General features: G+C 44.7%; 1 long non-coding RNA gene and 2 other non-coding genes across 3 annotated transcripts; 2 read left to right on the top strand and 1 right to left on the bottom strand.

Annotated features, from left to right (window-relative positions):
* The first annotated feature begins 16,822 nt into the window (after nucleotides 1–16,822).
* On the top strand, nucleotides 16,823–16,895 carry TRNAT-CGU (transfer RNA threonine (anticodon CGU)). Its single transcript has one exon. It is a non-coding gene; the product is annotated as a tRNA-Thr (tRNA).
* Nucleotides 16,896–17,278: 383 nt separating this feature from the next.
* TRNAT-CGU (transfer RNA threonine (anticodon CGU)) lies at nucleotides 17,279–17,351 on the top strand. The gene has a single exon. It is a non-coding gene; the product is annotated as a tRNA-Thr (tRNA).
* Nucleotides 17,352–27,472: 10,121 nt separating this feature from the next.
* LOC142768664 (uncharacterized) lies at nucleotides 27,473–35,787 on the bottom strand. The gene is made up of 3 exons (XR_012885379.1): nucleotides 34,812–35,787; nucleotides 31,658–31,761; nucleotides 27,473–28,565 (listed from the first exon to the last, which is right to left on the bottom strand). It is a non-coding gene; the product is annotated as an uncharacterized LOC142768664 (long non-coding RNA).
* Between the last annotated feature and the right edge of the window lie 36,302 nt (nucleotides 35,788–72,089).

Here is a 72,089-nt window from a genome sequence, read left to right as displayed (position 1 = left end):
CATCACTATAATACGAATGGTTCGAAGCACATGTTCTGCGCTTCTTGACAAGAAGACGTATGATGATTCTGCAAAAGAAGTCTCTAAGCAGATTGCTTGCCTCTTTCTTTTCCCCAAAGTAAAGCTGCCGCCATGTAGAACGTGAGGCAAGTTTAAACGGGCACAAACTCAACTAACAGTGATGCTTTGAGCTAGTTCAAGGCATAGGTGGCGTTCGGCTCATACAAAGAAAACGTTTACGGGAGGAGTGGTTGACGTTTTTTCATAGGCATAAGTCTCATGTGTCAACGTGCCTGTTTCGAACTATGTTCACTGACACTGGTTCCAAAGTGGCATCAAGCAACAACAGTGAGGAGGGCAGTGAGGCGATTCACGTTTTGGTAAGAGAAACCGCGATGTCTTGTTGGGTCTTTGGCTTGCTTAACAAATCACTGTCCTCTTTTCATATCTAAATCAAGATGGCACCTGACAGCTAGGCTCAGTCAGTTGATGTCTCTCCCATTTTCGTTCTATATTCATCCATTTAGGAGTTCCTGTCGCCTCTACTCTTCACGTATAGACATTTCCCTCCCCTCCAGTTCTTTCCCTACCTTTTTCCTCCTTTTCGCCTCAAGTGTGGCTCTTTTGGTGTTTTCGCCTTAGAGACAGCTACTGCATTACTTAACCCACTCTTCAACATTTTTCATTTCAAGAATCTCTTCTCCCAAAGAAACACAAGCATTCTCTTTAGCAAGCACACTCACATGCATTCAGAATGAAACTAAACTTTGAGTCTCATTCTCAGTGAGTCAAGCGGGGCAGAATACTGGTGATTACAAAGGCCCAGGCTGAGTTCAAGACAGTGTGCGTCCGACTGGTATGATTATTTGTGTTTGAGAGGACCATCGAGCCACACAGAGGGAAACTGGGGGAGGTTCACTGGGAGTGCTTGCGCTTAGGTAGAACACTGGCGAGAGTGAGTTTAGGTGACAGCGTTGTAAAGTCTGAGATTTTTTGGGTGAATTAGATCACATTTTCCTAATCGTTTTTGCCTTAAGCCCGCTGGACGCGTCACGATTATCTCAAGAATACTTGCAGCAAACCGAGTTGAGAGAGACAGAGGCGAGCATTGGAGGTAGCACAGCAAACACATATTTAGATTGCATAAAATAGCAAATCATAATCCAACCCTTAAACTTTACTCATAATAAGAACCTGCACACATTAATCGTCCATACCGCGAAACTAAAGCAGAAAAAATTGCAATCCAACTGAAATCGTTTTTAGCGCTAAGCTGCCTTTGGCGAACATAACCCATCAGTGGCTACCATTATGCGATCACCCAATAGTCGAACATCGTACTTTTTTTATGCGAACATATAACTACGACGAGGTATTTCGTTGTCAAAGTTCTTGACACCCCAGAAGGGGTCATCGGTTGCCGTCCATCAGCATTCTTGTGACAATTCTTTTGTCTCTATTCCTTGTTATGCGGCCATCACGGGCCTCGCCAGCTTAGGCCTATTTGTCGAGATGCACTCCAGGGACTTTCATGTAGGGAGCAGCTATCTTAGGAAGAAGGCGAAAAGTGCAGGTGTTCCTCGGTGCGGCGGGCAGCTTCCTCGGCGTGGCGGGCACATTCCTCGGCGCGGCGGGCACATTCCTCGGCGCGGCGGGCACATTCCTCGGCGCGGCGGGCAGCTTCAGAGATGGGCGTAGACTCAGAGGAATCGGGGTGGTAGGGGAGAGTGGTATCTAGTGTGGTGGAAGGGTCTCGGCTATATAACAAGAAAAATGGTGAAAAGCCCGTAGTCGCCTGTGGAGCAGTATTGTGGCGTATGTCACAAAATGTAGAATGTGGTCCCAGTCGGAGTGGTCTGAGGCAGCATACTTTGATATCATATCATCATCATCATCAGTGTTTATTCAATCAACGTAATACAAAAACATGGTTACAAAAGTATTTGGACCATTAGCCTGTGTGGCTAGTCAGTGGTCCAATCTATTACATGATTATTTTATTACATGTCAGGAGCAGAGGTGCAGTTGATATGATTATGAATCTATACACAAATTCAATGACAGGGTAGCTTTTAAGGTATATTTTATCGAATTAAATACACATGACAATAAATGCTAAATTGCTGCAAATACTTTTAGTACACAAGTGATAAAGAACTAAAGGCATACATTGTAACAATACAGAAGATAGTGATACCACAAAATATTTAGCACAATTTGTGCACAAAATTATCTGCGTTGAAGAATCAATACAATCGAACTCACTTCAGAACTAGAAACAAAAAGAAGGAAAGAAAAAGAACTATGCCAGATGAGTCGTAAAAAAGTGTGGACGTGAGCTTAACTTTGGTTAAGAACATGAAAAACTTACAAAATGCATTTTACAAGTGAATTTAAAGTTGCGGACAAGTTTAATTTCAAGTGGAATTGTGTTCCAGATTTTAGCACCAGTGAATTGTATTAACCGTTCGCCATATACATTCCTACAAGTAGGGAGGTTGAAGTTGCCGTTGCCTGCATGCCTTGTGTTACGGGTCGGTGTAGAAAACGCACTCACAGGTACTGGAAAATTGGTGTTAATGATAGAATTTATCAACACCGCGGTTTTATAATTTCGCTGAGACGTGAAAGGCAGTATCTGAGTAGATGAAAACAAATCTGAGCTTGGGCAACAAGAGGACGATGCCGTAATAATTCTTAAGGCGCGTTTTTGCAATCGTATGAATGGTGCTATATACGTTAGATAAGTAAAGCCCCATATTTCGCTACAATAACTGAGTTGAGAGTGAAATATAGAGAAGTATAATGATCGTAGCACGTTATATGGAAAGTAACATTTGGCTTTAATGAGCGTGAAGCATGCGAAAGCAAGCTTTTTGGATTTGTAATTAACCTCATCTTTCCAATTCAGGTTTTCATCTATTAGAACCCCTAAGTATTTAAACGCGGAAACGCGATCAATGGGCGCGTCGTTAATTTTTAAGTCCAGCTGACTATAATCGAGGTTTTTTCTTCTGGAATGAAATATGATATATTTAGTTTTGGCTACATTTAATGCGAGCTTGTTGCGGGCGAGCCATGCGGAAATCTGTGCCAACTCTGCCGTGATTTCTTCTTTTAGCGTGCACAGAAAGTTACCTCGAAAAAGCAATGCAGTGTCATCAGCGTACATTATGGTTTTGCGTGAAAGAGCAGATGGTAGGTCATTTATGTATAGTGAAAACAACATAGGACCTAGCACGGTTCCCTGGGGTATTCCACATGTTATTTTTCTAAATCCTGAAGATATACGGTCAAACACGACGCATTGTTTTCTATCTGCCAGATAACTAGAAAATAACCGAAGTGTCTTCTGGGTGAAGCCATAATAAGATTCTAATTTCTTTAATAAAATGGAATGCGAAACAGTATCGAATGCTTTTTTTATATCCAAGAAAACGCTGACGGCAATTTCGTTATCATGAAGTACTGAGTTGACGAACTGTGCTAGTGTAAAAACAGCTGTGCTCGTTGACCTATTTGTGATGAAACCTTGTTGTTCAGGGCAGATTATGTCGTTTGAGCTTAGAAATCGACAGAGACGGGACCTAATTACCTTTTCAAAAACCGTGGTAACAATGCTGAGCACCGAGATGGGACGGTAACTGCTCGGATTTTCTCGATCCCCGGATTTGTAAATAGGTACGACTCTCGCTATCTTTAGGATATTTGGATAAGTTCCATTTTGCAGGCAGTTGCCAGTTATTCATGATGCGGGAAAGAGGCTCCGAAAGAAGGTCTACATTTACCTTCAGTAGTTTTGTAGTAATCCCATCATGACCAACGGCTTTATTGCATGGGAGTTTTAGGATTTCTGACCTAATTTCCTCAGTGGTTACGCTTGCAAGCTGAAAGTCTTCCTCAAATATTTTGTTTTGGCAAGAATGTAGAGTATCTGCTTGAGATTGAGCAGGAAAGTTGTTACCAACATTGGTAAAAAAATTATTGAAGTTATCAGCGGTATTTGTTGTAGGATTATCCGGAGCAATGCGCTTTTTTTCGCCTATTCCCGTAACTTCACGCACTAGCTTCCATACCTGCTTGATGTCACCGCTCTGTTGGACTATTTTAGCACTGTAATACTGCTTCTTGGCTTTCCTTAACATCCCGACTGATTTGTTTCTGAAGTGTTTAAACTGCTTTTCATAGTATTCATTTGTTTTGTTTTGTTTCCATCTAGTGAAGTATGTATCTTTTTTCTTTATAACATTCAGTATGTCCCGCGTCACCCAAGGACATATTGCTTCCTTGTGTCTTCGGCCTGTGTATTCTTGGGTTGATTGGCTAATTGCCTCCATTATATGGCAAATAAAGTTTTCCCATTCAGTGTGAACATTACTGTGGTACAAGGCTTCAAAATCCGTACGCTCAAGTAATTTGCGCACTACAGCGTAGTTTGTCCGCTTAACTCGTTTTGATTTATGGCATGGAGGTCCTAAATTAGCATTAGGCACAAACAGAAAAGTGGGGCAGTGATCAGCAATAGTAACGTCATACACTCCGGCGAAAACACTCATATCAGTTCCACAAATAATATGATCAATAAGTGAGGAACAGTTATCACTTATTCGTGTAGGGGCATTAATAACGTTCATTAGATTATATGACTGGAGCATCAATACATAGTCAGGGTATTCATCTTTAAGTAGATCGACGTTAAAATCACCACATATAACCAGTGGGCGGTTGTAGGCTATCAAAGGGTCTAAGACAGTTTCCATAGTAGAAATGAATGCTGCTACAGACGAGCTAGGTGGACGATAAACAGCTCCGAGTATAACGCCACATTTCAAATGCACAAACAAGGCTTCACATTCAGGTTGGCTAGTAGAGTGGTCAGGCATGCACTGGTAATCGATGCTTTTTTTTAAGGAACAAAGCAACGCCCCCACCTCGCGAACTGCTCTTCCTAGGTAGCGATAATAATGTGTATCCTGGAACATGCGCAGATTCTCCATCTTTCAACCAGGTTTCAGTAAGAGCGATAACGTCGTATACAAATGAATGACGCGACAAAGGAGCGCAGAATTGGTCTAAGTTTCTTCGCGCACTTCGAATATTGCAATGAACAACAGACAAGTTTTCGTACTCATGCCAAGCTTGGTCGATACTAGAAAAATCAAACATCATTGCTCAGGCAATTTGCGATAGATCTTCTGCGCATGTTATGTGCAATACTCGCGAATTTTCTGTCTTTCTCATGAGAATTTTTCCGCCGGATACCCAAGTGAATTTCCAGTTATTTTCGCGCTTCGCCTTTAATGCCTTGCCCAGCAGTACCTTGTTAGCTGGACATAGGTGGTCATTAATATAGAGCGGGGTGGAACCTTCAAAGCCTATGATTGTAGTGGTCAATCTTTGCTTCTTCGTGGCATTCATGAACTTATCTCTGGGGATGCGGGAGATGAACTTAGCAATGATGTTCGATTGTGACTTTTCCCTGGTTGGAACACGATGTACAACCTCGAGATCAGATTCATTTATATCCACTTTCAAATAGGTTGATATGCTCTTGATCACTGCTACAAGGTTCTCTTTTTCTTGCACGGGGACACCTTTAATTTCCACATTGTTACGTCGGCTGTACTGTTGTAGCTCTGTTAGCTCTTTTCTTGTTTCCTTTAGCTCAGTCGCGAGCCTGCTGAAGTCATTCTTGATTGCCCTGTTTTCCGTTCTGACGATTGCAATTTCATTTTTCAAGTCACCGATTTCCTATTTAAATTCCTCAAATTGCTTATTAATGAATTCCATTGCTTCTTTGAGGGGTTTGAGCTCTTTTTCAATTAGCTTAGGCAGCTCTTTCTTTAGTGCAGCATGCTTATGCTCAATTGACTGTCTTATCGGTTGTATCTCTACTTCAATTATTGCCTTTAAATCTTCCTTCAGTTGGTCATTTTTAGCATCAAGTCGAGCACTCAAGTCCGCTAGTGCTACGTTAAGTTCCTTGACGGTTGTGGGAGTTTTGCTACTCATATCTCTGGCAGCAAAAAAAAAAAAACTCGCGGAGCAGTCCAGGCAACACTAATTCTTAGGTTTTAGGCGTGAAACAAACGTAGCTTGTACGCACCTGCAGATACAGAAGAGACGATTAGTTGTTGCGCGACCCAGCGGCTGCCTGGACTGCTCCGAACAAAATGCCGGCTTTCTTTCGATGGACTGGCTTTATAGCCCATCCATGACGTCGACCACGGCGAGGGACGCAGGCGCAGTCGATTCGGTCATCGAGGGCGTATACTTTAGCTGCTCCGTTTTCAGAACCAGCAGATTCCACCGGTCCGCGAAGCAGCACACTCGTTGAAAAGCCCAGATTGCGGTCAACTCCGATGTGCTGAACCAGTAGCGGTAGATACCGTTGTGCTGCAGATACAGAAGAGACGATTAGTTGTTGCGCGACCCAGCGGCTGCCTGGACTGCTCCGAACAAAATGCCGGCTTTCTTTCGATGGACTGGCTTTATAGCCCATCTATGACGTCGACCACGGCGAGGGACGCAGGCGCAGTCGATTCGGTCATCGAGGGCGTATACTTTAGCTGCTCCGTTTTCAGAACCAGCAGATTCCACCGGTCCGCGAAGCAGCACACTCGTTGAAAAGCCCAGATTGCGGTCAACTCCGATGTGCTGAACCAGTAGCGGTAGATACCGTTGTGCTGCAGATACAGAAGAGACGATTAGTTGTTGCGCGACCCAGCGGCTGCCTGGACTGCTCCGAACAAAATCCCCTACGGTACGGTCGAATCCCCTACGCACTTCTCTAGCCTGCGGCACTTCTATATCCCCTACGCACTTCTCTCACTTCGCACTTCTCTCAATCAGCACTTCTCTCAATCAGCACTTCTCTAGCCTGCGGAGATACGTTGGAAAATCCGGTGAAAATATAATCACGTCATCCAAGTAGCACAGGCATGTTTCACACTTCAGGCCACGCAAAAGATTGTCCATCATCCACTCGAATGTTGGGGGTGCGTTGCAAAGACCAAAAGGCTTGATACAGAATTCGTAAAGGCCATCAGGTGTGACAAAGGCCGTCTTCGGCTGATCTTCAGGTGCCAGAGGGACTTGCCAGTAGCCACTCCGCAACTCAATAGAAGAGAAGAACTCCGCACCTTGGAGGCAGTCAAGGGAATCTTCGATTCTCAGTAACGGGTAAACGTCCTCTTGAGTTTTTTTTGTTAAGACGACGGTAGTCAAAACAGAAACGAATTGACCCCTTCTTCTTCTTAACGAGAACGACAGGAGATGCCCAGGGGCTGTTCGAAGGCTGGATGACGCCACGCTTGAGCATGTCAGCTACTTGGTCATCGATAACCTGGCGCTCGGCTGCGGACACGCGATAGCGTCTTTGACGCAATGGCGCATTGGTACCCGTGTTGATGCGGTGACACACGGCTGACGTGCGGCCGAGGGGAGTATGCTGGCAGTCGAAGGAATAACGGAACTTGTCCAGCAGTCGTAGAAGTTGAGCACGTTGCGAAACGGTTAACGTGTCGGCGATGGAGCTGCTCAGTACGTCCAGCCTAGTAGTCTGTGGCGAAGAGGCACAGGTCACTCCAGCGACTTCATGTTCGGCGAAAGAACCAGTTGACATGTCAATAATTGAAGAAGGGTCGAGACTGTAAACACGCCCGACGCACTCACCCCGAAGTAGTGTTACAGGACATGACAACAGGTTCGAGATGAACAGTCTGCTGACGCCGTCATGAAGTTCTAGAAGGGTATAAGGCAGCGGCGAACTCTTGCGACGAACTAAAAGAGCAGATGGAGTGAAAAGGGCACTAGACTCGCCGAGAGAGTTGCACGACACCATGGTAAGGGCAAAAGAGTGCGGCGGTATGATGACGTCTTCAGCAACAAATAGTTTGTCCCCGGTTTCATGAGCATCATATAACGAAGTGTCGTCAAACACTTCAAATGCCACCTCAACGCGAGAGCAGTCGATGACGGCCTTATTAGCGGAGAGAAAATCCCAGTCCGAAATCAGGTCATGAGAGCAGGAATCCAACACTAGAAATTGAACGCATAAATGAGGCCATCAATCGCGATGCGAGCAGTACAGGCAGCGGCCGGTGTGACGTGATCTGCGCTGGCTGTACGAAGTGATATACTTGCTAATGGCGTCATAACTTTTTTGAGCAAGCGGCAGAGTCTAGCACTTATCACCGAAACTGCGGCACCAGTGTCGACAAGAGCGAGTGCAGCGACGCCGTCCACATGTACGTCCAGAACATTCGTTGGTGAAGTGAGAGGCCTTGGTCTTTTCGCTGGCGACGCAGTTCCTGCCTCTGGAACTGTGGCAATTAGTTTTCCCGCTCCGGCGATGAAGGACGACGACGCATCTGCGATAGCGAGCGGCGTCGAGGTGATGGCGAGCGGCGGTTAACAGGAGGGTTGGCGTCGTAGTCATCTTCGCCGTAATTGGTCCCATAGTCGTCTTTGTGGTTGATATCATACGTGTCTTCATCGTGGTTGTTGTAGTCACCATCGTCATTCTCCTTGATGTTGTAGCGTCTTCGTCGTGCTGGTTGTGGTAGTCGTCTTCCACGTGGTCGGGGTCGTAGGCATCTTAGTCGTAGCTGGTGTCATAGTCGTATTTTTCGTGGTTGATGTCGTAGGCGTCTTCATCGTGCTTGGTGTCGTAGGCGTCTTAGCCGCTGTTGGTGTCGTTGTGGCCTTCGTCATAGTTGGCGCTGTGGTCGCCTTCACTGTGGTTGGTGCCATAGTTGTCTTCGTCGTGGTTAATATCGCAGTCGTCTTCGTTGTCGTTGTTGTAATGATCATCGCCGTGGTTGGGGTCAGAGTCGTTTCCATGGTTCTTCGTGTCATGGTTGCCTTCGCCGTACTTAGTGTCGTAGCCCTCGTCGCTGCTGTACTTGATGCAGTCATAGGGCTTGTCGTTGTAGGAGGACGTGCTGTCTAAGAATGAAAGAAATAACAGCACACATTATTTCGCACGGGGAAAGTTTAAAGAGGTACACCAGCGCATACGGCACTTGAATTTATTACATTGTACCTTGCGCTTCGGGATACCTTTGACAATAAGCGGAGAGCTTTGGCAAAAAAGGTTATACCTAAGTATTTCTTTACTATGTGATACATTGTGTGCCGGCGATTTTGAGCCATGAGTATTTGAAGGACCCGTTTTGAATCAGTTAGGAGTGAAATAGGGTGCCTTTCATTGCCCTCTCGCATAGAATCGTCAGAAAGACGCAGGATAATATCTCTCCATAGCTGAATATGATGACAACGCTGCTACTACGTTTCCGTTGCTCTACCATTACATGGAAGAGCTCAAAACGCTAGCGCCAAGGATCATCGAAGTGGTTCAACTATGGACGGCAAGAACGAAGGTATCGTGACCACAGGAAGCTACGCCTTTGGAGATCAGGTGAGACACAAGCTCCTCGGCTCTCGTTTCCCTAAACGGGAGATGCCTTACTTCATTGGAAACCCTACACAGCGGTAGCCTTTCTTGGACGCGTAGAAACGTTCCATCCATGACAATTGCAGGCTTTCAAACATCGAATGGTATCGCTATTTGAAGAAGCTTCTTATCGGACAGACTGCGAAGGATATCGGCGGCATTCAAGCCACGGATTCGTCCTATGAAGGTGTCATCGCTCTTCCATTGAATGCATTTAAAAACAAGAACATCATTTAGCAGCAATACTAGGCAAAACTGTTAAGTCCCAAGCCAGTAGAGTCATCCCCTGATGTGGCTTCGTTGTGCAACCTATTAGACAGGGTCCACATAAACATCAGATGAATTAAAGTGCTCGATGCTTAGAGCTGTACTCTGCTGTCATGACCATCGAGGTCCCCACAAGAGCAATCCAAGACCACATCTTCGTGGAATGTTTGAAGCAAAAGAACCGAAAGATTCGCGCCAAAGCGCTTGAATCAACAAAGGTAGAACCGCAGGAATTTCTCAATTATGGGTGCACGATGGTAGAAGATCGTGAGACAAGTGCCTTTGTGAATACCTATGGTAGTGTTGCCCGAGATCATCGGCAAGGCACGCTTCACGAGGTTCAAGCTACAGCTTTTGCTTTGGTTAGCCACGTGAGAAATGAACAAGGTAGTTGCTTTTCTTGTCTTTCATCAACCCGCACTACAGAGTCATGCTCTTGGGCGGAAGAATAGTCGCTCAGCCAGTGCTAGGAAACATTCAAGTGAACGAACAAGGGCCATCGCTCTAACGAATTCTGTCAATAATCGATATGGCTTAAGCGCATTGAAAAGCACGCAACCGTTGTTCGCAACACCTAATACGCTCAGAAGCAGTGCTGAAGCGAAGCGAGGACCCCTAGCTTACAAGCTAAAATGAATAAGTACTCATCGCGACGTAAAGTAAACGTGGTTCTACTACAAACAATCCAGCCATCATTGCTAAACGGATGGGACTCGTGCTTTGTCCGAGGGGTATTTTGTAACAAAAAATATACGAACTTACATTAGAGAACACACATATCTCAGTGATGAAACCTACCAACAATGTGCATCATTGAAATGAGCATAATTGGATATAGAGGATTGGGCGGGGTGCCCAAAAAACAAGTGAACATCGTCAAGGCGGTGTTCAAGAATCAATTCAATTATTTAAAACATGACAAAAGCGATAGAAGTACAATTTCTCTGTGAGCAGCTGATGGAACTTCCACACAGGAAGACGATTGCGCTAGATCTTCTGCATCAAAACGTGTTTATATCCGATTTAGCATTCATTTCTGAACTATAGGCTGAAACTGACATAAGCTTACTTTTGGGATCATACCAGATGGGAGATTTAAGCTCAACTATGTTTGCCCGAATGAGCGCAATCCAAAAAAATGTGGCCACTAACACTAATCTGCCATTGAGATTTCAAGATCCGATATCATGCGAAGAACAGAATTCTACAGGGGCTCTTAGGTACCTCTGCTTTCTTCGGACAAGCTGCATTACAAATGTGTCACGTACCGAAACAACTCTCGCAGCTGAATGACATTGATATGTATGACCTATTAGCAAAGCTGACTGCCAGAACAAGGTATTCCGGTCATTCAATTGAAAAATGGGGCTCAAGAACCATAGATTTAGGTCACACTTTCTTCAAACTCACCAAGCTGGACTCAAGCTAATATCTGAGAAGCAGCCGTGCAAAAGCAAGCATTTGACAGGTCAGCGCGATAATTTTGCGCAGAGGCAGTGCTGAAGCAAAGAGACTACAACGCGATAACAGAGTACCACGCTGATGTACATGATGCAAAATTATCTCCGGGCCAAGAGAGCACATGTATCGATGACAAAGGTATTGTTACGATACAATTTCGCCTTGAGGTAGCTCGCCTCGTGTGTGGCAAGAACACAAGTGCTACAGCCGAACCCCTCACTCTCCTCCTCGCTCTGTCGGCACACTGAAACGTGCTTCACAGCGCCTTAGATGCAGTGATAATCATGATTCCTGCTGTTTTGAGGGCTGAGAGCCGAGCAACGTGCAACTTGTAAGTGTTTTATTTGTGCGTGGTTTCGAATGAAGGCGGAAAGTACACCATTGGCACATCATTCTTGAGATCATATGCTTATCTCTAGACCATAGCAGGTTACGAAAGCAAATTTTGCATGACCTGTGCCCTTTGAAACGGTGATAGTAGTAAGCAAGTGTATGTAGTGCTTAATAGTGCACTTGTTTATAGTGAACTTGTTAAAGGCGAAACAACTGCCGGCCATGCAGGGCGGGCTAACGCCGCCTGTTGTGACACCACCACCACCACCACCTGCACTTGTTAAAGCTTTTCGGATAGAGCAAGTACCATAGAATAGTCCGCAAGTGGTTTTCTGATTTATGGATATAAAGAGCATTCGCTCTACGTTAGAAATACCACGAAAGTGTATTTTGATGACGCAACGGCTCTTATACGTCTGTGACAAAGCTTACATGCACAATTGACTAAGAAAATGCGAAAGAACTGTAAGATAACTTGAAAGTCGTCGTCGAAACTTTTTTCCAGGCGTGGTTTATAAAAGCCTAATATAGACAGTGCATTTAATAAAGACTCAGGGTGTAGTCATACGCGATTGTAAAATAAGCATGCCAAGGGGATCCGAAGCTGTACGACCGCATAAAACATGTATTTCCTAAAATTATTGAACTCAGCTCCGGAGTGTGTGGAATGTTGTTAAATGTGTATTTTTGAATAACAAAGCAGGATGAAGTGTGGGCACCAAAGATGGTGTGCCGAAGACGAGCGCTTCCCTTATATGGGCAAAATTTAGGAGTAAGCTCTTTAGGTTAGCTCCACGTCTGATGACACCGTCGTTGTCGTAGCTACACGTCGGACCAAAATGCAGGTGGTAAATGCACATACCGTACGTGGAGCGTTGATAAAGTTCATACGGTTTAAAAGTAGACCGTAAGACCGAGATCTCTCAATGCACTTATCCGTCCACCTGTACGTACATCTGTCCGTCTGTCCACCCGTCAATCCGTGCACTTGTCTGCCCAACTGTTCATGCGTCCGTCCATGCATCACTCTGCCACTCCAAGCATGTCTGTCGATGCACCTATCTGTCAACCAGTGTATTTGTCCATCGATCCATTCCTCTTTCTGGCCGTCCGTCCATCTGTCCGCGCGTGCGTCCGTTCTTAATACTAGTCGGCGACTTCAACGTTGACATTATGGGTCTCCGGATACCTTCGCATTCCATCTGCATTTGTGGATCAGCTGCCATTTCTTTTTCATTTCAAGAGTCAATAAATATGTTAATATTTATCAGTCTAGCGGAGAATACACCTTTATTCATTACCCTCCCTGCATAGTCTATCACTATATCGGTCATATTTGTTCCTGGAGAGTGAAATTCCGAAAGAACCGTCCACTCGTAGCACAGCTTCAGCTAGGGATAATTCAGTACGGATAATTCTTGCCGGTTATACTTGTCATAGCTTTACTCGACCTTGCATCATGCTTCTTTTTGTGATGTTTCGAGTCTCTGCGTGGTGTTTGACCCGAAACTCATCGTTGTCAGCGGGTGCTACAAGGGGAAAACAGCCGCACTCAAGGCGTCTTGTGATTGTTTTTTTTTCGATGCGTGTGCAACACTGCAGCAAACAACCGGCGCCTGGATTGGACACCATCGTTTAGAATTGCTGACATCGCTTAATTGACTTCTCGTCATTGATAAACTTCAAGCTTTCAGTCATGAGGGAAAGTGGTCTAGGCAAAAAGGTGGTTCGGTTGATGACAGATGAGTTACAATTCAACTTACTGACATACGCTGAAAGCGTTCCGTTACTTGTGCAGGTTTTTGTCCAGAGAAATACATTGACGAAAAAACGCGTGACCGCCATACTATTGTACAACTTGATGATGTATGCATCACGGGCACACAGCCGTTCCCGTCAGTAGAGTTCCTACTGCCCCGTTTACCAAAGAGCTGACGACAGAAATGCTTGAGGTAAGCACGTTGAGTTTCCTGACACGAGTAATACCTTGTTGGAAAGATTCGCAGACTAAGTGCGCCATGTGCGTTCCAACTTGCGGTGTTTTATGAATTCTCTGCTTGATAGGGCAGTTGAAATACGCGTCGTCTACAGTGAGTTCCATGAGGTTGTGTCACCCCATCATATATCGCTGCGCAGTGATGGCGGAGGTGCATTCGCGCGTTCGGCGAGATGATGGCACATTTCCTGGCACAGTCGCTGACTCAGTCAGTTATTAGGCCCATTCTAATGTAATTGACAAGAAAGAAAAGTGAGTGAAAAGATAACTTGCCATGGGCAGGATCCGAACCTGCGACCTTCGAATAAAGCGTTCAATGTTCTACCACAGATCTACTACGACAGCTATCCCTCCAGCCATTTATTGGGTATCTATGTCAATTTAAACGTGGGAGTGTCAGTCAGCGCCACTAGTAGCCATGGCGGCAAGTGTGGCACACTGTTTATGAGCCTGTTTGGCGTCACATAGCACGTGAACCTATTACTAACTGGCAGCTGACCAATAGTCCCTCGTGTGCAACCTTAAGGCACCAAGTCTACCAGTACGAGACCCTCGTTAGTTAATAAGGGAAACAAGTGTATACTTAAGGGCTCGTTTTTTCGTGTTTACACAATAGTAATGAGATTGATCAGACAATAATGTCATATATATATATATGAATATATATATTGTGGTGAAGCCTTCGAACAGTGGGTCGTCCTCTCCAGCGCCTTCTAGTGGGTTGCCCTTTTTAGCAAGAAGAAGAGCAGCTCGTGCAGAGAGTCGGTACCCGCTTTGACTGTCGCTGTCAAGCATCGTCGACAAGTGTCCGCCAATAAACGTCTCAACAATTTGGTGGAGGTGCTGTGCCCTTCTAACACCTTCGGTTAGCATTTGATGCCCCTGGAGCTTCGATCCCGCACCGTGCCTTCTACCATGCACCAAGACGCCGCACAGCAAACGCTTCCTCCTGCGCCGACGCCATGCTCCGGTGTTCCCCGCATCCGCGACCCTCCTGTCTTCACCGGCACGGATGGCACCGACGTCGAGGACTGGCTTGCTATGTACGAACGCGTCAGCGTCCCCAATCATTGGGACGAGGCAGGTAAACTCGGCAACCTGGTTTTCTACCTCGCGGGTGTGGCCGGCATGTGGTACAACAACCACGCATCCGATTTCCCCACTTGGTCCGCTTTTAAAACCGCCGTCGTCGACGTGTTCGGCCGTCCTGCCGTTCGTAAGCTCCAAGCCGAACAGCGGTTACGTGAACGAGCACAGCAGACCGGTGAGTCCTTCACAAGCTCCATAGAGCACATCCTTGACTTGTGCAAGAAAGTGGACGCGAGCATGTCAGAGGCTGACAGAATTACCCATGTTCTAAAAGGCATCGCCGCAGGATGCCTTCACCATGCTCCTGGCCAAGAACCCTCGCACTGTGGCAGAGATCATTACACTTTGCCAAAGTTACGAGGAGCTGCGACGGCAGCGCTCGATGACCCGTCGACCACCCTCACGTGACGCTGATCTCTCGGCCTTGTCAACACTTCCTTACCACACCGCCTTGCTTGCTGAAATCAAGTCATTCGTGCGTGAGGAAGTTGCCCGCCAGGTCTCTTTACTGGCCTTTGCTTCCCCGCAACGTACTGAACAGTCGTCAAGCACACTTCTGCCTCCCCTCCGCCGAGCCATTCAGCAGGAAATCGCGGAGGTCGCTCCAGAATATCACCAGCCGCCTCCAGTATCTACACCACTCAGTTACGCCCAAGTTGTCGCCAGGCCACCCCCACCGATTCCTGTGACTGGCCCTCTTGGTTACACCGAAACCATCGCCAGACCCCAGGCCTTCAGAGAAACTGTGCCGCCTACATATACCGACGTCATCCACGTGCCCCGTGTGCCACCCACTATGCAGTTATATCAGCAGCCGGCTCGCCCATCGCGTTCTTCGACATGGATGGGACCCGCGAACCGATGGCGCACTGCGGACAATCGCCCCATCTGCTTTGCTTGTGGTTGCGTCGGCCACGTAGCACGCTACTGCAATCGTGTGCAGCGACCGCAGGTCGCCTCCAATTTTCCCAGCCAATCGAGCCGCTTTTATGACCAACCGCCACCTACGTCACCGTCGTCCCGCCCCGCTCCATCTACCCGCCGCTCACAATCTCCGCGACGTCGCTCACTGTCGCCGATGCGGCCACGTCCACTAGAGGGTGACCAGGAAAACTAGTCGTCGCAGTCCACGAGGCAAGGGCTGCGACGCTGTCGAACTGCGGAAGCCCTCAGGAAAGACCATCGAACGTGATAGACGTGCTTGTGGATGCTGTTCGTGCATCTGCCCTTGTAGATACTGGAGCCGCCGTATCCGTGATGGACGCAAAGCTTAGCCGATTACTGCGCAAAGTGACCACGCCACTTTTCGGGCTCTCCCTCCGTACAGCCAGCGCCCAAAGCATTCACCCTACAGCGATGTGTACAGCCCGCCTCATGATTCAGGACGTGATGTATGCCGTCGAATTCATCATAATTACTTCATGCTCTCACGACGTCATCCTAGGATGGGATTTTCTCTCCCGCCACGACGCCGTCATTCATTGCGCACCAGCACAAATAGAGCTGACACCATTCTCTTCTTTGACGCCGGCCGACAGTCCATCTACTGCAAGCAAGGTACTCGTCAGGGACGACACGCAAGTGCCTGCAAACTCGTCCGCGGCGGTGTCCGTCTACTGTGCAAGTCTTTCAGACACCGCTGCACTCTTCTCACCATCTCATCGTGTTTTCACCAGAAAAAGTTTGCTGGTTCCTTTCGCGACCGTGCAAGTAACTCGCGGCAGCACCACTATTTTTGTTCTGAACTCATCCCCGTACAGTGTTACGTTGGTGCGAGGGTGATGTCTCGGCAGCGTGGAACCCATCGAAGACGCACAAGTCATGGATCAACCTGATGACACGCACTGCCGAAGTTCCAATACGCTTAGTGCTGTTTCTACATCTGTTTCATCATCCGCTGATGTATTTGGTCCTTCCATTGCCGACAACCTTACGCCGGTCCAGCGCTCCCAGCTTCTGGCCCTGTTGGAAGAATTCCGCTCTTCTTTCGATGTCTCTCAACCTTCTCTTGGCCGCACATCCACTGTTACGCATCGCATTGACACAGGCGCACAACCACCACTACGGCAACGTCCATATCGCGTATCTCCCACAGAACGCCGTGTAATCAACGAGCAAGTGGACGACATGCTACGCCGCGATGTTATTGAACGAGACCCTCGTTCAATTCTACTTCTAAATTCACAGATAAACCCAAAAAAGTGGATGGAGGGAGGGCCGCTGTGATAGCTCAGTGGTTAGAGCATCGAACGCGTAATTCGAAGGTCGTAGGTTCGATTCCTGCTCACAGTTGGTAATTTTTTCATCCACTTTTCTTTCTTCTTATTTACATTCCATTGGTTTTAATAACTTCCCCTGTACATTCCTTGGCATTACTGTCTGTTTTATCTCATTAATATTGTGTTAAAACACGCAAAAACGAGCCCTTAGGTATACACTTCTTTCCCTTATTTTCATTGAACGAGGGTCTCGTACTAGCAGACTTGGTGTGTTTAGGTTGTATCAGAGAGACAATTATTCAGCTGCCCGCTCATAATAAGTTCACGTGCTACGTGACGCCAAACATGCGCATAAGAGTGTTTTCACACTCGTTGTTTGGCTTATAGATGGCGCTGACTGTCGCTCCTACTTCTAAATTCACAGATAAACCCAAAAAAGTGGATGGAGGGAGGGCCGCTGTGATAGCTCAGTGGTTAGAGCATCGAACGCGTAATTCGAAGGTCGTAGGTTCGATTCCTGCTCACAGTTGGTAACTTTTTCATCCACTTTTCTTTCTTCTTATTTACATTCCATTGGTTTTAATAACTTCCCCTGTACATTCCTTGTTTTACTGTTTGTTATATCTCATATATATATATATATATATGACGTAAGAAGGTAGCGATAGTTGATAGATGCCGATGAAGAAGTGAGAAAGAAATAAACATGGCGTATGAGCCAGGCCACGTCTCCCATTCAACGTAGCGTCACACGAGTCAACGGGATGAAGACCTGGAAGCCACTTCACCAGCCGCGCATCATAAACGAAGCCCCCAACATGACGCCGTGATGGTATGTGGACTGCAGAAGGGGGTCATCGCTGTATGTCGTGACTAGCACCATGACATCATCACTGACAGACCTCGACATACTGAAGTACACAGGATCAGCGGATGACGCACCCATGCAGGACTGGTTCAACTTGTTCGAGCTCGACGCCGCCGCTGCAAAGTGGTCGGAACGGGAGTTGATCACCAACCTCACTGACTACATTTCAGGTGAGGCATTCATATTTTACTTTACCCACATCTTCGGGAACGGTGAGTCTTGGAAAAAGATCAAAGAAGAAATGATCACCCGTTTCAAAAAATACGATGAAGACATGTCCATACCTCATCAGCGGAAGGCTCTTCAACTCCCATTACATTTACGCGAAGCCTTCCCGCAGTAAGCCTATTTTCCAAACGAGACCTCAGAGAAAAGATAACACCATTGTACCATCATATGACTCTTCCGAAGAAACGTCACGCATGGGAACACCGACTGGTAACTTGCACGTCGACACAGACGAGGTAAAGCCTCTGTATACCGATAGGAATCTAGACCATTTCGCCAAAAGACTGAACCTAAAGCCGGCTTTCCAAAGAGCAATGAAATCAGCATTTTCAACGTGTTCACTGCACCACAACACTTCAGATTTCACTGAACCACCCGAATTCCTTGATGCTTCGTGTCACACACGAGGCCCAGATGGTTTCGAACGTGCCACGAAGTTTACGCGTGACAAGCTGGCGAATCCTCACAATACCAGCCCACAGCCTGCCGTTCCGGACCAGGGTCATTCGACAGGCATTCCCAGCCAAACCTCGCGGCAAAAAGAAAAACCTGCGCCGTCAGAACCACCTCAAGCCATGTCTGTTGCACTCTCATCTCTCATCGTCAAGTGATAATACACATGTCAGTCAAAGCGCTGCAGGAATTTCAAATCCACCAACGCTGGCGCATTGTCAACCAACACAAGCAATTACAATGAATACTGACTCTCAACCATCTTGGCAGATTTCTGATCAGTCCGTCGCGCTGCTTTCATCGCAAGACAAGCCCAGCAGTACAGTATCGAATATCGACTGATCACATCACCATGCAAAAAAAAGCAGACTCATGTTCCTACAAGATAGACATCTGACCAACTTTCGCAACGAAACGAGCAATTTACACAAAGGCAACTCCACGAACTCCAGGAACTACAATGGCTACTGGAACAAGAACAACGATCAAGTGAAACCTCCTCACGAGTACACTTGTGGCTTAAAGGTCATAAGAGAAAACAGCAATTCAAGAAGCAAAGACAAAGTCATTGCCTAAGCCATCTTCGTAGAAAGCAACGTCGACAAAATTTTCTGCACCAGTTCTCAAGGTCGTGTTTGGGATCCAACAAACTGAGAGAACGCCACAGAAAGTTACAAAAGAGACTTGAAGCTACCACGTATACAATGAAGAAAAAAAGACGTCGTCCCACCAGCCTTGGTTCACACACACGCCAACTAGAACCAAAGCGTCTGTTGCTATGACAGCGCTGGATCCGATACCAAAGACATCCGTCAAACCAATGCTACACAGATTCCAAGCCTGGTTTGTTGCTCACAAGACCTCAAGTCGTGTCATCATCAGTGCAGAATGACAGGGCGGGGTTATGCTATCCCGGGCGCAACAGCCAGCCTCGTCCACCAGAGCTACCCTAGATATGACCGGACTGCTGCCCTCTGCTGTGAAGCTTTTGTGCGAGTTAAGAAACTCCCTGCTGAAATCGAACTACGGCGCGTTTCGACATTCTTCACTTTATGCTTTTCGTTGTTTTGTTGATTGTAACGCGCGCATTCTTTCGGGGGGAAGGAGAATCATGTGACGTAAGGAGGTAGCGATAGTAGAGGTAGAGGCCGATGAAAATGAAGTGAGAATGGAATAAACATGGCGTATGAGCCAGGCCACGTCTCCTATTCATCGTAGCGTCTCACTTACTCACTCACTCACACACACACACACACCCATTACATATATATATATATGTATGTATATATATATATATATATATATATATATATATATATATATATATATATATATATATATATATATATATATATCCGCAGTGAAGAAGGCGCACGTATGAAGTGATTTTATTGACGTGTCTGCCGCGGGTCTGGCCTTCATCAGAATCACCCGTTTCCGAAACATCAATAAAGTCACTTCGTACGTGCGTCTTCTTCACTGCGCATATTCTTACCCGGACCCAGCATCACTTTTTTTGGTATATATATATATATACATATATATATATATGTATATATATGTGACGCAATGATGACTGGGCGACGTGGCCTGGCTCATACGCCATGTTTATTCTACTGTCACTTCTTCTTCCTCATCTACTTCTCCTAACCATCGCTTCATACGTCAAACGATTCCCCCTCCCCCCGAAAGAAGGCATGGATTACGAACAAGAAAAAGTTAACAAGTAGAGGTTAAAAAGTTACAAATGTCAATAATTCACAACTGGTTCGATGCTCCAGGGGAGTTCCGTAAACTTTCAAAGACTTCAGGGGAAAGTGCAGCAGTCCGGTTAACGCAGGAGTTCTGGTAGGCGAGGCTGGTGGTTGCGTCCTAGATAACACAAAAACGCTTTGAACATGGAAACAGATGGAAATACAGCCGGTATTCTTGCAAAGAACAAACGAGGTTGAAACGCTTTGCAGGATTGAATGTTTCGTTGGCGTCGCATTTTTTGTCGTGGGTCATACAAACGTCGTGCATGCAATTTGCCCGCCCGATGATCGTGGCTGATTAGGCGCAGCTTGTGTTCCTGCAGAGCACAAGCGGTTGTTTTGTGGCGTTTTGGGAGTTTTCTGTGGTGCTGACGCAGATGTTCAGACCGAAGGCGCAATCTTGAACGTTGGTGCAGAAAAGTTCCTTGGCTTTTCTTTCTGCGAAGATAGCTCAGATGCGGAATCAGTCTTTTCTTTAGTGTCTGTTGATCACGACACTCTTCAGGCTGCAAGTATCCTTGCGATGTAGCTTTAGTTGTTCGTTGCCGATGTTGGTGTGGGCGTTTTAGCTGTTGGGGTTCCTATTGTTGCTTTTGTTGGCATTGCTGATGTTGCACTGTCTGACGAGGTGGACTTCCTTTGGAACCACGAGCCCGCTTTTCTTTGTAGGTTGACGTGACCAGCAAATAGTTGATACTTGTAAGGGTGTCGCGATTTGTGTCAGGCAATGAAGATAGTGCGCCAGAATTGGCAGAAAAATCTGCTGAGGCTCTTGCAACGCCTTTTTGATGGATGTTTCTGGCATGGGGCAGTGCTTGAGAGTTGATCCTTCCAAGCCTCCTGTGTGGGTTGGGCTCTCAGGTGGCTGGGAATTCGACAGCGACACTGCGGAAGGATCGGTTTGGTCATATTTCAATTGTGAATGACTGTCTTTCTGTGGAACGAACGATGCGAGCTCTTCTGGCGCATGAAACTGAACTGTAGGTGACGAGCTTGACTGAGTATGCTTGGACCTTCTCCGCTCTATTCCGACCATAGTGAACGCGTGAGTCGCGAGGTGGGCGTTGTGAGCGACCGAAGATCCATGCGACGGAAAAGCAGGAGGTTGGTCAATGCGTGAAGGCTGCTTTTGACTGTGACGACTGGGTGTGGTTGTCTGTGGATGGTTTAAAGTTTTCGTTCGTCGTCGTCTTTTCTTGGTGTGGTGATGGCGCTGACAAAATTGTGGTTGGTCATCGTCGTTGAAGGACGAGACGCTGTCGGTAGTCCCAGCGTTATTTACGAGTGCATTGCAAGCATCATTTGTGTCAAGGAAAGCAGTCGATGCATTTTCGTTTTTATCAACGAGACTTGCATTCAATGGTGACTCCATACTGTTTCGACTTTGGCTTGGTTCAGTTCCCGAGGATGACATCGCCACAAACATGGCTTGACGTGGTTGTGATTCCATATGTTTGTTTCTTTGCGGGAGAGTTGAGCTACGCGTTCCTGAAGTACAGTGGCTTTCGGAACGGCAGTGGCTTGACAAGGAATTTTCCCGATGCGCCAGGTCATCTACCATGAATACGGCGTCCTTATAAGGCAAGTGGTGTGTATTAGGAGTGCTTGAAGAACCGCGTGATGAAAACCCAGGTGGTGGACCACGCATGCGAGACGAACAGTGAAGGACATCAGGTGGTTGAGAAACGTGTCGTGTCAAGTGCTGGAGCGATGACTTCGAAAATGCCGACTTTTGTGCAGAGGGGAGGCCCGCTCGATGGTTTTGTTTTTCCCAAAATACGCATGGTCTTCTGTAAGTAAACGCATGTGTCACTTTGTCTTGTGGCAGTTGTCGATTCACGTTGGGCTTTCGAATGCTCGATGATTGCTTAGAGAGTTGACGATAGTGTCGGGTTTTCTTGAGATGGTTGGCAATAAGTAGGTCTTGGTCATAGCCGCTAAAACGAGTGATCATTTCTTCTTTTATCTTTTGCCAAGACTCGTCATTTTCAAAGATGTGGGTGAGGTAAAACTTAAATGCCTCACCGGAGATGTAGTCAGTGAAGTTGGTGATCATCTCCCGTTCCGACCAGGATGCAGCGGCGGCGTGGACCTCGAATAGGTTGAACCAGTCCTGTACGGGTCCGTCGTCCGCTAATCCGGTGTACTTGGGGATGTCGAGGTCAGCCGATGGTTCTGTCATGGGGCTGGTCGTTGTCCTTCTAGGCGATGATTCGGTAGTCAATGTATGGTCAGGGTGTCTTCTGGGTAACTGCGTCGATGACGAGTGACTGATGAAGGGGCAGGCAGGTCTCCATCCTGTCGACTTGTGTGACGCTATGATGACTGGGCGACGTGGCCTGGCTCATACGTCATGTTTATTCTACTGTCACTTCTTCTTCCTCATCTACTTCTAACCACCGCTTCATACGTCATATATATATATATATATATATATATATATATATATATATATATATATATATATATATATATATATATATATATATATATATATATATATATATATTGTCGCAGTACAACGCCAACAAAGGGCAAGTACGCCTTGAGGCAGCGAAAGCAGCGTGTTCTAAACAGCTGAGCCACAAGATTTTCTTCTTCGTTCTCGAGTCAAGCCATAGGCCCACTACCTGGTGTCTGCTAAATCCCCCCATCATCGTTTTTGTCCACATGTAGACACGGGTCAATATATATATATATATATATATATATATATATATATATATATATATATATATATATATATATATATATATATATATATATATATATCGGCTGACGAATCAGGTAGGTTTGCCCCCCCCTCCCCTATACTCGTGAAAGAGTTGGACGCCACTGGGCAAGATGCAGCTGTCATATGCCTTCCTCCTTAGGGATGGCGGCAATCTACTAGTTATGACTTGAAAGTGCTTGCCGATTGTGCTCCACCCCATTTTCTTCTTCTAGTTACTTCAATCCCGTGGTTCGGCTCCGTGACCATTATCTGTTCTACGCAGGTGTAGTCTATCAGTGCACTGTTATCTATCTCGAAGCGCTGTTCTTTGAGGTTCTTGTACATTAATTTCATTTTGTGCAGATTACTTTTAAGAGCTACCTTTCAGCTCTCCTTCTGTTTTCAGGAATGATGAGTTGCCACTCGTTCCTTGAGGTATTTAGCAATGCAATGTCATCGGCGAAGCGCGGGTTACTAAGGTACTCTCCATTAACTCTCATCCTTAGCTCTTCCTATTCTAAGTCTCTGAGATCCTCCTGTAAGCATGTGCTAAATAGCATTGGGGAGATTCTATCTCCTTGTCTTATACCCTTCTTGATTCCCCGCCACGATGGTCTAGTGGCTAAGGTACTCGAATGCTGACTCACAGGTAGCGAAATTGAATTCTCGCTGTGGCGGCTGCATTTTCGATGGAAGTGGAAATGTTGTAGGCCCGGGTGCTTGGATTTGGGTGCACGTTGAAGAACTGAAGGAGGTCCAAATTTCTGGAACCCTCCACTACTGCGTCTCTCATATTCATATGGTGGTTTCGGGACACTAAAGGCCACATATGAATAAAAACACCCTTCTTTATTGGTGTTCTGTCCCTTTCTTTATAAGGTACTATAATGACAGTTGATCATTTGTAGATTACTTCCAGGATGTTTATATTTGCTTCGTCAACACACCAATTTCACAGTGTCTGCATAACTGCTGATTTTTCTACTGAATCACATGTCTTCTCGTTTATCTATTAAAGCTATGTATAGTGGCTGGCTCTATTCTGAGCATTTCTTTATTATCTGAGAGATAGTATGAATGTGGTCAATTGTTGTTTAGCCTGTCCGAAATCCTGCTTGTTCCTTTGGTTAATTGAATTATAATGATGTTGAAATTCCGTTAGCAATTGCCGTTTTGAAAAGCTTATATACAACAGACAGCAAGCTCATCGGCCTGTCATTTAAGTCCTTGTCATCTCCTATCTTATGTGTCGAGGTGATGTTAGCCTTCTTTCAAGATTCTAGTACCCTCTCCGTCAGGAGACACTTCGTAAACAGTGTGGCTAGTTTTTCTAACACATTCTGTTCTCCGCCTTTCAGCAGGTCTGATGTTACCTGATGATCACCAGCAACTTTACCTACTTGAATTCCCTCTAAAACTTTTCTGAGTTCTTTTGTCACTACTGACGGTGTCATCTAGGTTCATTCTAGTTCTGTGCTTTGACAGTACGTCAATTGATCACTAGATGGCATGACGGCGCGTGTTGCGTGCGGGGTTAGTGTGTTATGAGAGCGATAGTAGGTGCTCGGACGGACAGACAGGCAGACGGACAGACAGACGGATGCGAGAGGTGACGGTGAAACTCGCACAAAGACTGGCGGATGTTGAGGTGAGAGCCCGCGAAGCTTCGCCCCACTCATCATCATTCACTTTGTGGAGATGCTGTGACTTTCTTAGCAACTCTTACCTTTATATTTGCGATTACTTCTTTTTTGTTGCGGATATATACGTTATTTAGACCTTCATTCAATTTCCCCTTGTTCTGGGCATTGCAAGAATCTTAGTAACCTGTATTGCGCACTTCACTGCGAGTGTAATCATGCCACTTGAGGTGCATAGATTAACGATGGACCAGAACCCTGAAAAGCTACAATATTAAAATTATCAGTGATAAATCCACTCGCACTCTACACCGCACAAATAATGTCAAGTTGTTTCTTACTATTTATCCCACGTTGTCTTCAGGTGCCAACTCTGGCATCGCGAGTGCTTGTAATAAAATTAGGCGATATATAAAAAGTTTTGAATACATGTTCTAAAGCGATATATTAGCTCCCTTGTTACATAGGCATAGCGATTTGCCACTTTTGCTACAAACAATAGTAATCATTAAAAATGGCCAGGAAGTGGTCCTTGCCTGTGATGACAATTTGGCTTTTCGGTTGGTTTCAACATAGTTACTGCAGCCGTGCGTGTTGCTACACAAGAGACTTCTGGTCACTTGACTTAATAATCTTTAACAGCGAAGGAGAAATATTGATTTTCAAGTTGTATACTGGAGTAAGGAGAGCATGTTTTCCCACTTTAGGGTAAAAAGGAGGCGCTCAAACTTAGGGACTCATCCTTATAATGTTGTATCTAGCTTAAAGGAAAGTGTATTTGAAACATTTGACCATGCACAGAGAGAAACTCTTGAAAATGACCTGGGTACTCGTTATAGCTTCGTTCCTCACCAATACTGCTACGCCATGCCGGCACACAGAACCGGAAGCCATCCAGCACCTGTTTTTATAAAGAGCGATAGGGTCTATAGCGGACGTGAAAGTGTCAAATAGCAACACCAATAAACTGTACGAAATGAAAAAAATAGATCTAAACAGTAGGCAGGGCAGCACATGAAGGGTCCAAATTTCATTTCATCCATAAATCTCATGTGGTGGAATTAAGCCCACTATAAAGCGCTTGAGTTCATAACGAGGCTCGCTGTGTTTGAACTCTAGTTAAAATTAACGCACCAAGTCTAAAATTGTATATCAAAGACGGTAGCTATTCTTGGGATATTTTCACTCACACACTTTAGACGTTTTGTCTGTTTGTATCCGTGACGAACGATTCACTGACCTGGCGCAAGTTTAAGCCCGTGCTTAAAGCCTACCGTTAGCAAATGCCATTTTGAAAAGCTTATATACAACAGAGAGCAAGCTCATCGGCCTGTCTTTTAAGTCCTTGTAACTTTGCTTGGTAACTGCGTTAACTTTTGTTAACATTGTGAACAAAAAAGCTAACACCACGCATACTTCCGGCACAACATCAATACGGAAGTATTTGTAGAGCGTTTTTATTTAGAAAGTTTATAGATATGTCATAATAAACATCGCACTATTTATTACACTGCGCTGACCATGTGACGCTATTAACAAAAAAGTGGATGTTTCCCACGCTTCGCTAAAACTGAAAGTTCTGTTCTAAAAATGCAAAACTGTGCTACAATTAGGTAGCAGTGTTGCGCATACTTTTTTGTTCCGCTGCTCGTGCCGCTATTCGGCGAGCGCTGTCACGTGGTGAAAAGTGACGTCAGATGTTCAGTTCAGCGGCGAAGCCACCTTTCGTGCACGATGGCACGGCGTCCGCGCGTTCTCTGCCCGCAATGACTTCAGTCCCATCAAGACCGCGATTAGGGGTTTTTAGATTGTACGCATAAAACTTGCGTTACCGTGGTACCGGATATTATCTCCACATGCTTGGGTGTTTACAGAACGTAAACCTTTACGAAAAGTTAACTACCCACCAGGAAGGCTTTATGGTTGCGGCGTTTTTTGTTAATCCCCCTTCATTCGTAGACACTCACGATACCCGCGCTGCGGTGCCCCCGGACATCGTGTCAGTATAAGCCAAAGTGCGAGCGCCAATAGCGACTACATCGCTTCGGCGAGATTATCAAAACCATAATGACCAGAACATCGTAGCTACAACCATGTGAACACCCGACAGACTGAATAGCTAGCGCCATCTAATGGGCTCAAATTGAACCAGGCACTCACAAAAATGTTATCGCCAAACGCCTTGCACAGCATGCCAAATAAATGTTTTATTCTGTCTCTCTCTCTCCCCATAGACGATTATCGTACTTCCTGGAATCACGCACATACGCGGCCAATTTTCTAAAAGGAGTCGCCAAAATGTAATCGCAATAATGAACTAATCTAAAAAACATTTTGCCAGCATAGGGCTCACTGCAGCGGCCTGCGAGAGAGGGTGCCTCCGCCTCGACGAGTGCTCCTCGCCCTGCGTCTGATCTGCTCTGGTGCGGTGGTACGTCAATACGTGGCTTTATTGGCGGAACCAATGGACGCAGGTAGATAAAGCGCGGCAAAAAAAAATGTTCATATTGCACACCGAGTATGTGAACCGCTTAGCCAAGTACTACTCATGCCGGGGATAACCTATATGCTGACCCCAAATATTGGCGTCATTGAAAGCATAATGCGAGTACACCAAAACCCGACAAGTGCCATTTGCGCCTGTCCTCGTCTGTCTCTTTCTGTGTGTCGTGTTTTGTTGCGCTGTCACTATGTTTCTATGTCAAAGCACAAACTCTACCAACAGCGAACTCTATAGGCGTCATAGACGCTTTGGAATGGTGCCATGGGAGCTCCAGAAATTGAGTACCCATGTGATGGCCTTTGCCCTGTTCAGAATAGGGAATCTACTAGCAATTTTAATAGCATTGCACTCATCGTGCAAAAGCCGGCAATAAAACTTTATGTATAAATTAAAATAATTGTCCAATTCTTGTATGGCTTTGGATGCAAGTTTTGGGAGCCCGAATGAACAAAATCATGCGAGTGTATTGAAACTACGCGAAAGTTGGGCCAGTGGTTCGCCATATTCGTTTCAATACGATAACGGTTTTCATTCCCATTGTAATGTAACTTCATTGTTGTGCCACGACTTGCTAAATGTTCTTCAGGGCACCCTTAAAATTACAGCATATTATGCATAAAGTTAATGATGATGAGTGGGGCGAAGAGTTCGTCCATCCATCCGTCCGTGCATTCCCTTCCGTTCGTGCATGCATCCATGCGTCCGATCACGTTCGAGAATGCAGACGGCGTGCGGGTAACACCGACGAGACGAGAGCCATAGAAGCAGAGCGCAAGCGTCGTAAACGCGCCCGCCACTCTCCTTCGTCCATACTTCACCAGCGATCCACCACATACAACTGCTATCCAGCAGAAAAAGAAAGGCACTCGTTCTCCCCGTACCCAGACACAGCCCGCGCAGGAGCCAATTGAAAAGTAGTGGCACAGCGCCGTCTAGATAATCCTCACTCTATTGCAGTTTGAATGTACTTCTATAAGACGGCCCCCTCTATTGTACTGTTCGGGGTACTCTTTGTACTGTTCTTTTCATTCTCGTCTCTTCTCTCGGTTACGGGTGACGCATGATGAGGTTAGACGAAGAGATGCTTCGCCCCTAAACGAAAACGCAAAGATTCACTTTGGGTTGCCTCTTGGGCTTATGAAAGCGAACTGTCGATGTGTTGTACGAATTCTTTCATTCTTGAATTTTTTTTAATACCAGGCTTATTACGGCCAGGCTTGCTGCAAAATCTTGAGATAGCTTCAACGTTTACGGGTAATTGATTTAAATACTATTGATTGTGATTTGAGAACATGCACTCTTCAGTCTTCAGTGGTTAAGGGTTGGCTTATATATGCGCTAGAGAAGTTGCACATAGCTGTACTCAATATTGTACAGTAACTATGTAGGCTATTTTTTACTGTACCACCTGCCCCATAAAATAAAAAGCGCACCCACCTGTAGGTGCTGCAGTGGACGTTGGCTGTACCGTGACCCTTAAACTTCCTCCCATTCGCGGCGTCTTTGAGACAGTTTCTTCGATTTTTGTGGTACGCTTCTGCTCATCGAGTTCATTCGTAATGGTGTCTCCCGCATCACCCATAACTGTGACAAAACAGACAGGAATCTAGCACCTGCCCCAGTCTCGGATATTCTCGATTCCGTTAATCACACCATACAATATCTTAGAAAACCTTGGAAACTAGCAAACAAATGACACTGACGAACTGCTTCCTTCATTGACGGCCGAATCCAGAAATTTAGATTGACTAGTTTGGTCGTCTTCCATTTGAGTTACAAAAGCGCTTTATTTCTTTCAACTAATAATACTTTTACTACACAGCAGTTGAAAAGAAAAAAAATTCCCTTTTTTCACACTGTTATCTGTTTGAAACAATAGGACATCGATAAAGGAAAACATACTCTTTGATAAATTTACTCATTTCCGTAGTCTCACAGTGAGGGTATCTCCCAAGCAGACTCAATGCCCTTTGAGTGCATATGAGGACATATTTTCAGCTGCTTGCTTCTAAATTTTTGTATTTATAACATACCACAGAACACAAATTCGTCTTCGAAGAAAACTTGTTGTTAATACAATACTAAAATGACATTCCTGGTAATATAATCAATACACAAAGTTTAAATCGTTACGCAACAAGGGCACTATTACGCGTACGAGGAACGCACGGTAGTGCCATTATATAATGCTGATGGTACGAAAAGAATTTGGAAATTTTCAGACAACACAGAACAAGTCACTCATGTGATACATGATGCCATCTAAAAAAACGACAGGAGACTTCGCATACACCCCATTCACCAGCAGCGGTGATAGTTATTATCAGTTGGATACACACAGGGAATGACGCCTTGTGTGTATGATAGGGGGAGGGACGCATCGCAGCGATAGCATATCTACAGAGCCACACGCACATAGTTTGATTTGAAGCCTGTGGACTCGGTTCGCACTACCACCAAGTGTATTTGTTCAGTTTAGTTGCTTTCACTTTTTTCGTGATTATTGCACAGCTGTTTGAAACAAAAAATGCAAAAACTATGTTCGATGCACTTTCGTTAGATACCGTTTATTGTTGCCAAAGAATAATAGTTTATTCAATCAAAGATTCAGATGATGAATATTAGTTTACAGTTATCAAGGATAACTCCATGACTATTCACTTTGAGTGCATCATTGTTCTGCGTAAGCATTTTGTTTAAAAGTGAGGCGCAACACCTTTTCAAGAACACATGAAATGGCTTGACCGAGTGTTTTCGCCCCACAAGTAACCCACAAATCTTTTATGAACACTTCAAGTAAACGAGCAGTTGAGCGCATGTTTGAAGCTCTTTATTTCTGTTTTCGTTTTAAGGGGTGCGTGGGAAGGTAAGGTACGTAGGGAGTAAGATAACATGAGGAAAAGAGACACTTCCGTTCGTAAGCACTGATCATCACCTTGAGCATGCTTCAACGCGAAAATTTTAGTGTGTCTTGCTGTCTGCCTCACTATTTATCTATCTATCAGGTGGTGCGTGCCGAATCATTCGCCTGCTCAGCGGAATTCGAAGCCCATGCTCAAAGCCCATTCATCTTGGTCTAGTAGCTGCGTTCATTCTTTTGAACATTGTCCATCAAAAAGAATTTATTAAGCATATTTAAGGCGCAACATCAATTCGTTGGTAATGCGTAGTATGTTTCTTTATTTAGAAAATGCGCAGATGCAAGATCTGAATCAGCACAGTGTTAATTACGCAGCGCTTACATTGCGACAATGTCAATAAGAACGCGCGTGTTTTCTACGCTTCGCTATCAGGACAGGGTGCTGTCATCTAACAGTTGCTCTGTGTTTTAAAAATATTGCGTTTCTTGATATTACGGTAAGATAGCGTCTATATTTGACGCAGCCCCTACAGACAGAAGACTTTCGTCTTTCGACGTCCTACGCAGTTAAGCACGCGAATACACAGTTCATTTTTTTTTTCAAATGCGAAGTATCTATTAGCAAATTTCGGCGACTTTCAGCGTATCTATCTATCTATCTATCTATCTATCTATCTATCTATCTATCTATCTATCTATCTATCTATCTATCTATCTATCTATCTATCTATCTATCTATCTATCTATCTATCTATCTATCTATCTATCTATCTATCTATCTCTTTAGCTGTTTATGTGTGCGTGCTCTCATGATCACCTCCTTAACTTGACTTGAACCAAAATTAGCATAGGAGGGTAAAACGATTTGCCGAATATGACGCACTAATCAAGACATGAATATTGTGACAATCCTGTCGCGTACGTTGTCACACGCTTCTCGCCACACAGTGGCACATACCCACGGGTGGGTATGTGCCAATTGTATGCGGGTATGTGCCACAGGAGACTGACACTTGGTATCTACCCAGGAACGACGAGAACACACACGGCCAATTATAAGGCGCGAACGCTAAGAAACGCCCGACATTGGTAGCACCGACCCGACGAATGCAAAGATTGAATGTCAGGGTCCCAGCTGAAATTGAACACAAGCATTCTGCGTGAAAATCAAGCATTTTACCAGAGAGTTACACCAGGTCTCAGATCTACTTTTTAAGTAGCCGCTAATCTTCGTGAAACGTCAATAGTGGTTGCAGTGCTGCCTACCCAACTTAATAAACATTACGCATGTACTCCTTTGACACAGCCGTCACGTGTGGTTAACGTCAATTGTGGTTAGCTGCCACCAGCTGAAGTTCATTTAAGTAGGAGTGTCCAGGGCCGGTATCTTCGCGAGCATCAGTGCTTCTGATGTTGCTAATAGGCATTTTACAGTCGGCATTGTTGCGCAAGTCCGAACAACTGATTATATAGTTATCTACAACTCTTCAACATATGTCTGTGCGTTCATCATTTGTACATATATTTATCGTCATTTCATGACGTGCAGCTAAATAAAAAATGGCAACATGGCCACCTGTAGCAAAAAAAAATAGCTGAACTGTAGCAAGAACAGCTGAACATTTCTATTTGATTTTGAAAACTACGCACACAATCAATTGAATGTTCTGCAGTATAATGTTTCCATCGCGTGTTCTATGGAGACTGGGCTACCTATCAGCTGCGTTTTCCGACCATGCTTAAAACTTGTTGAAATGGCGCAGAGTTTACACGTGTCACATGCTCAGAGAGTGTGCAGCGAAGAAGCGTTGCTCACCAACATTGCTGGATTCCATGACGAAGAGAGCCGCAAGGCTTATCATAGCCACCAGGTTGACACACATTAGCGCTGCCAGTAAGATTTCCCGGCGATCAGACTCACTGCACAGAAATTTGTTTACTGCTCTGTTTAAATTAGTACGTGAAAACATTTACACGCCATAAAAAAGACGTATGACAAAATTAATTTGTTCTAAGCAAGTAATTAACACTTAATGTCTAACCTATGGACTGCCAGGCATGTAAACATGGTCCTAGTAGGTTCAGTGAATACTCTGCAAACATTATTTTGAACTTGATTATGTACAATTCCATATTGCATAACAATGCTTTGTAGTATTGTTACGAGTAACTTTGTGAAAGTGCTACACAGAAAACGTTTAGGAAATAACACCGTAGCTATGACATTCGTGGCGAAAATACGAAAATAAACTCACCTCGCCGTAGTTGTTACTCACAAACGAGACTGCCACGACTGCATAAAGTGAACCGATCTTGCGTAAGTGTTACTGGCTAAGAATACACAGGCAATGCTGTCTAAGACTGCTGCCAGAGAACCAAATGTACGTGCTCTGATGCCATAAAGCTCTACACTCAGTTGAAAATGACTTCCTCATGGAGAAAAATTGAGCGCCTTGACGTGTGTTTTGAGCTGAGCTTGTAGGAAATCAGCGTAGCCACATAAAGCTACCACGTTCACCACAAGGTACGAGCATGAGGTGCGCGTTAAGAAAAATTCCTCGCGTCAAAATTGTTCTGGAATGTCCACGCCATAATAATGATAAAAACAATAAAAAGTGATATAAATAGTTCGATATTATTATTATTATTATTATTATTATTATTATTATTATTATTATTATTATTATTATTATTATTATTATTATTATTATTATTATTATTATTATTATTATTATTATTATTATTATTATTCAAGATAACATAGCATACTGATTGCCAATTCGAATGTCTTCTCTTCTGAAAGTAAGTTTATTTTGGCTTCGTGTTGCTCACCAACCCGCCCAGTTAGGCAAACTGATGTGGTTTATATCCCAAATCAACTCCAGGTAACATCGGTCTTCGGCACTCCTAGCTCGTTCACTGAAATTGCATATCAAACTGGTTTCTGGCATTTTGCCTACATCCGGAAATCTACCATGGGCTGGAGTGAAACCAGGAGATTTCGAGCCAGAAACTGCGGGCACTTTATCCACTAAGCCAGCATTACGGCTATAAGTATGTATGTCGACTAAAACGCATGAGCTTGCCGTGGCGTCATTTGTAAGATTGTCATGTTATATGTGCTGTACCATATAAAAACTGGCCACCTCAATAACCAGGCAGTTTCGTTTTCTTAACTTCACAGCATATAACGTTACTGCGGAAAGCCTTGGCCGAAAAGCTGACAACTAGCTCAAACTCCTTATGATAAAAAAATTCATCTAGCTTACTATTTCTCGGAGATGTTTTTAACAACATTTGTTGTAGTTATTCCGACTTACAGTTCACAGCTATCATTGGTTCCGCTATAGTGTCGAGTGTTACCATTCGTTACAAGCAATCGACCGAAAGTTGGTATGTGCGACAGACTTTGTCAAAGATGGTAGAAAACATGGTTCGGTAAACGTAAAGACAATTCAACTTGTTAGTACATCTCCTGTTCTCGTTGTTTGTCTGAGCCGTGTTATTAAAATTTTTACCCTTGGAAGTCACAAAAAAAATAGAGCTACTGTGAAAATGATAACTTACGAATCAGAGGGCTCTGAAGCTGAAGAGAATAAGGAAACATTAAACGAACCGTCAAAAATACGGTGCTTCAAGAAAAACTGTTTTGCGAAATATTTTTGCACAATTTATGAGTGAATGATTTAAAAGTGCTGAAAATTACCTAAAAGTACAAGCATGAAGTTTTAAACTAATTCTTAGACACCTTTACAACCGAAGATAACGTTTTGGTGCCGCATATTGCCAGTAAAGGACGTACATTCAATGATTATTATGTGTTTAAAGATTTACTATTTTCTTGCTTCAGAGTGTTCGTTCAAGCATGGTTAGCGATACGTATGAAAACATAACAAACAGAAACACAAAAAGAAACAAGGAATCACATGCACCAGAGTCAGCACGCGACTATGGGATAGTTCCTAGACACAAGTTATGGAAATACTTGTTCAGGTCACATGTTCCGAAATGATTCTTGGCTGCCGTAAAAATGGCTATGGTGCCAACATTTTAATGACGTGGAAGACGATGAAGCCACTGCTGCAGCGCTCACTTACAAACGAATTACTGGACAATTCGGAAGGCGACTTCGTAGTTTCTACCTTTATGCTTTGGAGGAACCGTTTTCTTTTGAGTGTGGAAGCAGGTGCATGAGAACTGCGAGCGGGAGATATGTTACTGTTCTCTTCCCTAATACCTTCCCTCTAATGGTGATTAAATGCCCGCGTATTCGTCAGAATAGTAGAATAAATCTAAAGTGTTGCTTTGCAAGTTACTCTTCTGCTCGCTACATTGTCGGAAAATTTCCGATGAGTTCGCTTATGTTTCATCGAAGCACCAAATATTCGAAACCAGAATATCCGCAAGATCCTGGTATATATGCGCCACAAAGTTTGTTTTCGTTGAAAGGGCCTTGAAAAGTAGCATCCTCATGTACTTATGTCTTCAACCAGCTGAAATTCAATGACCTCTTTGACCTGTTAAACGACAATTTGTATATTTTCGAAATTCAGGGTCATAAAATAACACACACACACACACTTATATATATATATATATATATATATATATATATATATATATATATATATATATATATATATAGATATAGATATAACAAGGGACACAGAGGTGAAGCACATATATCAATCTCGTTTAACATTTTTTATCATATTTAACAATCAATTGGTGCGTGTCTTTTCCTCACTGCAAAGGATGAGTTCATTGTGCGAGTTATTTTGACTGCCTGACTTCAAATGGAATTTTGTGTCACTTTACCTTATTTTGGTAACGGCTGAAACGGGGCCTCACCGCTTACTTGGGCTGAGACACCTTAACTTCTACAATAACTACGATTTTAGCAAGTCAGTATTTTTGTTATTTACTTTACATTTCTATAAAAAGCGTCATGCATTAAAAGGGACACTTACGCGAAATTCCGGAGTCTGACTTAGGAGGCTTCGCGATGCTAGATGCGAATGCAGACTCCTCTGTGAAAGAAGAACGTGCATGCCTTTAGACAAACTTCACTACGCAACGTATTTTGAGAACATTGCTTCTGAAGGTCATCTAGAGAAGACATGCGGCCACAATACGCTGCAAAGAAGGGGCTAAAGCACATCGTTTACCTAGTGGTCAACCCTACATAAAAGTCCTAGCATTATGTCAGGAGATCGAGACACCAGCGTCATTGAAAGAGCATAACCTGCATTGAAGTGGTCACCAGCCCCATCAGTGGTCATGGAGGCACGACACAATAAAGATTGTCATCTGTCAACGCTGTAAGAACACGTCAAGCGTTTTATTACACTGGCCCTTTCAAGACAACACGCTATACAACACTCTAAAAACGCCTAAAACATCTTTACGCTCTGCCTTAAACATCCAAAATTTTTAAACGCGCGGCATAACGGCATAACGAATACTCGCTAGGTTAGCATAAGCAGAGCCACTTATGAACAGCAAACATAGCCTTCAATCTGCGCCTAAATACGCCCGTCTACAGAACATAGTAACAGTGCAGCCTACATACATGAAACGCAAGTTTACGCAGGAGTATATAGATGAGCCTGAGTTCATCGAGTAGACGTCAGCAAATCATGACGTGAAATCTACCGCTTTTCATACTTCCGATGGGCGACACCATTTAATTAAAACATACTTTCTAGGGAAGTCAAGTTGAAGGCGACAATTGGGCTCATAATATAATAAAGGAACAACTTCTATTCCTAAAACAAAACGAAAATGCTGGCGTGTAATTTACAGGCGGCCACGGGAACACACCGCATCACAAAAGAAAGCAAGGTAGCTCATGTCCTTGTCAATACTCAAAAAAAAAAAGAATGGCCAGGGCGGTGCTGTGTATTTCTTAGAGCAGGCAGCATAATTTTAAAGCAAACTACCACTATCGCCCTTTTCTAGAATCCGAATTTGTGGTTGTACACCGGATGCTGGCGTCTCATGGACTGTATTCAATAGAGGCACCAAGCTGGTGGTGCTATTACTAGTTAAGCACCTAATAAAGTATGCGATTAGCTCCGAAATAGCTTACCCATTATCAGGTATCCCTACACTATATTTTCGGTAAAAGTCGACTCGAGTGTTGATGTGTTCCCGCAACAGTTGTTACCAGAAAGCGGTTGAGCTACTTTTGCAGTCGACAGAGCCAGGACCTGAAAACGAACCGCCACACGTAGTCCCCACATAATCACGTCGTTGCGAGTTTCAAATGCATTGTTTGACGGAAACGAAAACTATGTCATGCGTATTGAAGACTAAATCCTTTTAGGCATCTTGTATACAGCAACAATCTTGTTATAAGGCGTTGTCCTAGTTACCTTAATTCATCTTTCGAATAACGCAGTGGAGCAGCCATTAAGTATAGTCATCCAAAACAGGGGTATTCGGAGGTCGAGTCTCTTTTTTAATGTTGTAAAAAAATGTGTGCAGGTTACACACATGTAGTTCTGCGTGAAGGTGGTTGTTCTTTGAACTTTGGCATTCCTCTTATCCAGCATATCTTGAGCTGCCTGTGTGGCCATGCCCAATGCGCATGCTTAATACGTATACGTATATTACAGCTGAACTGAGAATAGACTCAGTTGCGAGTGGAGCCATTCGCAGTTTGATGGCCATTTTATATAGCGGTTACATGTTTAATTGTACTCTAGTAAGAATGTCTCACCTTGCAACTGTGGAACAAGTATTAGTAGGCTTCAATGTTTTACACAATGGTAACCGTTGTAAGGTACCAGTATTGACTTGAGGATGGCTAACACATGAACAACGGCTCAATGCTAAAATTCGATGAGAGCTACATTTTTAATTAGAGCAGGCTCTCCTGTCAATATTTGACTAAATATTGTGCACGCTTCTACGGACACTAGGTCCCGGAGCCTCTGAGCAGCCATAATAACCATTCACATTAAACACCAAGGTCATTGTTCTTTCATTTGTCGAACTCATGGCAAATTTAGCCCACTCGCAATGATGGAGAAGTCTGCCATAATTTTGTGCACCACATAAACCAGTGCCAACGGATAAACTTGTCGACGAGTGTAAGTGGCGCCGCCAGATGGCTCCTTACTCCTTCTTAAAAACTCAATTCAATGCATTTCTTATTATCCCCTCATAGATAAGGGGAATGTATTATTGCGTCTTGGCCGCCCCGGCATCAAGACACAATACGAAGAACGCAGCCCACCGACGCAGCCGACGTGAACGCCGCAGTGCCACCACACGACGAGACGCAGATCGCTGTTGTACACGTGCGCCTCGTGCGATTGCTCGTTACCAACTCTTTTATTTACATATATATACACCATGATACACAGGCCTGTGCACATCGGTGCCGTACCAGGCGCCACAAGGCAATCCAAACTAGAAGAAACAGAACACGACGCACCGCATTGATTAATATGTGGGGTTTAACGCACCAAAACCACTATATGATTATGAGAGACGCCACAACACACCACAGGGAGGGCACAAATATATCAGGTGCCAATTGGTACCACGGCAAGAAAGTGCGCTGATAGCAAATAAACATCGGCTATTGAATGATAAGTATGTCAGGCCGGCAAGTCAGTCCAGATAGCGCGTACCCACTCCTAGTCAAAAAGGAAGGTAATTTGTAGCTCGGAGCTCCTAATGGCTCTAAAAAAGAGATATTTAGTTCACGGCGGTTTCTTATTTCATTCAATCAAAGTGGATTTTTGTGTCATCTAGTTCCAGGCAAGCACACAGATCATTACTGTAAGCACAGTGCATAAGTCCAAAACTGATATCGCATTCATGAGCAACAAGGAACAGCTCTGACAAAAAAACAGACCCTTGCTTCTATCTCTGCCTGGTTCGAAACGTGACCATAATGCTGCCCATTTGCTCAGCCGACTAGCTCACTCACGTTCCAACAAGTTAAGCTGCGGAAGTAGTCGGGTGTTTACCTGCTAGGTACGTTGCACAGTTGGTTTCGCATGAAACATAATAAGGGAGAAGAGTTGTTCATGTGGAGCAAGAGGTGATGATGATAATAACGATGATAATGCAACATTTCAATAGCTCATACCCATCCAGAACATTAGTCAAGAATAAATATGTGCATTTTACAGACATTTTCAGTACAGACTATTGACAGCGAGGTTCAAGGGAATGTTGTCATCTCCCGCGAAGTGATGGTCATGCATATTCTTGCCATCATTGAGACCTGCCTACTCAAATGGATCGACATTGAATTGGAAAAACTATATAGCCCAAACTTTTTTTCAGCGCTAATAGAGGTTACAGTATCAATAAGAATGAAGAGTAGTGAGCCCAGTTGCGGAAATCAAAACTGCTGCTAAGACAATAGTAGCGTTGTCGGTGCGTATCGACTGTTAAAACTGTTGTCACCTATAGGAAAACTGGTTCATAGCCTCGATACTGGTTAGCGGCAATAATATTCATATAGAAAATGTATTATTTCCTTATCGGTGGGGAAATCATTGTGCGAAAAGAATATATTTACTTTAAAAGTCTACATAGCACTGACGTAATCTGAGCCAGAATCTTTACACAAAAAAGTCATTTTGAAGATACATTACGTAATAACTACAAATTTACACGTCAACATTTTTGTGAAACGCTACCTGAATATTGATGAGAAAGATTGCGTTTCTGCAGTTAAAGTGATAAGTACGTCGGCACAGACTAAAGTTGTGATTTTTGCACATAATTCTTGGACGAAAACGACTGATACGAGGCATTAAGGGTGTGGAAAGTGTGATGACGGAAACTTTGTGAAAATAACCCAAAAGTTTGTATATTTTATAACAGTCTTAGAGTGTTTGCTTGCGTGAGAAATTTAGAACTTAGTCTTATGATATTGTCATTGGGTTGCGACGTGGAGGAAGCAACAGACTGTACGTTCAGATGAAACTGTTTGTTTGTCTGAAGTTGTGGCTCGTAAACGGAACGTTGGATTACAGCAGGACACTGTAACACCAATAACAGTGAACAGACCGTCGACTCTCGATCAACTGACAAGCGGTAAAATGCATCAGCATATATACACGTGCCATCGAATATTCTTCCGTTATCCGTAGCCCCCCCGTTGGTTTCAGAATAATCTGTAATGTTCGCGATGTGGGCGCTATCCTAACAAAACAATCAACTATAGATCTCAAGCTTCTCGAACACTGCAAGTGTGGTTTCCGCTGAAAATTAGTGATAGGGTTGAGAGGTGGTATCAAAACTGGAACAACGAGTGTGACGTTACGAAGCTGATGACAGCTGTGGTCAACTTTCATAACTACAGCCGCCGGGAAAACTGATGCTATCGTGCTCTCCGGTTTCTAGAAAAACTGCACACGTAAGCCATAGCTCCGGTCTTTGGGGAATGATATGTAGTCCTACGTCTTTTCAGACTATAGCTTTCCACGTTTTGTTTTTTTTTGAAAATCACAAGCTGTGTAACGTAATTTCATTATCGGCACGAAAGTATGCGATTCTCGCTTCTACCTGCTTAGCACAATGATTTATGTAACACTTCAAATCAGTACTGCACTGCATGGCTGCCAGATGGTGACGTCGTGCATGTCAAGAGTGGAAAAAATGTCAAATGCAGTCATGCCAGCAATGCCATGTTTCATTCGTGGAATAGCGATCAGCATTTCCGACTCACCCATTTGGTAACTGAGTCACAGTTTCTCTAGAGATTTGTTTGTCACCAATAGGCAACGCCTTTTTCCTTACCTTATTCGCATCATGAAAATGACGCTACACAGTTCTGTGTTCACCAGCACATAAAATAATTCAATGTTAAGGGATGCTTTCATGTATTTGTAAATGGAAAAATTGATTGTAAGTTTTGCCGATTTCGCGGAAGATTATTGCGGAAAAGTAGTATAAAAATTGTGAATACCGCAAAGCACTGTCACTTATAAAGAGAGTGCAAGACAATAAAATTCTACACGCTAACCAGTGGTAGCTGTGCGAAAGTCAAGACCGAAACTGTCATTCGCGAACTTTGGTATTGCGATAGTTATGTTGCACGTGCAACGTAAGGCCCACGGGACGGCTTTCTGCTCTCCCATAGTAGAGTACATCGAACTCTAAATCGTTAAGAACTTTTTCTACGCACACAATCACGATTACAACAGGACAAGCTGTTATTTTTGAACTGAATCGGCACCCAGAGGGCATGGCAAATAAATTATTGAGGGCGGTGACACAAGTGTTGATGTGACATGTTAGAGCACCGAATAAGTCAAACCTAACATACTACCTTTTGTGCATTACTGTCGACACTAGCATGGTTTCTGGTATGCACAGCGTTTGTTCTTATTTTTCAACCGTTACATAACGGTCTAGCAGCCACCGTCGAATTCACGGTGGACAACTGGCTGCAGTTCCTATACTTTGAAATCAGTGCTTAATTAGAGCACGTGTGCTGAGTGGACAAGACACGCAGTGGTAAACCTATCTTGCCGTTTGAATGTAATCACACAAAACTTATGAAATGATGCATTACAAAGTTCTGCTTGTTGAAGGCGAATAAATTATTGTGTCAGTGCAGAACAGGCCAAAATTTGAGACTGCAAAGAAAGGGCTTAAAAAAGAGTGGTTATCCTAAGGGGATCTTGTCAACTGAGATAGAGCGCTGCCTAAAAGAGAACAACAGCACACTTAAGTTAAATGACAGAAATAAGAATCCTCTGTTAGTGCCACCGTATACATGCACAGTTTAGCGCATTGATTGAGAAAAGTGGCTTCCCAGAATGGTATGCAAGTGCATTTCTTGGCACCCAAAGAACTGGTAGGCTTGTGTAGAAAAGTGATATTTAGTCAAATTGCCGGGTTGTAAAAGAAACGCCAGAGATGAAGCATGTGGTGTCAGGCACATTGAAAAACTTGTCGAGTGTAAGGTTCACGATTAGTGCACAGGATTCCCTTTACCTGCGGTGCATTTTACATTGGGCAAATGGATGCACAATCTTTTGTTTGCAATCGAGGAGAATCTCGCTCAATAGCGCTTTATTTGTGTATATAATCAAGACTTCAGAGAAATGACTACTTTGGCGAACAGAAGACACAAAATCAGAAAAACAATCATTGAAGCTCACTTCATGATGTCGGGAAAGTTTGGCAGCTGCTTTAGCACGTCTTCAACAGCACTTACAGGTAGGCAAGTGACATGTTTGGAAATGCTAATATGAAATTTTTAAAACAATAGTGCTATTTTCGGCACAGGTACAAGGCAGGGGAAAGGTTAATATTGGGTTTGATAAATATACATGTTTTATTACATTGGTAGCAGCTATGTGAAATCGTGCAAAATTTCCCCTGAGTGCGCTCTGTTTTGTATGACACAGATAGATGAATAGATGGATGGATAGATAGATAGATAAATAGATAGATAGATAGATAGATAGATAGATATATAGATAGATAGATAGATAGATAGATAGATAGATAGATAGATAGATAGATCACCCCATATCGGAAGAACTCCCGACCTTGTTCTCCATTTGTTCGTAGCCACATTCATTGATTCATTAGCTATATATACATGTTTAATTAATGAAAAAGTTGCTGCCCTGGCACCCAACATTTGAGGAGCCCTTCAGGGAGTAACAAAACTGACGAATAACGTAAAACGGACGATCGCCGCATTGGTTGCCGATGCCCAGATTGTGCACGTTGTACAGAAGCCACGCCGTACGTGCACGCAATTCTCCGAAGGTCCGTGTCGCGTAGGCGAACTGTAAGTGACGAAATATAATAATTTATGTTATTCGGTTATCTTAGTTAACAGAATGTGTAAGTGCAGCAGAGGGTTACGATCAAAGAAGCAAGCTATGACGATATACATTGCAGCTGCATCTATTTCTCATATAGCAACATACGAGACAGACCACCAGCTTCTCCCCTTTATTTCACGATTCCCAAGGAATCTATTCTACATTTCTGAACCTCCCATATTCATTTTACAAAGGCGAAATATTTGGAAGTGGGGCCAAGCGTTCACGATTTCGCTCACGACTTAGATTGTAATCTGTATTAACAACCTTCAGAAACATACATTTTTTTGGTTGAAAATAAAATGTCATGAATGACGTTGTGTAAATCTGATTGCGATGCTAACTGGAACATCCGTCTATACCTTTACACCAGTTCTTTTATTCTTGAACCAATCTTGTCAATAGCCGCTAGGCAACCATTGCCCTTGACAGTGCTCTTCCTCTGGCAGCCTTCTTAACACGGCATACACGATCACTCTGGAAGCTATGATATATCGAGAATGTTGGCGTTGTACGCCTCGATACCACTGCGCTAGGAAAGGCAAAAAATACAACTATTTCTTTAAAGCATGAAGCCAGAAGGAAATCCCTGCGGATTTACCAGTAAGAAAAGCTTCTTAGTTGCCACAAATTGAATCTTGGTCCAGGGATCGCACCTGAGACCAAAGCTCTTCCGGGGGGTTGTTTTGCCAATTGAGATAACCACCCCAGAAAGGCGTTAGTCCCGGTTTCGAAACTCGGACCAGGACACAACTTTCGGCAACTAATACGCTTTCATTTCTCAAAAATTCTTTGCATTTTCTTGTGGTTTCATTCTACAGACAGGTTGTTGTCTTCTTTCCCTTTCTTAACCCTCCCACTCACTTGCGGGTTTCCACCGAAATCATTTGCAAAACCACTATATTGTTGCGCGATGGAAGCACTCGTGTACCTGGTTCCTTCATGCAACACTATCACGGTCACCATAAACGAAGGCTTCACAAAACTTCGATACGTGGAGCTGTTCAACGCGCACCTTAGTTCACCTACGTCAGCCACAATTTTTTTCTCGCGTTCCTCGTTTGATAAGACTCCTGGCGTGTTCTTTGCACACTTAGTGCTGCAGCAGACAATGTAAAAGTGGACAGCAGCGTGGTTCGAGGAGCCCGAGCGACGAGCTACGATAAGAACGCTCTGGTTTCTAGTCAATATGGGCACCTGAGCGGCAACCACTTCAATCATTGTCAGATAGCCAATCATTTGCACGGTGATGACTCAGACTTCACAGCATACAACCTATAAATTGTCGCTCAGTATTCGTATTCGTTATTCTCGATATTTCATTCGATGCCATTTGAAGTCGCGCAAAGTGCTACAGGGCAGAAACGGTGCATTGCAGGGCTGGTGTTACTAAGCTGGCCGCACGAAGAAAGGATAAAACTGCGTGGCTTCGCATGCGGGAACCGCGATGCAGACAGAACGCTCTGGATCGTGGCCTTTCTCGTCGCCAAAGCTGGCATCGCTTCAGTCTCTCGCTCCACCCACGCCTCGATAGAGAAGCTCTAACCGCTCGGTCCCGTAATTCACAATCTCGTCATACTTCTCTAGACTAACATTTGCAGAGATCAGGCTTTCAATAGATTTTTTCACTTTGCGCCCACCTTCAAAAAATGGAACTTTATCTAATAGGTGGAATGCATCAAAAGTGTGAAACCAATATATCTCTACATTTGGGAAAATATGGTATCGATAACCACTGTCGCAGGAGATGAGTCTATTAGATTACAGCAGCGAATCTCCCAAGGCATGTGGCCAAACAAAATAAAGACTATGTCAAAGACACGTTTCTTTATTAACAGAACTTCACTGAAAACCAGCATGTTTTATTGAAGGACGATAGAGAAGCCGAGTGTTGCGCAATGTGTTTCACACTCGGCGTTATGACGGTGGGGCGCCTACCCTCACCGATTCAGATCCACAAAAATTCGCGATAAAATTCTCGATTGGATGACCACCGCCGTAGGCTAAATGACAGAAGTTGTAGCGCTTGTCTGAAGGTTACAGTATTGGTCTCTGATATGTTATCTCTTCACATACTTTACTTTCTTTTCATTTATCTTTCAATTACTCTAATACACCTAGAACATTCTAATGTACAGTCTCTTCTAAAAGAGGAGACCTGACTGCATTCTCTGTTGCTTTTCATTAGGATTCTACCAACAACATTAAGCAAACTAGACTTGTAGTTTTCTTGTTTAACTAATTGAAGTCGAGATTGGACAGACGGGATTCAATACGCACGCCATGTCACGATTTTCGGAGAAGCCTAACACTCCCTATGAAACAGGGAATATGACTGCAATTTCTGTTGCTTTTAATTAAGGTTGTACCGAAAACAATAAAAAACTATTCATAGAGTTCTCTTGTTCAACTAATAGAAAGCGAGATCAATCTCATGCGACTCAATACGCAGGCCATGTCACGCATTTTCAAGAAGCCTTCCGTCGCACATTTTTAGGGGCGAAGCTACTTTTGGGTTAACCCTTTCGCGTGTCACGCCTAGGCGAGAGAAGAAGAGACGAGAAAGAAAAGAAGGTAAAAGAAATGAATCACATTTTCTCGTCTCATTACCCACAGGGAATTACTCTTCCGCTACTCATCAAAGTGCTTCTCTGATTGGCTGCTGCGCGCGCTTTGCCTGAGTACGCGGAGAACAACTGTCTCTCTCAGTCTCCTGAATAGTTGCCGTACGTGGTGGATCGTTGGTGGGGCATGAACGAAGCAGAGCGGCGGTCGCGTTGAATACGCTTGTGCTCATCTTCCTTGGAACGCGTCTTGTCGGGGTTACCCGCACGCCGTCTGCATTCTCGAACATGATTCGAAGGACGGATGGATGCACTGACGGGTGGACGAACGGTCACTTCGCCTCAATCATCATCATTCAGACCGCGGATATGCTGTATTTTTTTCCTATATACTGCCCAACCAACTTGCATTGTCATGTGCATAAAAACAGACAGGAGAGACACCGTGCAAGTACTGACCTTTAGAGCAAGTGTATCGTTCAGCTCGCCCATTGTAAGAACTTTCGACGAATTAGATATAATCCCGTACGAAAACATTGGACTGCCCAGGTATACCGTGGTGCTGCCAGAGTCACTCGTTGGTGCACAAAGCTGAAAAAATAACATAAAAAATCAAAGGAAGCTCCGTTATCATTACACCTGTAAAAGTGCTTAGCATCATCGCGCAGTGATTCCCGCATGTAGAGTTCCACACCTTAGGTCGGCAAACTGGCTCATGTGTCGACTCAGTCAAACTCTTTCAAACACAGATCGGGCCGTGAGTCTGAGGTCGAGTATGTTAGGGTGAGTAATATTGTCGCGAGTCTTAGTCTGAGCGAGTCCGGTTGCAGTAAATAATGGTGAGGTAGAGTTTCTGTGAGCCCTAAACAAAATACATTTCTTTAATGATTGTCAGCTAGCGCCACCTTTAATTTCAACCGGTGGCTCCCCAAGCTCCACCGACAATGACGCTTTTGTTTGACAAGCATATAGAATTTCCCTGGCGCAGGTAAAGGAGATTCGAAAATGTATTGTGCATTATACGAGTTGTTTTTTATTAGCTTATTGAATTCCTGCGTGTTACGGGAGCTCTTCTATGCGTCATCTGCACCGAGTTCTGTCAGATTAATTTCCCCTTCAGATCTGGTCACCGAGCGCCAGCGAAATTCGCGGGGGGGGGGGGGGAGCTATGGTGTGTTCGGCACGTCAGTGGCGCCACTTTGTATGCACCAGCACAGCCTGGTGAATGTTTTCGCAACGTTTCTAGGAAGTGATTAGGTATGACCTCCGTTGACGAAACTGTTTATGTTTCTGTTTTCATCGTTTACGTTCCTAGACGTCATTTCCGCGTCTAAAATATGTCACAGTTTTCTAGGTTGACCCTAGCATAAAACACCTTTGAGTTAAAAGAACACATAAATTTTCTGTCTTTCGGATTTAGTCAGAGTTGCACTAGTTGAAACAAGTGAATAAGATGACTCCGAAAAACACTTACCGCTTGTCGTTGTCTCTTCACGGACAGGCACGGCTTGTAAAGACTTTCGTTGAGTGATTTTATTTTATTCTTCATGACGTACTGAAGTGCCGACATTTCGAAGGAGAGGCCAGTAATTATCAACGGTTTGAGGAATGTGCTTCCAAGTGACACCGCATACCAATAATAACCCTGAAACGAGCAATGCATTATATGAGCGCAAAGTTTAGCATTATACGCTGCTGGAACAGCACCACATAAATATTTTATATTCCACGTTGGGCATAGAGAGTGAAACACTTTAGTATGTTTAGAAACTCCTTGAAATTAGGTAATCGCTTCCCCATCAAAGAACGAAATTCTGCATTCAAAGCTTTTATGAGTTTTTAAAGGGCTGACTTCAGTGGCTTAGTTGTTCACCGGCGTAGCTGATTTCCGTTGCAAGCTACTGAGCACAAGAGGAAGAAAATGTACTTTTAGGCAAAATTTAACATGAGTACTCCGGCGTTCCATCGTGTATTCTAGCGCAGAGCCATTCCGGTGCTTTAAACCTCTTCACAAATACTAATTCAGGTAAGGAACGATTTACGGACATCTCGTCTTATCGCACTCATTGCTTCACCCTTGCGGCAATGCCACGGCTTCTTAACGTGCCATATTCCGCGTTATCACCGAATAATATCACCTAGGAAGACGCAAACTTCGTCAACATTGGCTCATATGAAAAGGTAATGTTATATGCTCGGATATTTTGCGTATACATTTTTTGAATGCCAAGAAAGTGGTAGAATACCTTGGTAGAATTATTCTTTCAACACTTTGAGGCCCATAAAGGCTCGAATAATCATTCTCGGATGCAGAAGAAAGGTATTAAAACAGCTGTCTCTGGTCGCTTACACTGAGATTCAGCCAGTATGAAACCTGAAGAAGATTTTTGTGGTTTTGAAAGAGGGATATTTTGAAAGAGGGAAAGAGGGCAGCCAAGGTTTTGCTATCTGTTGCGGCATCGGGGCCTTTGGTGCTCCTGGAAGTGCACTGTCATATCCTACATCACGTTATCCTCAGTCAGAGGAGGGGGTTGTGCAACTCTCTGGTTCACGAAGTTTCACCTCTTCATCATCCCCATCGGTTTTATTTTTATTCAGTATTCACAATTGGCGCGTAACAGCTTCAATGTGTAAACAGTTTTGACTCCAGGATGTTGCGGTTTTGCTGCTTTGCGGTGGAACATTGCTCACAAAAGTTTTCGTACTCAATCCACTCGTTGCAGCAGGTCATGTAAAGCAACTGCGAAAACACGTGGACCATCTACTTTTTTTGTTCGCATATTGGCGAAATAGTAGTAGACGAGACAGTCAATCAAGTTCACTACAAACAGGAACTCGTTGCAGTTCGCTCTTCTATGAAGCAATTGTTAAATCAAAGTACCCCGCTCGAGGACATTAAAGTTACGTAGTACCTAACAGGAAACTTCACTGATGTACGGACTGCAAAGCTGAATCAAAATGTGTGCGCACTTTTCAAGACAGCTGAGTTGTACTCTCATGATGGTGTCAGTGAGTTTCTATGGTAAGAGAAAAGCTGGTGACACTGAGAACGCTTACACGTGTTTTTGCTGAATATGCGAAATTCATAAACAAGGGGTAGGCTTGGAGCCCGAGCCAAAGTGTAGACAAGCGAACTTGTCGTTTTCAATGCTGCAATCTCGTCTCCAGCATCCGCCTCCTGTTTACTAATTTTTCATCGCGAGTTTGCAACTTATCCTTCTTGCCTTTTTTTTTAGTATGAGGTGTGATTTCCTAGAGCACTTTGTTGTCTCTCCCGAAACTGAGAGTGCTGTCCCACTAAAGTTAAAAAAATTATGACCTCACAGAGCAGCTAATTCGAAATTTTAGCTGACACACGAGTTTTCTGGTTGTCTTCAGTAGCTTAAGGTCATGTTCTCAATCGGGGATGAAGTGACTACTGATGATGTTACACCAAATGTCTATCTAGTGCAGGCAAGTGGTGCGCAATTGCAACATCAAGATTTATTGGCGTAGCAGGTAACACAGGTCTGCTATCTGCTCATAAGTTTCCTACATAAAGAACGACAACACAGAATTTTGGGTCGCTCAGTGTGCTTACCCTAGTTTTTTGTTGCTTGACCGCAATATTACACGTCTGGGTGCTTCCAAGCAAGTGATTTATTTGGTACCTGGAAAATGCGCGCTCTTACGTGTGATGAGACAACTCACCAGGTCGAAGTAGCGTAGCTCCGGGGAGGTGATTGCATTTGGAGGAGCGGCGATGCAAGCCCCCTGGGGACGGAGCCATCCTTGTGAACCCATTAGAATGACGATGTCAGCCTTGAAATAGCTGCGACGAGAAAACCATGGCCATGCATAGAAGCATCATTTATGGGAGTAAGATTTCGATTGGTTTCAACTTGATTACTCAGTGGCTTCCATTTTACACACAAGATCATACCTCATAGAATACAACGACGATATGCCACCCAAGTAGGTCGTTGATTGGATTTTTTAATTAATATTGGCTCTAAGCAATACCTATAGATCGGCGCGCGTAGCTATGTGAATGCTGTGGGCATACTGTCCTGCCAAACGCAGGTGCCTGTGAGTAATATTTTGCGCATATTGTACATGGCTGTGTTTGTATGGTCTGTCGCAAAGCAAAAGTCAGTCTCTTTGTGCTGAGATTGTGTTTAGACTGCTGCCGTGCGAAGTTCGTATAGAGCTTAAATCCTACTGTTAAATAGTAGAGGTGTAGAAAGGCGACACGGTTGCACACCAGCCATGAATATGCACAGAAAGCAGGCCCCTGGATATTTCTTTTTTTTTTCAAATGCCTTATTATCTGATAATAATCGCTATTTCACAAAATTTTATTATCATGTTCTGTAGAGTTCTTCTCTTCATATATACTTCAGAAAAAAAGAGAGAAAGGGAGCTAGGTCATACTCCCCCGGCTAAGGGCCTGACTAAAACCATGAACGGAATTTTTTCGGAGAGGCGTTAGTCTTAAAAACTCATTTGAAATGACGTGAATTGTTTTCATAGCAACCCTGTCGGGACGTTACTGTCAATTGATAAGGTGCGATAAGGGGTGTGTGCAGAGGTATCTGTCAGGAGATGAGGCAACATTCAGAGCTGGTTAGGCTGGCACACTTGTGTATTTGTAATTTGGGGCACGAAATAACCGGAATATATTCAAAATAAGCCGCCTAAAGCACGATACGTGAGTTATGTCGCACGTGGGGGTTCGAAACTGCAGCGCGAGTGCAAACTGGCAAGCTGTGCCTCCCCATAAGCTGGCTGCAGGCATCACTTGCTGTATATCGGCTTTGCCAGTCAATCGTTCAATTATTTAGGCTGTGTTTTTGCCAACACTTTAGTAGGTTTTTTTCTCTCCGTGCATACTAACCCATCACTCTATCATTCTGAAAAAACGAAATCAGTTCACCGACATATCTAGTCCACATTGTGGTTTAGTAAAGTGCTTGGCAAGGGCTTCCTTTATGCTGACACAGGCGGCGTTTCGCAAAGGCTGCTCTATATAATGGCTCTGTATGTCCACAACAACGATACGTTTAGTGCAACTAGTGAAGAGAAAAAGCCTGTATTACCCGAACTGCGCAGTGTGTTGGAGCATGATCTGTTTGAATTGTGAAAGAAGTGACTTAGTTTTGACAAAGGTCAACCTCATGTATTTCTCTGTGCTAAAGAAGCTGTTTAGCGGACATACAAGTTTAGTTACCTAAGCCAATTCTTCATTGATATCAAGCTAGATTTTCAATAAATATGCTATTTAAATATCTCTTTAATTTCCTTGACATAAATGTCTTTGTAGTTATTTCACTTATAACCACGCATGAACAAATGTGATATAAGTGAGTCAGGATTTTCTAGAAATGTTTTCTGTGGACGCTACCTGTCGCAGCAGAAAAGTAAGCAAAACACCAAGTATTGGAGAATAGTAAAAATACTATTGGGCCAGCCTGTTTCATGCTTGGTGCCAACGCGGCTTTAGAGTATGGTTGCTTCATCGGTCATAAAGAAACAATTTGGTTTTTTAATCATGAAGATATGTTTCGAAATGCATATCTGCGAAAGTATGGAAAGAGAAATATTTATGTCATAGCTATGCCACCATTTGCTACCACTACCTTGTACCAACTAACTACCTACCTACCAACTACCTTGTACGCCATCGTCTATCTTCCCGCCACAAAATAACTAAATATTTTATCATAACGCAAAATGATGGCTTGCACTCATCCTACCATATATATTTTTCCAAACACGATATATTATTTGCAGTAGTTGAGCTGACTATAGAGGTTTCGTTTGTATAAATTCAGGAATACTTCCGCCTGTGAACAAATGAACAACAAAGTCTTGTTAGGGACCAAGCTCACATATTTAACTATGATAAACATGTTAACCGTGATACCTCGTTCTTCACACGAGCATGGCTTAACCAGCAAACTTGCTCTGTTCGCTGGACCGGTAGCTATCAGAACTTCTTGCATGTAAGCCTCCTAATGATATTTATTTCCCTGCATTTAACATAAGGATTCCATAAAGTGCTCAAATTTCACGGGAAAGGCCCTATTCGTTCGTCGATCGGGAAAAATTGTAACATAAAATGTTGACTTACATTTCTTTCGCCATGGCTCCCGAATATTTCACTGCCATCGCGTAAAATTAAGTTATGGTTCCCATCTAACTCCAAATGCGAGTGTTCTTCTTTGTTAATTTGCTTTTTTGAAGTTTGATAATGCAGGTGTCCGTACATGACTTGTCTACAATTCAGGAGAATTCAACAAAAACTGATAGTGACCTCAATATGCGACAAAGAGGTCGGGTTGGTGCACTATTACACATTATTCATTCCATCCTATGCATTATTCCTTTGATAAAATGTAAACCTCGTGTTTCAATGCCCTGCGAAGCGGATCTCAGAAGTCATACACAGAGAATGGCATAATTTAGATCTGCCCTTCAGGTCTCCTCAACGATCCCCGTTGCTCACAAAATCACCATGTGCTTTTCCAGCGAACGTTATTTGTTTAAACAACTGTACTGAAACTTGGCTGGTATTCATCTTCTGTCCAACCATAGCCTTCCTTAAAATTCTTTTTTTTGTAATTATAACCTCTCTTGTTAGTACTTCTACTAGGTACACATAAAATTGTATACACTGAATGAATGCTTTGAATGCATAATAGCTAGGCTTGGTTGCCATTGTGTTGAGAGCATCTTCCGCCCAAAGCCCTCTTACAGTGCTTCCACACAATTGATAAACAACACACTCTTGCTAACCGGAAGGTGGACGTTGACAACTCTGCCCCCTGCATATGAAACCTTTGCCAGTCTTCACGCATAGCCTACAAGAAGCACCTTATTTTACAGACACATGTCCTACAATCTTTGTGAATGAACAGTGCAAATTTTATGCATCTCAATTTGAATGTGGTGCAAGACGACAGAAGCGACTCCCTTAATGCACCATTAAGCGACTCCCTTAATGCACCACTTAACATTATCTGTCTATTTCAATGCTGTTTGCTGCTTGGCACACGTCACCTTAATGTATGTCTATCAAGCGTCGTCCTACCTCAATCTCCTCATCAGGAACCCTGCGATCTTCGTTTTCATAATAAAACAAACTTATCTACCAATCAATCTACACTGTCGTCCTTTGTGAAAGGGAACACGCGAACGCGTGGCCTGCGCTTCGCGGCGGCTGCCTACAACACCATCAACCGAAAGCAAAAGAAAACACGTTCGCTTTCAGCGTCATCTGTTGCCAAAAAATAATAATAACGAGTTATGGCCGGAACACAAGGGCTGCTAGATTGCACTCCCTCTCTGCTGGCGCCTGCAGTGCGTAGTCCATTACCAACAAATCAAGCGTTGTGTACGACCACGGCGCAGGCTGCGGTAATCGCCCGATTTCGCTCGCCGCGTGAGTGGTGAGGAGACGTCATCTAGCAGCGCTTGTCTACCGGCCATTACTCGTTATCTTGCTTAGTCATAGATGACGCCAATAGCGCACGTGCTTTCTTCACTTGTCGGTTGATGGTGCTGTAAGCAACGCCGCAGAGCGCAGGCCACGCGTTCGCATGTTCCCTTCCATAAAGGATGACATTGTACATATTTGATACATTTTATGAAGAAGAACAGCTCAACGTTCGCAAAGGCACTAACGCAAACCTTGTATAAGCAAGTGGGCGTCACTACAATCTCGTATCATTTTGCATAGGCAAAAAGAATTAAGCCATCAATTTCAGGGTAAGGCGAAAGAGAGAAGAGCTTTAATTACTTACTTCACCGCGTCCGTGAATCCTTGTTTGATGTTAGTTCTATAAATACGTCCGAAATCGTAGCAGCCGATAGCGAGAGCGACTATTGCGGTTCTATCTTAACCCTGGATCTTTTTCAATTTCTGCATTAAACAAAAAGATAGTTTTGCTCTAGTTTACGTCATAGGAGCATGACGTGTTTATGAGATGTACCATTTAGTGGAGGGCTCTGCAAAATTTCTCAATATGGGGTTCCAAAAGCACACCTAACTCGAAGGACACGGGCGTAGTAAATGTGGTCAGCGGGACTGGCTAGTGTACTCTCAAGCACCATCATCCATGAACCCAGTTGTGCCTAGTGGCGGCTGCTTTCATAGCAAACTGGTGTCTATTTAAATACATAAGTGCTTTCTTAACATTACTACACAGTACGTTTTCTATTTCTATTCGCAATGAGAGCTTACACACTGTTATTGCAAAGCACACAATGAATAGTTTGACAAACAATCACAAAGCAAAAGGTTCACGTCTTCCTTCATAAAGCTTTCTCAGGCTTGTAAAAACTTTGGCCGAGCCCTATGCGCTGTTCTAGAAGACACATTCAGAATTCAATGAAATGGCATGCCATCATCGCATTTACAAATCCTCAGAAATGTTTGTATTTGCTTGTTAAAACTCTTTTCGTGTTAGCGATAATGCGCAATTTAGGCGAAAAGTACACCAATTTTTTTTCTTCTTCAAGACAGCAGCTTGCAGCAACTTTCGTTGCCCAGTATTCTCACAAAAGATTTCAGAAACCTGAACAAGAATTCTAACTGAAACATCCCGGGCTACTCCTAGGGCTTACAAAGGCATAAATTGATGTTGCAATTAATTTTCAGAAGTAAATAACACCGCCAATCCATGGCACAGGCTGGAGGTTTCAAATGTCGGCCTTAGTACTCCCTTTGAGTACGTAATACTTTCGATGCTCAGCCTGTTAGTTCATTGATCTCATCTGGCGTCATCACGGCCACAGTAACATGCTAAATAAAGGCGATAACAAGGCTGAGGTGAAGTGGCCTGAGGTGAACAAATTACAAAATATTGTAATCAACAAACTGCGCTCGCAGGTAATGAAAATGTTTAATTTAATTTGCAAAAAAACGTTTCGTAAACATGTAGCTGACTTCGGCTCCCCGCAGGAGAGCCTGCTCCCGCTTGGATGAGCCATGATTTCGCGTCTTGCCGGGTCTGAACAGCTAGAAATCTGAAGAAGGAAAGCATCTTTTATGGAACTCGCGGGAAACGGCAAGTTTCTAATCTGCCTTGACGAGATAGAAGACGATATAGGACGAAGCAAAGGTAGCTTTCATGTAGCACAGTAAACTTGCGTATCTCCCTAACAACATTATACTCGTACCGGGAAAACTCTATATGCTTGCCCAAAACCTATGTGTCATGGACAGTTTGCTAAATAAAGCTGCGGTAATTCTACGAACGGAAATGGTTAGGTGACCTTGTTCTGCACTTGCTTACTTTGCTTAGCAGTAAATGTGCATGTGTGTGGTGTGCAGGAAAGAGAAAGAACGTCATGGTTTTAAACCTGCGGCGCCCAGTGCCAATCGTCGCTCCTGTGGTCGCTACATGGTTGTTTGACTTCATCTTCCTAAATACAGAGCGTGTGCGTCGTCGCCACGTTCCCGTACGTCTTGTCCATTATATGAGACAAGGTTTACCGTACTTACATTAGGCGTTATAAAACCTGTTCGTAGTACTTGTTTCTCCAAAGAATTTAGCAGACGGACCCTAACTTTCCCGTTGTGTACTCTCGCCGCATATTTTACGTTGACTCGACGTACAACACATCAACCATGCAGTTCGTTTCCTAAAAGGGCAGTGTATCTTTACGCTAGAATTTCGCATTTCTACTGCAGATATGGCCCTAAGGTACTCTGCGTCTAGCTGTGCTGTGTTTAACATACCCATTTATAGATGTCGCATAGACTGCTTCACAGTTGCGAAGAATGTGTGGCTTCTTTTTGCAATCAATCCAAAATACGCTTACATGGATGTTTCACGCGCTGCAGTCCCTCACACACGCACCTCAAGCACGCCCTTCGTGCTTCTAAGAGTGTCTTGAAAGTCCTTTTGATACGAAAGTACGGTGAAGAGTCCGTAGTACCTGATGCCCTGCTCACGCATTGAATCCAGGTCGCCGGAGGCGGCTTCCAAACCATTCGGCGTAACATTCCTGCGTTGACAATCTCACTGTAATAGTGTAATTTTAGAAGCCACCTCAACATAGTAGATTATTTACATGGAATAAATGCTTAAACCTTGTATTCGTCAATCGTCAGGACGCATATTCACAATAAACGTTAATACGCGATGACTACCCCTACTAAATGGCATTAACTAAAGATGTTATTACAATAGAATCACGAGATCGAGAAAAAAAAAACATGCTTGCGAGGAGTGCACGCTGGAAACTCACTGCCATTGCAGATATTCATAAAAGCCCGTTTCCAGTAGAGTCATTTGTAAAAGGTAGTTTCACCTCATTCTGAAGACTAGCCTAGTATTAGCAGAGCTGGCTTGGTAATCACGAAGAACACTACGAACAGTGTAATTTGTGAATTCCCAGATGTATTTAGAAAAAATAATTGAAGGACGCTTAAGCTGCAACTTGAAGAGTAGATGGCCAAAAAGTTATCGGCACTTGTTTGTATTGCCCTCCACATAGCCATCTTCGCTCTGAATTATGGTGCAGAGCTCAACCATTCCACATGCAATGGTTGAGCTTTGCAGCGCAGGCTATGAGTAATACTTTGCGCACGTTGTACATTGTTGTTTTTTTATGCTGAATCGCAAGGCAAAGTTCATGCCTTGAGTCTGAATATCCTTGCCATTCTGCTGAACCTGTTTTTGCGCCAACCTTGTAAATTGCTTAAATTCTGCAGTTAAAGAGTAGTGGCATAGGTCACAGGGACCCACACCACCCTGTGCATTCAACGGTGGCCATTTTAAATTCTTCCCTAGTACCTCTTCCACGCATAAAGTAAAAGCTTGTTCATTCGGGAACGGTTATATTTTGAAAATTCAGATTATTCGGACATGTTGAAGGTTTCCGGCAAGCAATTGTGTTCTTTAAACCTTGCATAACTGAAGCATATTGGGCCCAAGCCCGGTTAAGGCGGACGGTCCTGAGAAGGCGACATGGAGAGAGCGTGAAGATGTGCGACCGAAGGGTAGAGAAACGGCATTCGCGAACAACCGAAACAGTCACATGCATGTACCTTTCATTTTACTTGGGGCGTTGCGCGTGCAACGTCATAATACGCATATATGTTTGAAGCCACTAGATATTAAGATAATGAAGTGAATAACAGGGCTACTTGTAAAGAGTTGAACGGTACGAGACCCAACGGAACATTCACCTATGAAATTTCACACAAAAACTGTTGTTTCAATTTTATTGACATTTCGCAAAAAAAATTAACTGCAATAGAAAACCACACGTGCAAATGTACAAAAAGTTTCTTTTTTTTTAGAAGTTGGTGTACCGTACTCAAGAAAGTACACTAGACTCTCGGCATCGCAGCTGGCAAGCTAGTCTGATGCAAGAACAAAAGCACGCTATGTCCATGCCGAAGGATACTACAGTCTTGTCTAATATAACTAATTGAAGCAGGAGCACTTTGCGTATTGTCACACTTTTCGGAAAATCATTTCCATGTATTGCGGCAGACCTTAATCACTTTTCAAGCATCTTGTGAATATCTGCATATTAGTTGAGGGTAACAGCAAGTACAGCCGATGCTCAAGCATTCACTGGGTACAACAACTTCTGCTGGGTACACTAAAACTCAGAGAGTGTCTTGCTATTATGCAGCTAACTGACAATGACCAACAGCTAGAGCGTGTGCTTAAACGTCAACTGCAGTAGCACATTCTGTATGCAATTGTCTGTGGTCATTCGCATAATCGGGGTTAATAGGAGCTGGTAGCACGTTTTCTCATTGCAGAAACTTCTGTTGTTATTCGCAGCTTTATTGTTGAGCTCAGCCGCTTCAGTGCTATTGTTACAGCTGCTGAAGAGGGCGCACAGCAGCACGAATCATAATTTTCACAAGAAGCTTGAAAAACGATTGAGTTCTGCCGCAATACATTGAAATGACGCTGCGGTACTGCACTAACATTTCATTACACCTCAGAGCAAAACTGTGTACTCAATATGCTCCTCCTTCTTCGCAACTATTATTTTCTTCTTGCTCAAGAAATCCACTTCTTAAACAAATAATTTCTGAAACATGAAATAAATTTGCAAACAGAAGTCCTGATCAAATGCCCTATACGGGCTCTCGTTTTTTACAGTTTAGCTACGCTCAGAACAAAAAAAAATAGAACCCAGTAAACACGCCAAGTAATTATTATCTTACTGCTACCTTTGGCATCCGAAGTTTCAGTTATCGAGATTAGAATATTCTGTTGTCTATTTCTGATTTGAAGCAAGGTATGTGTATTTCGGTAGGTACACTAGGCAGGAGGTTGAGATCTTCAGCCGTGGTCTGCATGCTTCGAATATGTACAGATGATGAGCTACAACGTGATGTGCAAATGATCAATCGTTTGCCTTTTTTTGCCGACAAGAAAATTATTATCACGTGTGCGTGGTGATTTTGGTGACAATGTTGGGCGAATAAGTTTTATTCAGAGCTCGCTTCTATAAAAAACACGGGGTATTAAGCCGCATTCACATTTTGAACGAAGTCGCGAACAATGAATACCGTGTATTTTACATGACTCTGGCATTTCACTCCCCTTTGGCAATTTTAGTACCGATGTCATAATCCTCTACTGCCTGATATGTGGCCTGCTTCTTTTTTACTTTGGCCTTGAAGTCGTCTATGAGGATACTAAACTGTGTTTTTCCTTATTATTTGCATATTTCACGTCTTCATAGAAGCTTTCAACTATTACGTTTTCATGACTGGATGTAGGTACGTTGAGCTGTACCACCTTCATCATGTATCTCTTGTTATGCCCAATTACGATAGCTACCACCCATTCAATAAATGCTATAGTACTCCTTCTGTTGACGGCGATATTCTTGTGTATAAGTAACCTCATGTATAGCTGTTTTCTGTCAAATAATCTCCGGCAGCATAGAACATGTCTGTTTTTCAGTCCTATGTAAGCTTCATGTGTCCTCATAACTTCGCTGAGCTATATAACATGCCATCTAACACCCTTTAGTTCCTCGAATAGCACAGCTAGACTCATTAGATAAGGCTCTAGCGTTAAACGTTGGCAAGTTCATGTTGCAATGGCGGCGTGACTGGGCCCAGAGATTCTTGGAACCTTCCACTGCATCACAGATCTGACCACCGCTTTGTTCAGTTACATTGAAGCCACTGCGGACTAAGGACCGATGGTTAATTGGCGCATTCATACTGCACCAGGATGGCCAGTCGTCCTCTAGTGAGTGAGCGCACTAGCGGGGATGGACACCGGTCAGGCCACAACTCACACCACTTTATTGAAATTCTATGATCACGTGGATACCTTTTTTTAAATCTGGTGGGGAATTGTGCGGCAGTGGGATTCAAACGACGGACCTCTAGCACGCGAGGCTGATACTCTAACGACCAAGCCATCACTGCATATCCTGCTCGTGATAAAAATAATAAAACGTACTTCCTCAATTCACATTGGAACAGTTTTCCTCGGCTTTAACAGAAATATGTATCTTATAGCAACATACTTGTCTTAGGACCGCATGTATGTCTTTGAGCATTTACAAAGTTTCTAACTTACTGAAAGTCGAACGAAATTCCCAGCTGCACGCGTTTGTACTTTGGGCTCCTCCTCTGGAAGACTTCCCAACTGACAGGGTCCTTTGCCGCTTGAATGCTACCATTGGATGCGATGACGTTGGTGTAGAAGAGGTAGTCGCAGTACTCGTCATCCGGGTACATGTCTTCAGAGATGGCTGTCTCGCTTACGGTGCAGATTATCAGCTTCACTGGGAGTAGGCGATAATGAATCAGAATAACACTCTTTTGTGTATCTAATACTCATTCCTAATTGCTTACTACCTAGTACTAATTCTCAACATAAAGTGAGCGTTAGCGTCGGCCGCATCAACACTTGTCATAAGAAGGATATCGATTCCATAATCAACTAACCATCAAGATGCCTTCATGGCGCGACAACACCAACACTGGTGACGTCATCTAGACATCAGACATCGCTGACTTTTGTGATGTTATAATAATGCTATAGAGAGGTCACCACGTGATCTCTCTCGATAAAAGGTAGGCCAATCTCAAAAGCACGCGTGGAGCTGAGATAATGGAATGTGTCCAATCCAGAAGAAATAAATATGCGCGCTTAATTGCGCTTTAAGCAATGCAAGAAAGCGTGCGTTTTACTACTCAAGTACAATATACATTACGTACACCCTAGGTGACTTGAAAGCGCAAAAAACTATAATGCCTGAGGAGACGTCAAGTACAAGTTGGTCTTTCAGAGTTATTAGCTCATCGATGTTGAGGTTGTCACTCCCGTTGTTTTCGCAGCCTTATACGTCTCATGATTTATCGTCGTCGCCAAGATAGTTTCTGTCGATGCTGAAGAAAGTGATCTGCAGAGTTCTTCCCGCCGAAAGACTTCCTCCTATCCTCGTCACCATGTTTATGATTACAGAAACCACTTAGCTTGGAGCACATATCGTTCTCAAAAATTTCGCCAAGAAAAATTCTTGCGGTGAGCCGCCATTTATCAATGGCGTATTAAAACAGGTGGCACCTCGCTTGGCAATGAAAGCAGCAGAAACCCGTAGGATGGTGTTCCGAGCGTTCTTCCCGCGAATGCGTCTCGAAATACCAAAACGTCGCTCACACCCTTAATAAAAGAGTTTTTCTGCAATTCATTGACTAGCCTATTTTAACGTAGCGCCAGTTTACGATTGCTCAGTTCGAGAAGAGCACATCGAAAACTCGCGCAATTTTCCACGCGTATTGTTGAAATATTATACTACGGGTTACACCGTGGCTTTTTCCGGCACTAGTTTGAATGGCCAAAAGGGCTCAAGACTGCATTACACATTTTGGAGCTATACTGACAGGCACAAATTGATGAGCATAAACTTGAGCGTCCTGGGAGTGGGCATGTGCCAATGTATGGGTTTGAATCTGAGTTCCTCGCGAGGCACGCTTGAGCTGTGCGCGTGTTTAGAAACACACACGAGGTTCTAGATTACGAGCTGTCGCTGAAGTGTGCCCTTACCAGAGGGGACTGCTGTAGTTGTTGTGGTAGTTGTTGTTGTAGTCGTTGTTGTCGTGGTTGACGTTGTGGCAGCTGACGACTTGATTGTCGTTGTCGTGCTTCTCGTTGTTGTAGTCGACGTAGTTCGGAGGCTTGTCGAAAACGTGTGGTCTGCAAAGATGTTACGTTACCAGCAACATGCCAACATGCCTTGTTTTTCACGCTTGACATGCGTCAGTATAGAATGTTATTTGCGAATAAAAAATTGCCCCCGCCTCACCAAAGAGAATTGTGATGAAATGCGAATGAATTTTTTACGCTAAGACTGCCCAGCGTAGCAATTCGAATGACGTAAATAACTATGAGGCGATTATTCGTACGGCAACTATTCATTTACACATTCAAAAGCCATCGAACGGTCGAGAGTGGGGTGGGCGTTTCATTCGATTTGCATATACGTACGAATGAGCGGATGGGAGAGTTCGGGAGGGGGGGGGGTGTTCTTTAGTAAAAAGCAGAAAGGTAAGAAAATCGAGTTTGGAGTGCACAATAACTGTCTCTCATGGGAGGACACATGAACCAATACACCCACAGGGGAACGGCGAATTAAGGGAACGTTAGAGGGAAGAAAGTAGGCTAAAAAGAAAAAGGGCTTGGAGGGTGAAAACAAAGAGAAAAAAATGGCCCCGTATCTGCATGTTACACTGCAAATGTCGTCGAAAGACGATAGTCTTGCGTCTGGAGAGAGTGAACAAAATGTTTATTGTATGTTCTGCGCAAGAAAATTGGTGAAAGGTATTCTAGAGGCGCTGCGTAAGAGTGCCTCGAGCATGCAGTGGAGGCGAACGAGCGCATCAAGGCGCGTTATACGTGAGACATGAGCGCTATCTGCCGGTTACCTCGAAAAAGGAAGCACGGGCGCCCTGTGCGCTTGTCTCGGAGGTGATAAGGTGTAGAACGTAACGCGACGGGTATGTGCCACCACCGTGTCCTCTTAGTAAAGCGTTGGAAACACTTGCCTTTGCGTGCAAGCGTTGCATGGTGAGCGCAACGTATTGAACGCTACGGTTCTTATAATTACCTATGTGTACCTTTTCTAGTAAGACACACACATACAGAATATTGACGTGTTGTTATGGTGCCTCCGATATGCAAAGTAACTGTTTTATTTGACAATCGCGCAAGTATGAACACTGAATCTTGAGCAATATTGATGGGCGCTGCGGATAGGATCGGTCGTTTGGAGTATCGTTTGGCCACTTAGGTGCCGTTTACGATAGCGTTAAGGGCGGACAAACAGATATTTGTACAGAAAGACAGACCACATTCTTATAGTCGAAGGTCCCCAAGAAAGACTATCGTCTTTAATTTCGCCTTTAAGCAAGAAGAACTACTGTAATAGGAGGACATGCATCACCATGGCGAGCGGCTTCTAAAAGTCGCTCGGAAGACAGAGCGCGAATGGCGAGAGGAGTGGCCAAGCATGGCACCTACCCTATTCTAAACTGCTTCCACACACGCGGTAGCTCCGCCGAGCTTTTGCGATACGAGCGTCCTCGCTAGCACGTTCCTCCTCTCTACTGCCCCCACCACTTGCTCCGGTTGCTAGAGGCAAGGATGAGGGCGCGCGCCCATAGCTGTTGCAGTAAGAGAGGGAGTGATAGCGGAAAGGTTACACCTTCCGGCGCGCGAATATCGCCGAACACTTCACATATCCCGATTACAAAATCTCTTCGCATATAAAGCAACGAGTTTCAAATGAAAAGGTCACATGATCACTTTTAGTGAAGCGATGCACAGCAAACTTCGCGATGCCCTTATTTGTGTGGTCTGGGCTATCACTGAAAATGCGACGTCAAATTTATTTTGTCGGGAATGAAGATTTCTCGTTCGTTTATAGGCATGCACAAGGGGGAGGAGTTGGAGCAGCAGCAAGGGGGAGCAGCAGTCGCTCTCCCCTGGTCTCCTGAGAGTGTGGGAGCAATGTCAATCCCATACATAGAAAAATAAGGAGGGAGGAACTGCGACTACCAAAGGGAAAGCTGCGCAAATTCAGCTCCCAATATTGACATAATAAGTAGGCGGACCCTGCTTAGCGTTCACCCTTCCTTGAGAAAAAATCTGCGAACACCTATGCGTGCCACGGAGGGCCTGGTTTTATCACTGATAAAATTCACAGTAAAATTTCCAGTGCTCCTATTCTGCTAAAGTGTTATTCATGGAACTATAGCACAGACGAACAAGCGAATGACTACCTGTGCTGTGTGCTTGCTTTCTGGTGGCTCTTTCCTGAGGGTTTTCGTTACATCCGCTTGGTGGCGTGACCATTTATGCGCATAACTTAGTTAAATGAGTCGTACAGCAGACAGAAGACAATTTATAGGCGCTCCACAGAAGCAACAATGATTTCGCTGCCATGCGTGGAGTTCTATTCCTTTATTTATGTATTGTATATGGCATGGCAACTGTATGTGCAACGTTTTTCCATTTTTTTGGCGCTGACTGAGTTTTTAGCTTTCTCTGCCATGTATGTTACATGAATGTATTTTTGTTGGGCCTGAGGCACACTCAAGCTAAATGTCTTTACCATTTGTTCTGGGGTGTCTTCCCCATTTTGTATAGGAAAAATACAGACAATTATTGTTAATAATGTAGAGAGGAAGAAGAATATGTGCCGCAGTGGGTCACACCTTTAGCAAGAGGAGCGGAGCGCGAGCTGTTCCCCCGAGCGTTGTGTTTCCTGCGTCGGTTGCTGCCCCCCGCATTCCACATCAATAGACCTGCTGTTCAAGTACTACTTGCGCCCATAAACCCCGTTTCAGAGTGGTGGAGGTGCGGGGTAACTCAACCTGGAACTCCGCAACAGGAAACTACCTGCCATCCCAGACATGGCTGAAGGAAACACCCAGTAAGGTACGACCCAGCCTCTGATGGTCATCGTGCCCATGGCGCTACGCGTGCGCCATCCACCTTTTTTCGACGGTACTGATGAGCAAGACGTAGAAGATTGGCCGTCGACATTTGAAAAGGTAGGCGCAAGCAACAAGTGGGACGACCCTTCGAAGCTGCAATAGGTACCCTTCTATCTAAAAGAGGTGGCGAGTCTCTGGTTTAACAACCACCACTCGGAATTCGCCACTTGGGGTGCCTTTAAGCTACGCATTACCTATGTGTTCGGTCGCCCCGAGGTACGCAAGCTCCGTGCCGAACAGCGCCTACGGGGACGCACACAGCTTCAAGGAGAAGGCTTCACAAGCTACATCGAGGATGTGCTCGACTTGTGCAAGTGCCTTGACCCTTCAATGATCGAAGCAGACAAGATCAAAAATATTTTGAAGGGGATAGACGACGACGCCTTCCAGATGCTGCTGGCCAAGGGCCCACGTACCGTGCCCGAACTCGCCACTCTTTGCCAGAAATTCGAGGAGCGGCGCAAACAACGGGCCATGACACGGCGTCCAGCGGCTACCGATGAAACTCTCGCGGCATTGAGCCTGGGTGGAGACCACAGCACAATCATGTCCGAAATCAAACGATATGTGCGCGAGGAGGTGGCGCGACAACTTTCATGCCTGTCGTATCTACCGGCAACGGAACCCTCTTCTGAGCGTCTCGCGCCCGCCATCAGGCAGGTAATACAGGCACAGGTCTCTGAGGCATCGCCGTCCGTCTCTCAGACAGCACCCGTCACCGCGCCATTGACATTTTCTGCTGTTGCTGCTACTCCGCCACGACCTCCACTTGGGCCGACTCCCGAGCCTGTACGAGTATCAACGACGCCATTTCCAGCAACACAACAGCGCTATAACGGAAACCCTTGGCGCACAGTTGACAATCGCCTGATTTGTTACGCATGCGGATATCCAGTTCACGTGGCGCGCGTCTGTCGCCAGCACTTCGAAACGGGCCCGGCTGCACCTCTGAGGTACCCTCACTACTTTTTACCGGCCCCGTACAACGCGCAACGAGAACTGCCACGTCAATGCGACCGACAATCAGTGGAACGTGACCCGTCACCAACTGAACTAGACCACCGCCCTGCTGCCGACTACCGATCATTCGGTCTCCGTCGCTCATCCTCACCACGCCGCTACCGTTCTCCGTCCCTTCTGCGTCGCCGACCGAACCCTGTAGAGACGGAAAACTGACTGCCGCAGCTCCGGGGGCACGAGCTGCGAATTCGTCGCATTGTACAAGTCCTCGCCCGTCCCCCACAAACGTTCTGGAAGTGTTTGTTGAAGGTCTACGACCTCTTGGCTTTTTGATACGGGTGCCGCTGTATCTGTGATGAGTCAGAAACTCTGCCGTTCGATACGAAAACTAACGACGCCGCCTTCCAACGTTTTGCTGAATGAAACTCTGCCGTTCGATACTAAAACTAACGACGCCGCCTTCCGACGTTTTGCTGAATACCGCGAGTGCGCAACTAATTCGACCAGTCGGAGCATGTACGGCGAGAGTAAACATTCAGGACGTTCTGTACCGCATCGAGTTTCTGGTGTTGACCACTTGTGCCCACGACGTGATACTAGGATGGGATTTTTTGTCACGCCACCACGTCGTAATTGACTGCGCTTGCGCGCAGGTGGAATTATCTGTGTTTTCAGATGCGCCATCTACCGACAATGAGCGCACTCACCTGGGCAAGCTTCTTGTTGCTTCCGACGTTGATGTTCCTCCTCTTAGTGCCATCGTTGTCCCCGTCAATCGCACTGAATTGTCCGGCCCATCTCACGTTTTCAGTCGCCGCCACGGTACGTCTCTGCCATACGCCGTTCTGCCACCTCACCAAGATACTTCCGGAATTGTCGTTTGCAATCCTAGCTCATGCCCTTTCAACTTAAGAGCTCACGAAACACTGGGCTATGTTCATCCTGTTGATGACAACGTTATTGTGCCTATTGAGTCCCACGACCCTGGCCAGCAACTTCAACTGAACGCCGTTACTCCTCTGTTTACGCGGGATGACTACTCCTCAGATGTATTCAATCGTTCCATCGACAGCAAGCTTCCTCCGGATCAACGGGACCAGCTAATAACCCTTCTGCATGAATTCCGAGATTCATTTGACCTTCCTCAAAAGGCACTGAGTCAAACTAACACTGTCGCTCACACAATCTACACTGGAACGCACCCTCCTTTGCGGCAACGCCCCTACCGCGTATCACCCAAAGAACGAAGTGTCATTGCAGAGCAGGTGGATGATATGCTTCAGCGCGGTGTCATCAAACCATCTTCGAGCCCCTGGTCTTCTCCTGTGGTGCTAGTGAAGAAAAAAGACGGTTCGATTAGATTTTGTGTCGACTACCGGCGACTTAACAAAATTACACGGAAAGATGTACACCCTCTTCCCCGCGTCGACGACGCTATCGATTGCCTACAAGGTGCCGAATCCTTTTCTTCGCTGGACTTACGTTCAGGTTACTGGCAGGTTCCGATGGCAGAGTGTGACCGTCCCAAAACAGCGTTCGTTACGCCGGATGGCCTATACGAATTCATGGTTATGCCATTCGGTCTGTGCTATGCACCTGCAGCGTTTGAGCGAATGATGGACAGCATTTTACGCGGCCTTAAATGGCAGATATGCTTATGTTACCTCGATGATGTTATCGTATTTTCTCCTGACTTCCCTACCCACGTCGACCGTCTGCGCACCATTCTTCAGTGTCTTACCAAGGCAAACCTCCAGCTTAACCTAAAGAAGTGCCGCTTTGGGGCTCGCCAACTTACTATACTTGGTCACGTTGTATCAAAGGACGGAATTTGCCCCGACCCAGACAATCTTCGAGCCGTAGCCGACTTTCCGAAGCCGACCTCACTCAAAGAATTTAGGAGCTTCATCGGCTTGTGCTCGTATTTTCGTCGTTTCGTCCACAACTTTGCAACAATAATAGCCCCACTTACACAACTACTGAATGGTCCAGCTAATCTTTCTAACTGGACCCCGGCATGCGACGAAGCTTTCCTTACACTGCACCGCCTACTTACGTCCCCACCGATTCTACGCCATTACGACCCAAGCGCCCCCACTGAAGTGTGTGCCAGTGGCGTTGGTCTGGGAGCAGTACTCGCGCTACGAAAGCCCGGTATTCCAGAGTACGTCGTCGCATACGCAAGCCGCGCACTCACAAAAGCGGAGATGAACTACTCCGTAACTGAAAAAGAATGCCTCGCAATCGCTTAGGCGTTAAGCAAGTTTCGTCCTTACTTGTACGGACAGAGTTTCGACGTTGTGACCGATCACCACGCACTTTGTTGGTTGGTGTCGCTAAAAGATCCTGCAGGTCGGCTTGGACGTTGGGCTCTTCGTCTACAAAAATTCGACATTCGTGTCGTCTACCGCTCAGAAAGAAAACACTCGGATGCGGACGCCGTCTCACGATCATCAGTGAGATACACCGCAGACCTGCATTCGGACACTAACTTCTCCATCACTCCCATTTCCGTCACAAGCATGTCGTCTGAGCAGCGCAAAGACCCATGGATAAAATCTCTCCTTAACATTCTTTCCGACTCTTCAACGTCTGCGTATCCACGCGCTCTTCGCCGCCAAGCCACACATTTCGCGATACGGCACGCGCAACTATACCGCAGAAACTACTAGGCGGGTGGTCGTAAATGGCTCTTAGTTATACCACGCCACATGCGATCTGATGTCTGTGCGTATTTCCATGCCGACCCACAACATGCTCACGCTTGTGTGTTAAAAACATATCAGCGGATCCGCCAGCGTTACTACTGGCGTGGTATGTACACTTTTGTGCGAAAATACAATCGGTCTTGTTCATTATGCCAACGACGAAAGACAGCTGCCCATTCACCCGGATTATTAAAGCCTCTACCGTGTCCGGCGTGCCCTTTTGACCGCATTGGTATCGATCTATATGGTCCCCTTCCTTACACTGCCACTGGAAATCGATGGATCATTGTCGCCGTCGACCATTTGAAGAGGTATGCTGAAACAGCTCCACTACCTACGGCAGGTGCACGTGACGTAGCCAATTTCGTTTTGCGACGCTTCGTACTGCGTCACGGGGCACCACGTGAACTACTATGTGATCGAGGGCGTGTCTTTTTATCCGAAGTTGTACAACAACTCCTTCAGGCATGCCGCACGATGCACCGCACCTCTACAGCCTACCACCCGCACCCCAACGGTCTAACCAAGCGCTTCAACCGAACGCTAGGAGGCATGCACGCCATGTATGTCAATTCCGACCAATCAAACTGGGATGTCATTCTCCCATTTGTTACCTATGCGTACAACACCGCGACGCAGTCAACCACAGGCTTCTCCCCTTTCTTTCTTCTATATTGGCATGAGCCATGCTTCACCCTTGACACCATTTTGCCGTATCGTCCCGACGTCTCAGTGTTCAGCCCTCTTTCTGAAATTTTGCACCACGCTGAAGAGTGGCGTCAGTTGGCCCGATCATTCACCTCGAACAAGCAAGCATTCGAAAAAGACCGCCACGACCGCGACCAGCAAGTCGAGACTTTTGCCGTGAGCTCGCTTGTCTGGCTCTGACTGCCCTTCCACTCCCCAGGTCTGTCCGCTAAGTTTGCCCCCAAGTTTCACGGTCCTTATCGCGTCGTCGAACGTCGATCTCCTGTCACATACGTGATCGAGCCGATCACGCCATCTACAGACAGGCGATGCCTTGGTCGTGAGACTGTCCACGTGAGTCGTCTCAAGCCATATCACGACCCACTCCTAATCTCGTCACCTTGACTTACCAGGATGGCTAGTCTTCGTCACCGGAGTATTGTAGAGAGGAAGAAGAATATGTGCCGCAGTGGGTCACGCCTTTAGCAAGAGGAGCCGAGCGCGAGCTGTTCCCCCGAGCATTGTGTTTCCTGTGTCGGTTGCTGCCGCCCGCTTTTCACATCAATAGACCTGCTGTTCAAGTACTACTTGCGTCAATAAACCCCGTTTCAATAATATTAATAATATAGTATTGTTGTTGACAAGGAATCTTCGTGGCCAATTATAAGTCAGCTGACCCATAGAGAAAAGTTCGCATGTGATGCTCTCATCTAAATTAGGTCTAGGATAACAGCCAGAGTTATTGTACTGTTACTCTCTTATTCTTTTTTTTCGCGTTGCTACGGGCCTTTGCCACCTGGTGTCACATGGTGCTTCATTAGCATGGTCTTGATGCTCAGTGTGCACAATCATGAGTTGGTGAAGTCACTCAATCGGAATCCCTCAGACTGAAAGCGAAGCACGATTCTGAGCTTGAGTGAGTAAGGGCGAGTAAGTTTTGGCGAGATTGAGTCTCAGTGAGACCGATCGGAGAAAATTTTTGATACTGTGAGACGGAGTGAGCCCGGCTAAAGCAAATTCTTGTGAGTGTGAGCCCGAGTGAGTCGAAAACACAAGATATTTTTGCTGAACTCTTTGCTGAGCTTAGCTCATCAGAGTGAGTCACATTTTTTGCGACCTCGGTTGCTATCTACTCCTATTAAGCAATATAAAAGCATTACTTGGATTCACATTTGTACTCGCGTCTATTAACGTGTATTCCAAGACACTGTCGGCCATGCCTCATTTCAGTGCTTATTGAATAGAGGCATAAATTACGTTGGAGATCCTTTGACCTCCAGTCGCCATTTCTTCTAGAGAAGTTCGTGATAAATATGTTTCATGTTTTTATCTGTTTGAACAAAATAAAAATACTTTCTTAGTTGAAGGTGCTCGTACCTGAAGGCAAAAGGCGCCATGTAAAAGGCTCGAAAATAAAAGGTGCCCGACTGCGTGAGATAATGGTGTGGAAGAGCATAGACACCAAAATCGGGAAAGCTGATTCTGGGCGAGAGAACACATATGTCGACTCACTGGGACTCAGACTCAAATCGAGTCATGAGTCTGAGTTCGAGTCAGTAAAATGTTGCTGAGTTTGAGTCCTATTAGGGAAATGTTTGTGGTTGTGAGTCCGAGGGAGCTCCGAGCTGACAATATATTTTATGAGTTAGTTTGAGTTTCATATTTCCCACTGACCTCCATGCAAGTTCCCAATCATGTTTAGTTTTCCTTCCGGACTGTGCTACGGGATTCGGCAAGGCTTATTGTGACACCATGTTGCGGTATGGAGTGATCCCAAGATGACATTGCGCACTTTGAAGCGACATAACAGGCCTGCACAAAATGACGATACCCAATTTCAGTGCGCTTGCAGCGAGTGCGCGCCTGCCTGCTTGACATATGGATTTTAAGACCAGTTCTTCGTGAGGTGCGCTTGAGTCATACCCGCGTTTGGAAGCATGCCTGGTGTTTAGAATGTGAGCGGCCCTGTAAAATTCGCCCTTACCAGAGGGTACTGCTGTAGTTGTACCTGCTGTCGAGGTTGTTTTCGTTGAGGAAGTGGTCGTTGTTGCTGTTGTACTTGTGGGTGTTGTAGACTTGGTCGTCGTAGTTGTCGCTGTGGTAGTTGTCAATGCAGTTGTTGCAGTCGTCGTGTTTCTCGTTGTTGTTATCGGCCCATTTCGGGGCGTTGTTATCGAAAACGTGTGGTCAGAAAAAATATAAGGAGACCAGCAACGTACGTCGCTTTTCAGGGTAGATGTGCGAAATCGAAGAATGAGTAAAAAGCGATGATTTTGAAGTCATAACGTCAAATAAAAACGTTCAACTAGCCTACGTACAGAAAACCTGGCGAAGCTGTTATATCTATGGTCTGTGCTATTATTGAAAGCGTGCCATGAAATTTTTTCTGTCAACTATTCAGATTTCTTGTGTCATGGAAACTTCGGTGGCATCACTGATGCAAGACACCGGAAAGTTGCAGGCTCCCTACCCGGCGCCAAAGCGTTATTCATCGGACAAGCACAGACATACCAGCAAATGGCTAAGAGTGCTGCGTTTTTTTTCTGGCGACCCTCTATGTGGGGGTTGTCGTTATATCTGCCTGGTGGCGTGACATTCTATGGGCATCACGAAAACTAGTCGTACTGCAGACAGAAGACAATAAAAAAGAGCTGTGCGGAACAAACAGCCATTGACCAAGACTCTTCGCGAGCCAATTAAGAGTCAGGTAAATGGTCGTAGACATTGCATTGCTGAGTAACTCAGGGGACGAATTGCAACTCAAGATTACGGAGTTAGACAAGGAGAGCAGAAAGGTGGGTCTTAAAATTAATCTGCAGAAAACGAAAGTAATGTACAACAACCTCGGAAAAGAGCAGCGCTTCGAGACAGGTAATAGGCACTTCAAGTTGTAAAAGAATATGTCTACTTAGGGCAAGTAATAACCGCAGAGCCGAACCACGAGATTCAAGTAACTAGAAGAATAAGAATGGGGTGGAGCACATTCGGCACGCACTCTCAAATTATGACAGATAGATATGCACTATACCTCAAGAGGAAGGTATATAACAGCTGTATCTTGCCGGTACTTGGCTACGGAGCAGAAACCTGGAGACTTACCAAGAGGGTTCAGCTTAAATTTTAGACTACGCAGCGAGCAATGGAAAGAAAAATGGTAGGTGTAACCTTAAGAGACAAGAGAGCAGAGTGGCTCAGGGGACAAACGGGGGTTAAGGATATCATAGTTGAAATAAAGAAGAAGAAATGAACATGGACCGGGCATGTAGTGCGTATACAGGATAACCGCTGGTCATTAAGGGTAACTAACTGGATTCCCAGAGAAGAAAAGTGGGTTAGGGGAAGACAGAAGGTTAGGTGGGCAGATGAGATTACGAAGTTTGCGGGTATAAAGTGGCAGCAGCAAGCACAGGACTGGGTTAACTGGCGTAATATGGGAGAGGCTTTTGTCCTGCAGTGGACGTAGTCAGGCTGATGCTGATGATGATGATGATGATGATCAGTGCAGAACAGTTGCCCTTGGATGTGTCTACCTAAAACAGGTCCAGAAAAGAGACCAACAGAGTCATTGTGCTGCGACTACCGTTTTACTCCCTTTTTTTCCTCGTCGCCGCCAGCCTGCCACTTGACGTCCAAAGGTGCCTCCCATACATAATAATTCTGCTCACTGCATACGAGTTCACGTTCATCTGTACCTGTGGATCATGCTACGCCACACAACGGCGCTTTTCCCGACTCCCGCTTGAATGACCGAAACTGCTCAAGTCTACTTTGCTTACTTTGAAGCTATATTGGCAAGTCTGCACGAAATGACTGTTCCCACATTCAGTGCTCTCAGAGTGCGCACGTGACGGCATGCTTGAGGTACATGTGGGTTTGCACCCCGGTTGTTTGCAAGGCGCGTTTGAGCTGTACGCGAGTTTGTAAACATAGGTGGTGTTGTAGATTACAAGCTGCCCCGTGAAATGTAACCTCACCTGAGGGGACTGCTGTAGTTGTAGTTGTCGTCGAGGTTGTTGTCGTTGTGGTTGTTGTGGTTGTCATTGTTGTGGTTGTCATTTTGGTGCTTGTCGTTGCAGAGCTTGTCGTTGAAGTGGATGTCGTTCTCGCCGTTGTAGTCATTGTCTTCGTGCCTGTCGTTGTGGTAGTTGTTATTGGAGTTGTAGCAGTCAAGGTACTCATTGCTAGTTGCTATTGTTCGGGGGCTTGTCGTCGAAAACACGTGGTCTGCAAAAATAATATGACACCAGCATTGTGCGTCATTTTTCACGCTTGATGTGCGTAACTAAAAAATGCTGCATAAAAAGAAAAAACTATGGGCTGTGGCTGAAAAGGTCGGACAATAACACTTAAAAAAGCTACGCGCAAAAACCTCTTGGCGGTCTGATGTTTCTGGTATAATATTGAAAGTCTGACACCAAATTTCTTCATTCAGAGATTCAGATTACTCGTGTCGCGGAGGAACTGGTTTCATCACTTGTCCAGGACAGCTGAAAGGTTAAATTTTTCTTATCTTGTGAAAGGTTGACCCATCGGACTAGCACAAATGAACAAACGAACGACCTCCACAGCAGCCATTTTCTTTTCTGGTGACTATCTTCACGGATGTTCTCGTTACATCCACTTGGTGGCTTGACAGTCAATGCTCATTCAAAGAAATGGGTTATACCGCAGACGGTAGACTATCAAAACGTGCTGCGGGGAAGTAACAAGCATAACCATTTTCTTCGTGAGGCAATTACTTGTTAGCTGACCACGCAGTGTTTACATGTGCCTATGGATCATGCTACTATGCTAAGAATGGCTTTTCCCACACCAGCTTTAAACCTGAACGTCTCAAGACTGCATTGTAAGCATTAAATCTATGTCAACAGGCCTGCACGAAATGGCGGTTAACATTTTCACTTAGCTCTAAGCACGCGCATGCCAGCGGGCTTGACGTGTTCATTCAATTCCCCGTTGTTCAAGAGGCGTGCTTGAGCTATGTGTGCCTTTAGATGTGTTCGTGAGGTTCTAGATAGCAAGCAAGACCTCTGATATGTGGCCTTACAAGAGGGAACTGCTGTTGTTGTCGTCGAGGTTGTTGACATTATTGTGGTGGTCGTCGCTTTTGTCGTGGTTGTCGTTGGGGTAGTTGTCGACGTGTTGGTCGTAGTCATCGTGCTTATCGTTGTAGTCAATAGTTGGGGGCTTGTCGTCGCAAACGTATTATCTGCAAACGTATTAGTGGACTGGAAACTGGCATTTTTCATCACGCTTGTCGTATTTCTGCTTGACGGTGTCATAAGAAGTGGTGAGCACTTCGAAAGAGACTATATTATACCCCCCCCCCCTTCTGTATATTTCAATAAGCTTGAGTAGGAGTATTTGCTTCTTAGGTAGCGGGTGAACTTGCGTGTTTGGTGTTTCCAGCAAACTTAGACGCATGGGCAAAAAAAAGAGCACACTGGCATTGCTGTCTATTAAATCTGGTTGATTGAAACCATGGAAAAGATATACATGTGTGGTCATCAACCCCACAACACTGTTG

The sequence above is a fragment of the Rhipicephalus microplus genome, chromosome 8, assembly GCF_043290135.1.
Source record: "Rhipicephalus microplus isolate Deutch F79 chromosome 8, USDA_Rmic, whole genome shotgun sequence".
Taxonomy (NCBI): domain Eukaryota; kingdom Metazoa; phylum Arthropoda; class Arachnida; order Ixodida; family Ixodidae; genus Rhipicephalus; species Rhipicephalus microplus.
Note: the sequence above shows the minus strand (reverse complement) of the source record. Positions and strands in the feature narration are given on the sequence as shown.